Genomic DNA, 58,310 nt, shown 5'->3' on the forward strand with positions numbered 1-58,310 from the left:
GGAAATTTTAAATTATTAAGAGACTTGTCGCATTAAAATATAAGGGGTGCTTTTAGCAAGTGTGCCCACTGTAGCTAACTACTGAGTTTTTGTTATTTTGCTTTGCACATATACCGTACTGAGTTTTGCAATATGGGGTTATTGCTATATGTATATATATATATATATATATATATATATATACGAAATGGTATGTGCAATTTTAGTGGGAACCTGAGAAAATTTGGCGGGAAATGAGGATTATTGGCGGGAAATTCTAATCCTCGAAAATGAAAATTGCCTTGATTTTTCTCTTTTATGTATATTTTTTCCGTGATTGGGTTGTATTATATCTCATTTAATACTCACGGTTTACAAAAAGGGCGAAGGTACTTGCGTTTTTATTGCGCTGGTTTCCTTAGTGGCGTCGAAGGACCACTGTTTAGGGGAGCTGGCAATACAAAATTTACCTGCTTTTTTTTGCTGTGGGATGTAGCTGATGAACACGGTGGGCGCGAATATGGCTGCTGCGTTGATGTCGGGAGGATGGTGGCGATGATGATACAGCGGCGGTGGCGAATGCAGCTGCTGCTGGTTTAATTTCACAATGTGGGGGAAAAATGGTAGTGTTTCCTTGCACAACCTGCAAGAGCAACTCGTTCCTTTCCTTTTAAGGAATCTACTTCTCACATACAAAAGGCACTTGGTAAAGTTAAAACGAGTTATCACTTTTAATGTATGGATAGGTTTCTATTTAATTTACAATTTGCAATACAATATTTCTTAGGTCACACCGGGATGGTTAAAGAGAATTTCGATAAGTAAAAATAAAAAGAAATGTCAAAACAATAATATAAATGTATGTATGTACGTACATAGTCACATCTGTCAACCCATTGTTGGGGTTGCCAGAGAGGTGAAATACGCTCGCGCGTTAGCGTAAAATACAAACATTTCAAATTCTTAAATTTAATAAATATGTACGTAATATATGATATTACGTATTTGTACGCGCAAATAATTCAGAATGCGTACTTATACGTAAAAGGTACATATATCAATAAATTCAATATAAAATTCAGGTAAATTCAGGTTTAGGTTTCCTTAAGCCTAATTTCTATTAAATAGAAGGGTTGGCTGTTGGCGACTACGACAGTCGCTCAAACATCGTCCCCGCCCTAGGCGCGTTCAGCGGCTAGAGCCTCCTGTAGCTCCTTAAGGGTCCGCAATGCATCTCGAACGAGGATTTGGGACACTCTTCCTCTAGCGTTGGCGGTTTGCAGCCCTTGTGCGGTGCATCGAATGGTGCGTCGTGCGATGCTGGGTGCTGCTGAGGGAATGTTGTTTCCCGGGCGAGAACGGGGTTGCCCGGTGGCGGCAGGGGGTGCCGGTACGGCGGATCTGCCAGGCCGGGGTGCCTGGAGGGCGCGCTGGGCGCTTGGGGTAGCGTCCCGCCGATGGAGTAGGGAGTGATGTCGCGCTCCACAGATCCGGCATCTGTCGTATGAGCTGCACTCGCTGGTGATGTGAGATAATGCCAAGCAATTCAGGCAAAACTCATGGGCTCGTGCAAGCATCCATCTCTGGGGTGGTTTCATTTTTTTGAATATGACGCAGTTCCGAAGAGCGTGCTGACGGGTGCATATGCGGCACCGTCGGTAATCTGTTATTAGTGTCGAGCTGCGTGTTTCATTGGCGCGGTTGGGAGCAACGATCTCCGACCGCACTGGTCTTCGTGACGACGACTGATTTGCACGATCCATAGCGATCTGTAATTACAGTTGTAAAAGTATTTTAGTGGAGAGAAATACTGATACAGGGGATTTCAGCTGGCATTATGTTACAAAATACGACATATTAGTGACGGTGATGTGGTAAGAGTGGACAGAGGTAGTTTGAGAGTAGCTACGAATTCTCCGGGGTTGCCCGAGAGGGTGGGCTTTCAGTCTGAGGGAGGAAACAGAGCTTGACAAGTGGTCGTGTGAGGGTGCCGGTTTGAGTACGAACGTCAACAACACGTATATGGCCGTCAGGACCTGGATGTATTTTTTCAATACGTCCAAGGCGCCATTCAGTCGGGGGAAGTGAGTCGTCGTGAATGCAGACACACTCACCGACCTTGGGTTCGGGTTGTGGATTTTTCCACTTCTGCCTTTTTTGGAGATCCTTTAGGTAGTCTTCCTTCCACCTTTTGCTGAACTGATGATGTAAACTTTTTACCCTGTCCCATCGGTTTATAAGAGATAAATCCGCGTGATCCACTTCAGGGATAGCGAGGAGGGGGCTACCTCGGATAAAGTGGCCGGGGGTCAGCGCGGTAAACTCTGTGGGATCTTGGGATAAAGGTGAGGCGGAGGGGCTTCACTGGTTCGTCCCAGCCAGTTCCGTCTATCCATAGCTCTTGGAGTAAAATCTTGGCCTGAATCATAATCGGCGTAAGCCACCCTGCGGGGTCAAAAAGTTTTGCGACCGAGGAGAGAATTTGTCGTTTTGTATTAGCGGACGAGAGGGGTATTGAGTCCACTGTATACGAAAACGTGTCGGTCAGAGCGTTCCACTGTATGCCGAGAGTTTTGGTGTTGCTTGCTTTCTCGAATTCCAAAAGATTGGTATCTAGCAAGTCCTCTTCTTTGATGTTTTTTATTATACTGGGGTGATTGGCCGTTATTTTCCGTAATGGAAATCCTGCTGACGCTAACACTTGGATGACTTGGGAGAGAGATGTTTCAGCAGAGAGAATTTCATGGCTGCCAGAGAGAATGTCATCTACATATGTTTCTTTCGTCAAAACAGGGACGGCTTTGGGGAAAGTTTCCTTTACATCTTTGGCCAGTTGGTGAAGAGTACGTATGGCGAGGTAGGGGGCACAGTTCACACCAAATGTGACTGTTTTCAGACGATAGTCTTTTATGGGGTCGCTCGGAGATGAGCGAAAGACGATCCTCTGATAGTCTCTGTCGTCTTCATGCATTATGATTTGACGATACATTTTTTCTACGTCTCCGTTAAAAACAAATTGGTAGGTACGCCACTTGAGAATCAGAAGCATCAGATCGGGCTGGAGGGTAGGGCCGGTATACAGAACGTCGTTGAGCGCATGTCCAGATGCCGACTTCTTTGAGGCGTTAAACACGACCCGCACCTTTGATGTCTTTTTCTCGGGTTTGACAACTGCGTGATGAGGAAGATAAAATGAGAGGCATTTTCCTCCGTCAAATTTTTCATAGGAGCCGGTTTCCTCCATATGATCGAGGGTGAGGTATTCTTCTAGAACACTATCATATTGAGTCTTTAAATCCCCTTTCTTCTGCAGACTTCTCTCCATTCCAAGAAACTGGCTTAGAGCTGAAGACCGAGAGTGGGATAATGAGATTGACTCTGGGAAGCTGGGTTTAAACGGCAGCCTTACGATATAACGACCGTTATCATCGCGTGAGGTTGTGGCTGCATAGAAATTTTCGCAAAACTCGTCTTCTGGGATTATTTGGGGTTTGGTGGGAACTTCCTCCAATTCCCAGAATTTACGCAATAAAGAGTTAAGATCTTCGTTGGACACTTCTGACACTTGCATGCAGAAAGCGTTTACCATCACAGGAGCTTTACCGCTCAGAATCCATCCAAAAATGGTTTTCTGCGCTAGAAGATGGGGGGAAAGTTTCTCAACGCCGTTTTGGATGATTTGCGGTATTACATCACTGCCTAGGACGAGATCTATTTGCGAGGGGGAGTGACAGTTCGAGTCTGCGAGGTTGAGGTGTGCCCATTTTGCTTGAAGCTCGCTAGTGAGCTTAAGCGAGGGGAGCATTTTTGTTAGCCGGGGTAATACTATTGCCTCTGCACTTATTCTGGTTTCAAAATCGGGTGATACCAAAGTCAAAGAGCACAATTTGTTTGAGGTCTGAACTACCTTGCCGCCCATCCCTGATATTTCAAATCTAGAGGGTTTGAATGGGAGTTTGAGTCTATCTTGGGCTCTGGTAGAGATAAAGGTTCGTTCAGATCCCTGATCCACAAGAGCTCGTAGTTTAAAAATTTCTCCTTTATGCTCTACGGGAACGATAGCCGTGGGTAAAATTATTTCACAATCGTTTTCGGAATAAAACGATTGCACTTGGCTTTTCTGCGAGCATGAAGGGCTTTCATCCAGAGCATTGGCTTGATCGGGAGTATTGCCGGGTGAGACTGTGGAATTCGTGGTGGTGGCTTGTGAGGCTGTCCTTTGCAATCGTGAGGGTTGTCTTTTCGGCACTTGAGATGAGTCTTCGTGAAGAACTGAGTTGTGCCGATCTTGACATTGATTGCAAGTTTGAGTACTGGAACAGTCTTTCAATATGTGTGACTGAGAGAGACAATTGAAACACATATTGTTTTCTCTCACAAACCTTCTGCGATTAGAGGTCGACAGCTTCTTAAATTTGAAGCAACTTATAAGGGGGTGAGATGAGGTTTTACACATAGCGCACTTGTACATTGTCCGCTGCTCTGTCACATGGGACTGGGTGTGGGAGGTCGGTTTATTTGGATACGCATGTGACTGTTGGGGTTTAAATGGCGGCCTAGTTTGAGGAGGAGTGAATTTACTTTTACTTGGGCGCCATTGATCAACTCTTTCTACCACTTCGTATCGCGTTGTGAGGAACTGGTCCATTTGGGACCAGTTGGGAAGTTCTCTTCTTGAGGTTAGAGATTGCTCCCACAACGTGACTGTATTTTCTGGGAGTTTAGAGGTCACGAGATAAATAAGTATGGGGTCCCAGTTATCTGTGGAGACTTGTTGCGTGGCAAGAATTTGAAGGCAATTATTTACCGACGATTGCAACCTTTGAATGTCTTCACTGTTTTCGGTAGTGATAGTTTTTAAGTTCATCAGGGCCCGTATTTGGTTATCTACGAGAACTCGTCTGTTCTCGTATCGGGCCTTTAGGGCTTCCCACGCTAAGGCAAAGTTGTCGTCAGTCAAGGGAAATTGGTTGACTATTTGAGCTGCCTTTCCTTGGGTTTTGTATCTGAGGTGATACAATTTTTGCGCTTGGGAGAGTTTCGGGTGGTTAATATAAACGGCTGTGAACATGTCACGAAATGAGGGCCATTTTTCATAACCACCATAAAATATTTCGGTATCGCAGGGAGGGATTTTTAGCGAAATACCGGAGTTATCGGATGGTCCTGGTGTGACGGTAGGGGGAGCGGGGGCATTTGCTTGTTTAAGCAACTGAAGCTGGTCTTCGATCTGAGCTTTTGTGTCTTCGTATGCTATGAGACAGGACCTGTATATGCTATTAGCAGATGTTGGAAAATCTTCGGGCAGGTCCTGATCTGGGGTTTCGACAATCTTATCGAAGACTGCTTGGACTCTATTCCAAAATTTGTCTATATTGGCGTTTTTTATTTTGAGTGAGGACTCCGTGTTGTCTTGGAGCGACGTCGACCTAAACCGAGCACAATATTCCAAAAAATTGTCCGTTTCGGATGTAAATTTTTTGGGGGCAGACGAGATTTTAAATTTTTTAACTCCTTGAGTTTTGGAGCCACCTTTTTTGGTTTCATCGTCACTCATTTTTGAGCTTTGTTTTATGTCGCTTAGAGTTGAGAATTAACAAAAAATTTAACTTCAGAGAGAAAACTTTTTTTTTTTTTTTTTAAGAGAGAGTATTTGCTTTTAACTATGTGAGGGAGTTACGTTTAAATATTCACGTTAAATAGCAAGAGAGAATACTTTTCAAAACCAAAAAAAGTTTTTAAGTTAAATTTATTTGAGGGTGAGACTGAGAAAATTTTACCACTGTGCTGCGTTTGCACTATATTTAATATATGTATATGAGGGTGGTTTAAATATACGTGGGAAAAATACAAATATATATATATGTAAATATGAGTAATTATTTTTTAAGATTTTCACTATCGATATTTTTGTGGACTGTATAAATGGGGATACAGAGTGAAATATTAAATTACTCGGGAAAATTTTTTAGCTTTACACAAGAGAGATACATTTTTCAAACGCTAGTGTACGCACTGAACCACTCTTGTACCACTGTATGAGATTTTGTTTCACCGCTTATGTCGCTTTCTTGTATACGCAAATGAGGAAACCGAGAAAATTTGCTTGCGTTTTTTTTTTTTTTTTATTAATTCAATGGGGAGAAATCAGAAGTTAGCAGAGGTTGTGCAATATATTTAATTAACGACAAGAGATATTTTAATTTAAATGAGGAAATTTTAAATTATTAAGAGACTTGTCGCATTAAAATATAAGGGGTGCTTTTAGCAAGTGTGCCCACTGTAGCTAACTACTGAGTTTTTGTTATTTTGCTTTGCACATATACCGTACTGAGTTTTGCAATATGGGGTTATTGCTATATGTATATATATATATATATATATATATATATATATACGAAATGGTATGTGCAATTTTAGTGGGAACCTGAGAAAATTTGGCGGGAAATGAGGATTATTGGCGGGAAATTCTAATCCTCGAAAATGAAAATTGCCTTGATTTTTCTCTTTTATGTATATTTTTTCCGTGATTGGGTTGTATTATATCTCATTTAATACTCACGGTTTACAAAAAGGGCGAAGGTACTTGCGTTTTTATTGCGCTGGTTTCCTTAGTGGCGTCGAAGGACCACTGTTTAGGGGAGCTGGCAATACAAAATTTACCTGCTTTTTTTTGCTGTGGGATGTAGCTGATGAACACGGTGGGCGCGAATATGGCTGCTGCGTTGATGTCGGGAGGATGGTGGCGATGATGATACAGCGGCGGTGGCGAATGCAGCTGCTGCTGGTTTAATTTCACAATGTGGGGGAAAAATGGTAGTGTTTCCTTGCACAACCTGCAAGAGCAACTCGTTCCTTTCCTTTTAAGGAATCTACTTCTCACATACAAAAGGCACTTGGTAAAGTTAAAACGAGTTATCACTTTTAATGTATGGATAGGTTTCTATTTAATTTACAATTTGCAATACAATATTTCTTAGGTCACACCGGGATGGTTAAAGAGAATTTCGATAAGTAAAAATAAAAAGAAATGTCAAAACAATAATATAAATGTATGTATGTACGTACATAGTCACATCTGTCAACCCATTGTTGGGGTTGCCAGAGAGGTGAAATACGCTCGCGCGTTAGCGTAAAATACAAACATTTCAAATTCTTAAATTTAATAAATATGTACGTAATATATGATATTACGTATTTGTACGCGCAAATAATTCAGAATGCGTACTTATACGTAAAAGGTACATATATCAATAAATTCAATATAAAATTCAGGTAAATTCAGGTTTAGGTTTCCTTAAGCCTAATTTCTATTAAATAGAAGGGTTGGCTGTTGGCGACTACGACAGTCGCTCAAACAAGTGTAACTACGTATATGTAAAGTAAGAAATTTTGTATAAAAGAGAAAGCATTTTTCCAATAAAGAACAACCACCATCAAACGCTAAACATCGGCATTCTTGTTTTATTTTCTGTCATAATTCAAAAGTCTTAGAGGCCAGGCTGTTAGAGACTGTCAAAAGATAAAAAAAAACAAGTAAAGAAGGCTAAGTTCGGGTGTAACCGAACATTAGATACTCAGCTGAGAGCTTTGGAGACAAAATAAGGGAAAATCACCATTTAGCAAAATGAACCTAGGGTAACACTGGAATGTGTTTGTATGACAAGTGTATCAAATGAAAGGTGTTAATGATTATTTAAAACGTAGTGGGCCTTAGTTCTATAGTTGGAAGCCTTTTCGAGATATCGCAATAAGGGTGGACCAGGGGTTACTCTAGGATGTGTTTGTATGATATGGGTATCAAATTAAAAGTATTAATGGGGGTTTTAAAAGGGAGTAGCCCTTAGTTGTATATGTGAAGGCGTTTTCGAGATATCGACCAAAATGTGGACCAGGGTGACCCAGAACATCTTCTGTCGGGTACCGCTAATTTATTTATATATATCATGCCACGAACAGTATTCCTGCCAAGATTCCAAGGGATTTTGATTTCGCCCTGCAGAACTTTTTCATTTTCTTCTACTTAATATGGTAGGTGTCACACCCATTTTACAAAGTTTTTTCTAAAGTTATATTTTGCGTCAATAAACCAATCCAATTACCATGTTCCATCTCTTTTTTCATATTTGGTACAGAATTATGACATTTTTTTCATTTTTCGTAATTTTCGATATCGAAAAATGGGCGTGATCATAGTCGGATTTCGGCCACATTTTATACCAAGATAAAGTGAGTGGAGTAGGGATTGTCAAAAGAAGATGGAAAACTCAAAATGAAACCAAAACATTGAACATATTTTCTTACAACACACAAGAATTTCAAAGTTTTATGTTTTCATTCCATTCCATTCGCCTAATACCAACACGCACATTTTGACAGTCTGAACAAAGGTATGTTGTTGCTGTAGAGATGAGCCAACCAGCTATCAAATTACTATTGTGTAAGCTAAATTGAGTGGTATGAACAACACTCAATTTAAATCGAAATTGCATCAATTTATTTTTATGTTTGGACATAGTATTAGAAATATATACTTATTGAGACTTTTTCTCTCTGGAATCTTAAAGGTTACTATAATAATCTACATGAGCTACAAGTAATTGATAACAAATACTCTCCTGATACCATAGCTCTTCAAGAAACACATCTTTCTACTACTTTTATCCTAACAACTATACAAATTGTCTATGTAACACACCAACCCAAACAAATGCAAATGGTGGTACTGCCTTATTTATCAAGGAAACCAGAACACTCTTTTCTACCACTACGCCCTAATATATGAGCGGTGACAGCGATAATAACAGCGGAAATCAAAATTGCAGTGTGCTCTATTTATATAACCCCTGGGAAAAATATACCCTCTAGCGAGTTACAAACTATACGCGATAATAATCAGTGTAGAACTATTATTTTGGGTGATTTTAATGCCCACAACAAACTATGGGGATCTCCTCAAACAGACGGAAGAGGAACTGTTGTAGAAAACTTTCTGCTAAACTCAAATATGTGATGGATCTCTACCCATTTTTCGACTAGGTCTACGTATACCCATCTAGATCAATTGTACCCACAAATCTCCGCCCATTTTTCTCTTGGGAAACTGACCCACAACTACATGGGAGTGATCACTTCCCTATCTACATCGAATTTTCAAAAATGGGGGAAGAGTGTAACTCAAATGGAGGGGTTAGTATACCCAATCGTTTTAATACTGACAAAACTGACTGGCTCAAGTTCTAAAATAAGCTTAAGACTTGGTGAAAAATTTGTAATATCTTCCAATGTTATGTGAATGAAAGATGATGCTCCGGCCAAGAAAGTGTTTTTATCGGACCCCTCGTATGGAAGCAGAGGAAGGGGGCGGCCCCCAATCCGTTGGAAGGACCAGGTGGAAAACGATTTAAACTCCCTTGGTGTGACCAATTGGCGCCGGTTGGCGGAGTGAAGGAGCGACTTGCGCGCCTTGTTGGACGGCCATAACCGTTTAGACGGTTAAGCGCCAATTAAGTAAGTAAGTAAGTTGCCAAATTCAGAGCGCAGAGCTGGAATCTAATTTATACAGGTGGGTCAAAAAGTGGTCACGGTACCTCCTTTTCAGTGGTTAGTAGCGATCTACAAATTGAAAAAATATTCCGCCTTGGCGAATGCAGCTCCATCTTTACAGCTGAAACTCAAGCACTACTAGAAGCCATTAATACATGTAAAATAATTCGAGGAAAACATCTCGTTTGTTCTGCATCATTATCTGCTATGAAATCACTGCTTAATATACAGCACTAGAAGACCCGGCAGACGTTGTCCTGCCCTAAATTTGGCTTATCTGCATACATTTTAATAAGCTTTTTCCATCTGAATCTGCCCTCCCCCCCTCTTTACTTTTTCCTAATCCTTTTATTCACTCCTCCCTCCGTCTTTTTCGCTTCATCTATCTCCATCTTCGTCTCATTCTATCTCTTTCTCAATCTCCTTCTCTATTTTCTCTTCTCTCAATTCCTTCTCATTCTTCTGCATCCCTTATTGCCTGTCCCAGAGGGTGTTATGTATTTTATTCCAGTTCCAGTCCCAGTCCCACTCCGAGTCTCAGTCCCAGTCCTAGTCCTAATCCCAGTCCCAGTCCGTCCCTGGATAAAATATTACTCTGTACCAAAGCACTCATCAACAGCTTTCTGTTGATATCCATATTGTAAAAGCATCGTCTAGGCATTCACTGGCCCACGTTTTGGCCTATATCTCGAGACCCTGTACCTGTAGTAAACACCGCATATGGTTTACGCAACTTGTGTGAAAATTTGAACAAAATCGACCGACGCATCTCTTCAAACACCGGCCACCAACTAACACACATTTTAGCCTTTCTTTTTATATATATAGATTTTTATTTTTCACACTTCACTATAATATTAAAACGAAATACAGATTTTCGTTGCTTTTGAAATTCGGCTTAGAAATTGCACATGGAACAACTAAAGACTCTCCTGTATTAAAAAAAATGTCATAGTACCTCTAAGTCGCGGGCCCCCTCATTTTTAAACACCAAGCAATTACACGGAAGTATATCCGCACCACCTGAAAATATGAGTGCCACTGCGTATACGTAACATTTTAATATTAGATATAAATAAATAAAAAAATTGAAATAAAATAATATTGCGACTATAAACTGAGGTATAACCTATCCTGTATTTCAAGTTAGATCAAACTACACACGGGGTGCGAAACAAATTCAAAATCGGTTCAGTAGTTTAGGAGTCCATTGGCCTCAAACCTGTGACAGGTGTTTTTTATATATTAAGATAAAAATGTGACCATCCAGAAAATCAGAAATATATTAATCCAATACCCTACCAAGATAAAAATAATGTGGATTCCAAGCCATGTGGGTATCCGTGGGTACGAACTAGCAGACGCAGCGGCCAAATTTGCGACTACTGCACCTATCATCACGCAAAAAACCACCAACAAAAACTAAATACTAAGGTCAGTAAAACACCACTATGCTGCAATTAGAAGAGATCAATGGAGCAATTACATACACTGGTACAAGAAATTAAATAAAGATAGAGTTGCCACAAGGTATCCAATCAACTTTTCCTGAAAAGATCTGATAAAATATAGACGTCTAAGACTTGGTCATACACGACTGCACAAACATATCATGGAGAAAGTTCCATCGCCTTTATGTCACCTTTGCCAAAACAGCTCACTAACATTTGAACATTTAGTTCTAACATTTGAACATTTAGTTAAAAACTGTGTCTATGTTAAGAACATGCAATTGTATGATTTACCGAATTGTTAAAAAATGTTACCTCAGAAAATATAACTAATACTTGATTACTCTTGAAAAGATGTAGAATTTATTACTCAATTTAGATTACTATGAATACTTACCGAAATTACTTCTATTAGGCCGAAGACCACATTAGTTAGTTGCATAATTTAACGTTTATATGTGTAAGTTAATTATGTAAATAAATTTTTTAAATAAATAACATTAACATAAACGGTTTCAAAAGCAATACAACACTATCGTCCAACATCATATTGTTGAGCCCAGCAGAGATTGATATTAGATTGTTTCTATCGGTGGTTTGTTTAATGAAGCATTTGCATTTGTTGTTTGTGTCATGTGGCCACCACATAGAGACATACATACGTTGGATACATTATGCCGTAAATATATTCTATTCCGGAGCAGATCATTTCCAAATAGGTGATAATTAGAGTTCAACTACGGCATATCATGGACGAGACTACGCAAAAAAGTTGCAAACTTTAGTACAGACTTTTTATGCCGACAGCTGTCACCCTGTACACATTCATTCTCTCGAAAAAGTAATGAGATAAGGGACCCAAATAAATAAGGCAGCCGACTAATTAACCGATTCGTGGTCTTAGTTGGAATGGACTTCCATTCAGAAGCTCGATGTAGGTTGTAACCTCAAACTGCGCGATAACCGAAGTGTCTTTCAAGTGGAATTCTTTAAGGACGGTACAAGGCTACTACGGTTAGATATTTTTACTTGGATGGCAAACGTCAATCAAAGCTATGAGCGCGAGTGTAGTGCAAATGACGGTGTTCTGGGAACACCTAAGCTGGCTTGTTATTGCCTCGAATTATATTAAAGTGACGATGAGTACATGGCTTTAGTGCATTGGAAGCTCCGTTGGCTATCTGAAGTATGTTCTTGCACATACTAGTAGCAACACAGCTTAACAAAGGCTGGACATAAACTTTTTTTCTACTCAATTTCTGTATTCTTCCATCCTTTCATTTTACCCTTACAGCACTTACTCTTATCTTGGTCTTACTATTACTTACATATATTATTCTAACTTATTTCTTACTCTTTTAGTTAACCTTTGATTCCTACTTTTTCTCAAACTATTTCCCGTATTCCTTCTATTACGCGCACGTTCCCTCCTCCTCTTGTTCCCCTATATATTTACTTTTCCTACTTCCGTCCAAATTTCCCTACTTTCTTTTTTCCATTTCAATTTTTTATTTTTTCATCCTTATTTTCCTTTCTTCTTCTCTTTTCTTTTAACTTCCCTTTTTCTATTTGGAGATACATCTCATTTTTCTCTTCCAGAAAGGGGTGCATATTTCAGTAGTAGTAAGTAGTAAGAAGTCGCAAAACAGTTTAAAAAAATTCCCCTCTGTATCATCTTATAATGTATGACCGGAAAATGAGAGCCGTCAAATTTTGGAAATTTAAAAATTAGAAATAGAGCATATGTTCATACATCGGGCTTATTAAAGTAGAAAGGGAAGTGTCACCATCTTCAGCGAGTAGCCCGAGCTTGACCTTACAGGGATGCGATTTCTGCTACTTTTGCTCGCTGTCAAATATGCTGATGTTCTCCACTGGTGGGAGGCAAACAAATACCAGTTGTAGTTGCGAACACATGCCGGGAAGATTTTAAGGAACATAACGGCCATGGTGGTTTGATCGTTGCGTGTGGAACACCAACAGTCCTGGGTTTAAAAGCCCGGGAAAAGCAACATCAAAATCGTTAGACAAAATTTTTTTTTATTTTTTTTCAATTTGATAACAAATGTTTAACTGTGGTCAACACTAGGCACTTGTTTCAATGGTCATGAAATGCTTTTTAGTGAAAACGTATCTTCTTACCCATTCCGCCAATTTGTAGGAAAAACTTAAGAGAAGCACGACGCGAATTGGGAAAGAAGCTCAGCCTAAATCTCCTTGAATATACCCTATATCGGCTGCCATTTCCCAAACGCCCTATCACAGAAAATGTTTGAATAATGCCCTACTTCAGAATTTGTTCCAAAACGCCTCATCTCAGAATTTTTTTCACAAACACCCAAGATAATCAAGATAATGTCAAAATGTATTGAGCTCAGACAGGGAGTTTCTGCAACAAACTCTGAGATGGTACATTCTTCAACCGAACTCTGAGATAGAAGGTTTGTAAAACAAATTCTGAAATAGGGCGTTATTTAAAAGTTTTCAGAGATACGGCGTTTTCAAAACGGCAGCCGAGATAGGGTAGTATTCCAGTCAGTCGATATGCAATGTTTGATATTAATGAATCTGGAGCGCTCCGATACGACATCCTTCTGCTGCTAGCCCGACTGTAGCGGGAACAAATCTGTAGGCCTGTGAAATTCAGACGCTTCTTACGACCAACATGCTGGGGATCAACGAGATGTCTATCTTATCCGTCAACCTTTCTAATCATATATTGTCACTTTGTACGACCCAAAAAAATAGTCAACCCACTAACCCTTTGTGTTTAAAATTTTTTGAAATAAGAACTCTCAAAAAAGGAAACTATTTCAGTTATCAAATCTACCTTGTTGGATTATGTTCCTTCGTTGAGGTCATGGAGGAATCATACAAAGTGGCTGCAGGGCGACATATATAAAAAAAAGCATACATATTCTATGTGTTTTGTTTTTGTATGGTTTATATCAAAATCGTACTGCGACAAAATATAAAATGTCAAATCCAAATTACCGATCAGGTGATTTCCGGGCGTCACCTGTATGGTTCTACCAAGGTTGGGGTGTTACTTAGTTAACTAGTTAGTAACTAGAAATGAGTTCAGCAATTAGCAGTTTTTTTCTGCAGAATGCTTTCCGTCAGGAAGTTATCTTCCACAACGAGAGGAATTGGTGTATTGGGTTATATTCACGTAACTTTAAATACAGAAAGGTAGGAACGTGCGAAAATTGTGATAATATTTGAATTAGTTAACGATTTTAGATGCTTGTTATCAATTTGAACATCTAACTAACGATTATGTTCAACTTATTTTTTAACTAATTAGGCTGGCATTAAATACTCGTAAGGAACATTTATAACTATTCATTCATTTTCTGTAGATCACGCATAGCAGCTAAACCAACCGACTGTATATACTCTCGCCATGTCTCCTGTGTTGGAGTTTATTATTTTGGGCTTCGTCCTTGTGCTGTGTCTCGTGGAGGTTTGCAAAATCAGAAATTGTGATTTATAAATTAAACATTTTTATTTTGCTATTATTTCCAGTTCGTTCAAGCAGATGAAAATGAAAATGGCGCCAACGAGTTGTCCAAAAAATTTGGAGATATTGGCCCAACCTTCAAAAAAGCGCTTGATAATGAACTAAAACATTTCAAGGAAACTTTGGAGTCGGATGGAGTTAAGGTGAGTCGAAATTATAGAAAGACTCTGCCAATAGGAGAATGCACGAGAGGTTAAGGGATGTGCTATGTTCACAAAAATTCCTTTTCAATATTATATACAGCCTCAGTGAGCTTGAGGAGGCCGCATACATTTCCTGATCTACTTAAGGAAATTCAATAGATTGTTTCAGTTAGCCATGAGCAAATTTAGTTTAGATTCAGGTCCTCCCAACGCTTTTTGCACTATTAACTAACAATGGATGACAGTCCCGAAATACATAAGCCAGACATGACAAAATACCTACCAAACATAATACTGCCAGACAAAATCCTTACGAAATTTCCAACCAAAGTTAAAAATTTAAAATTTTTTTCTTATACAAAAATTTGTCTAAATTTTGTATGGTCGGGATTGTGAAAATCGGGGATATGAGGGGAGCATCCCAAAAAAAAATGTTCGTATGTACTAGCTTTGGTTCAGTGGAACTATGTATCGATGCATGAGTGGTACGTCACCCTCTATTGGCGGATACTTCGAAAATGGCCCGTCTCAGAATTTGTTTGGCCAATATCAGATAGCAATACCTTCGGGTCTGCGGATTTTTGTCACTTCTTAGGTCTGCCTTGCAGTGTGTATACTCTGAGACCCTTAACCTGATGAGAAAATGCGCCATTACGCTTCTCTTTTGATACGAAGGTGCAGATTAGCTCTATATTGAGTAACCACGCTTTGATACGAATCGCGGGGAGACGTTTGTACATAAGCGTGGGTAACTGTAATTGGCGGCATAGTCTCTTTCGCTCCACAAATTTAGGATGGCAGATTTATCTTGCCCTGAAATACAGCTAATTATGAACTTGACAGCATTTTTTATTGATTTTATAAGAAAATAGCAATCTCAATAACATTAAATAAAACATAGATTGCCCTGATTTATTCTCTATTAGAAAATTTAATGGCATCCGGCACATAGCAAATATACGGCATGATGGAAAAGATTCAAAAAGTTGGTGAAAATATTAGACTTCCATAATTCAATATGAACTTCCTAGTTTAATATTTCAAAAATATTACTACACATATTGATGTATGGAAATATAAATTTAATAGCAGAATGGGCAAATTTTGCCCAGACATTGACTTTCTTCTTATTTAAAAAGTTTAATTTATTTTGCTTCCTCTGCCTCTCCTTACTACAATAATTCTCACACTAAAATGTGGCTCGGTCGCTTCCTCCTTCAACCCGCACTTCCTACATCTGATATCACTGACGAGGACTCCATGATGAGCCTACAGTCCCATCTCTTGCAGGATAAGAGCCACTTTGTTGGTCCAAGGTTGTAAGGCTTGCTCACTATATTCTACACTTTGCAGCTTGCTTCCTCGCATTTCCTGCTCGTTTGATCATCTGCAACTCTCGCCTTCGTTTAATCTCGCAAAATCTGGTTGGAACAACTGCGCTACAAGCTTCTAGGGGTGCGCCTTTTTAACCAGCCCATCCCCTTTTCCATTTCCGCGAAATAAGATGTATTTTTCTCCCTCTCCCGATTCTGTCGAGGGTTTCCCTACACTCCAAAAACACTTTTAGATGTTAACGCAAGACTATAATCTTAATTGCTGTTTGGCTGTCACTATAAATGTTAACGTGGCTGCAGTTTAAGCTACTTTCCTCCAGTGTTTCTACTGCTTTAGAAGCGCAGGTACGGGCCTAGGTAGCCTGTTCGTCCAATATATGATGACGCTATAGTACTATGGTCGTATTTTATTATAAGCTTTTATTTATTTTCACTTGGCTGTTGTTTGTAATCAAATCTTGATACACTTCCCGGTGTCCGATTGAGCTGAAATTTTGCACACATGTATAAATCCGATGACAATGCAATATTACTTTGCGAGAATTCGATAAATTAATCCATAACAGAGTTATCGGTAAAGAATTGTGTTCACAAGGGAATAAAGCTTAAGTCCTTTCTTTAGAGGGATGGTGAATAACCTACAGCGGCTCAAGAACGAGGTAACTTCGCTTTGTTTGTGTATACAATGAACCAGGCATGCTTAACCAACGAAACGATATCATTTCGTTACGATAATCAATGTTAATAAACGAAACGAAGTCATTTCGTTGATTATCGTAACGAAATGATATCGTTTCGTTGGTTAAGCATGCCTGCAATGAACGTAGAAGTTAGGCTGTTATTCCTCAATATTGCATACTTTTCTGCGCACTTGATTTTGTTTTACAGATTTAACCCACAGACCAGAGATCTTCAATGAGTAGTTGTAAACTGAACGCGACATAGGCATCGTCACAATAAAGTATGATTTTAAGTTAGTTAGACTGTTTGACAAAATTTTATATGTGCTCTCTGTCAAAAATGCTTCAACTAACTTAGTCACATTTTATTTCGATTATGAATATGCCCCAATATATTCGCATTATGATAAAAAAAATCGTGTACTCATACTCAGTCAGGGTTATTTAAACGTAGCGATTCGTATCAGTAATTTGGTTGAGAGTCTTTTCCATCCTGACACCGCGTTAGCGTTGAACGCGAAAGATCTGACAACCGAAGATGCTGATATCCAAAGTGAAGCCACTTTGGCAAACACATACGATATGTTTTCTCGAAAATCTGTATATTCACACCAAGATCGAATGGGCGTTGAAGACTTTTCCTAAGCTTAAATTGCTGGGTACAGATTGTATATTCCCTGCCATGCTACATGAGTATACCATGCTACCAGAGTAGAGCGATCGTGAAATGGCTTAAAATAATATTGTGCAGGTGCATAAGACTTAATCATGTACCCCACCCTTGGCGAAGTACCCGTGTCTTTTTCCCCCCAAAGACGGAGAAGAAAACCTTTCGGAGGCTATTGGATATGTATGTAAAGTTTAACATGCATGGAAAACTGTTCTCAACACAACATGAGTTGACTGGTGCGTGCCGCAGTGCGGGGTGTTTCATCTCTGCTGTGAATGATGGCTATCAACTCAGGCGGTTCGACCGTTAAACTTATGGTGTACGTCGTCTGGGCATCAAATGTTGGGTTGACCGCTAAGGCAGAGAAGATGGTCTTGTTTCCTAAGGGATATAACTTTCGAAGTCAGACTAGACTTAACTAGCTGGGGTGACACTGTAGGAGAAACCTTGTACAAAATATCAAGGAGTCATTCTAGACAGTAAGCTATCATGGAAACTCAATACGGAGGGGAGAGTGCAACTCGACGGTGCTTTATTAATGTAAAAGAATGCTGGCGTGTCATCGTGGGCCTATCATCCTTTTCCCATTGGGTATGCGCAGCGATTGTTAAGTCTATCCTATAATATAGGGTCCTCGTTTGCTGCACAGCCAAACAAACAAGAACCTACTTCCAAAAATTAGAAGATCTATGCTGCCTATCAATGCTTAGCATAATGGGTTCCGTGAAAATAACCACGATTTCTGCAATATTTACCATCCTGTGCATCGCAGCTGCAGGCCTTGTGGCGAAGAACATAGCGTTAGCAACTACAACGGAACCCAATTCCTCGGGGAAGTTTAACTAAAAAATTAATTTGACTGTAAAGAAATATAACACTTTATAATTTCATTGTGACCTTTAACGATAATTAGGCTTCTTCGTCTGCGACAAAACCATTCCATATTGTACATAATTATATATTTTTAACATTAAAACTTTACACCTAAACTTTTAAATCTTACAGTTTATATCACAGTCCTAATTGTTCTAATAAAAGCGTGTTACATTGTGATAGCAAGAAAAGGAGGTCCTAAATCTTCTTAATTATACCATCAAAATTTAACACGCTTTTATTAGAACAATTAGGACTGTATTATAAACTGTAAGACTTAATAATTTAGGTGTAAAGTTTTAATTTCATGTTGTTTTATTTGGAGCTTTTCGGCCGATTTATCTCAATAAAATCTACTTTTTTATTTCAATCAACGCGTTTCGACGCATATTCGCATCTTCATCAGGATTCTAATTTATTTTTTAGAAAATACGAAAAACAAAGTTATTAAATACAGGCAAATTAATATGTTACATATAAAACTGATTTTACATTTCACTAAACTTACATTATTGACAACATTAAATTCGTCTAGTTGTTGCGCACATATAAACATATATACACATAACATTAACAAACAGATACATTTTGTAAAAATAAAAAATAAAAACCGCACTAAACACGTCTCTTTATTCGTCAATCTTTTGCATTGACTGTGATCGTTGTAGCATAAGCGCAGTTTATGTTGTCGACGTCTTCTTTGAAGTTCATCGCTGTATGTATTTGTTGCTGTATGCGCAACCCTTCTAATGTCATCCTTCTTCTGGTTCTGTTCTCCACGTCTAATACTTTTGTTTCATCAAAATTGGCTGTGTGTTTACTTTCTGTCAGTAGCGGAATTCACTAACTTATAACGATGCGATTTGTCGAGATTTTAATTAACGATTTTGTCGCTTGCCTTATCGAGTGTGCTATTCAATAACTTAGTTTTAACGAATCGAAATAAATTACATTTAAATTTCTTTTTAATAGTAGAAAGGTGGCAGCACAGCTTAACGAAACCTAAAAAATGCGAAAAGCACAAAGGGAGTGCCAAAAATAAATAAATTCCATATATTAACTGCTTTTAAAAGTTTTTGCCTATTTTAGCAAAAAGTAAGTAAATGTAGTATTAATTCCTTTTTTTCTCTGTTGATTTCGCAGTTATTCTTGTACCCCTTAATTGACCATCAAGTTGAGAAATAATATTAGAGTCTGGGGTTAGTCGGTACAGCTTTTCGTATTTGAAAGTATTTAATTAAAGTTCCGATTTTCTTTTTTAACTAAAATTGCCAGAAATATTAATATCGTGATTTTTAACGCAGCCAATTTACTTGCTGTTTATTTAACGATAGTCGATAAACGAATATCGATACAAAATAGTTACCGAATAACGAAATCGTTATAGGTATCGATTCGCAAATAAAGCGATGGCAAATGTCGTTAAAGCCGGAGTCATTGGTGCCGTATGTCGTATCGCTGTATCCGTATCCCTAACGTAATCAGCTGTTTATCGTTACGACGGTAACCAAAACCCAATTGGTTGGCTACGATACGGTTACGACCTTAGCGGCACCAATAATCGATTGCATTGGTTCTCATAAGGTTGGTCGAATCAGCTGTTAAAAGGTTACCGATACGGTTACCGATAAAGCACCAATGTCTCCAGCTTAAAAAAGATAGTGAATTCCACTACAGGTGCTGTGATAGTGCCGTGGAACTTTTGTTGTTTTTAGCATCTTGCTTATGCTCGTATATTCTCGTTCCTAACGATCTTTTCGTTGTTCCAATGTACACTTTATTGCATTTTTCTCCTTTCCCATTGCACTTTATTTCATATACTACATTGTGTAGTTGTTCCTTGTGAATTTTGTCCTTTGTTCTTGTATAAATGTTTTGGATTGTGTGATGTGGTTTGTGTGCATATCCAATATTGGTATTTTTTATTATCTTCCTCAAAGTGTTGTTGTCCGTTAGCTTTGGTATATATGTAAGTCCGATGTATATTTTCTTATTGCTTTCGTTTACTTGTGCATTATCAATTTTAAGTTTAGTTTTGTTTCTTGCTGTTGTTGTTAGTGCGTCGATTACATTATTAGGTTTTTTATTTGCATCTCGTTGTCATTCATGAACTTCTGATCACTCAAAGAGTAAACTTTATTTATAAAGTTAATAGCCGTATTCCTTTTTTGAGTCCATGGGTGATTTGATTGAAAATGTATCATTCTTGATGATGTTACGGCTTTTTTGTACCAGTTGGTTTTTATATTGTTATCTGGAGAATTGTGAATCTCCACATCTAAAAAAGCTAATTTCCTGGACTTTTCTGTTTCGAGGGTGAATTGAATTTTCGTATGTTGTCCATTGAATGTATTTAGAATTTCTTCCACGTCTTTAATCTTAACTATAGCTAACATATCATCTAAATATTTGGTTATGTATTTGATATGTAAGTCTTTGGATCTCAGTTCCGTGAGGCTGTCGTCTATAATTTTATCTAAAACTATGTCAGCTATAGTCGGTGACAAGGGATTGCCCATCGGCATGCCATAAATTTGCTGGTAGTACGTTTCATCGTATAAAAAGTAATTATTTTCTCTCAAACAGAACTCTAAAATTTTAAGAAACTGGGTTTTGGGTATTTTGGTTTGTGTTTGGAGAATTGGCCACTTCTTCATTATTGTGGCAATTGCCAGGTGTATCGGTAGGCTGGCAAAAAGAGATACAACGTCTAGTGATATAAGGATTTCATTGTCATCAATGACTGTATTCCTTAGGAGGTCTTTTAGTTGCAGATAATTTTTTATGTTGTATTCTTCGGATATAATATTTTTTAGGATCTTTCCTATGAATTTTGATAACTTCGAGCATAGTACATTTAACGACGAGGATATCGGTCGAAGTGGAGTGTGCTCTTTATGCACTTTTTGTAACCCGTATAGTCTGGTGCTCTAGCGGCTGGACATGCCAAATATTGCTTTTCCTTCTGGTTTATATTTCGGGCTTGGTAGAGGTCATTCACAATTTTGTTGTTCTTTCTTAAAAGAGTTTGTGTGGGGTCAGTTATAATAGTTTTGTATGTGGTTTTGTCGCTCAGTAGGTCTTTCATTTTTCCCTTGTAGTCAGATCTGTACATTATGACTGTCCTATTACCTTTGTCTGCATTTATAATTATGATAGATTCTTGGTTCCGCTTTATGACTTGCTTGGTTTTTTGTATATTTTATGAATGAATTTTTCTTTGGGGCTGTTTTTTAGCTTGTTTTTATACGTATATACCCTCGTTGCGAACTTGCATCTAACCATGTCTTTTTCTTTGTCATTTTCTATTGTTTGTATACCTTGTTCGATGTCTGCTATGAGGTGTATGGGGGAAAAACTTTTTCCAGAAATTGGGAGAGCGAATTTATTTCCTAGGGAGAGTAACCACTGGCACTCTACTGGAATCCCTATTTTGGTTTTATTCATAAACCACTCTTCGTTGTTTTTTAGGTCAAATTTCTCAAAATTGTTTCTTACCGATTTTTGCAGTTTTCTATTAAGATTCTCTTCTGTTTTCCTTTTCATATCCTTTAAAAATCTGTTTTGGGTATCCACTACTGAGGTAAATTCATTTTCTTCTAAAATTTCGTATAACCTTTGCCTAATTTTTCTTATCTGGTCAGTCGCAGTTTTAATATGTATGTTTGCCTATTTAATTTCCAAGTTCAAAACCTTCATCAAGAATTGGTTTTCAATTTTCTGTATTTGCTTAATGGTTTTTTCAAGCCTAAATTCATGTTTCATTTTACCAGTCTTACCCTTTAAGTGTGGTGGTAGAATTCCATAGTCCTTGCATTCGCGCAGGGATTTTAATCGTTGTTGTTGTTTTACCAAATTTTTATGGTATTTGCCATATTGTTTGATAGTGTTGCAGGTACTGATGTTGTATTTTTGCCTTATGTGCTGGAAAAATTGCTTCATTTTGTTGTACTTCCTTTGTTTTTTGTATTTGTTAGTTCGGTGTAGCTCTCCGATAATTTGGATAAATAATTTTGTAGGGCCAAGTATTTTAGTTAAACTTCATGTTGTTTTATTTGGAGCTTTTCGGCCGGTTTATCTCAATAAAATCTACTTTTTTATTTCAATCAACGCGTTTCGACGCATATTCGCATCTTCATCAGGATTCTAATTTATTTTTTAGAAAATACGAAAAACAAAGTTATTAAATACAGGCAAATTAATATGTTACATATAAAACTGATTTTACATTTCACTAAACTTACATTATTGACAACGTTACATTCGTCTAGTTGTTGAGCACATATAAACATATATACACATAACATTAACAAACATATACATTTTGTAAAAAAAAAAAAAAAAGTTTTAATGTTAAAAATATATAATTATGTAAATATGGAATTGTTTTGTCGCAGACGAAGAAGCCTAATTATCGTTAAAAGTTACAATGAACTTATAAAGTGTTATATTTCTTTACAGTCAAATTAATTTTTTAGTTAAACTTCCCAGAGGAATTGAGTTCCGTTGTAGTTGCTAACGCTATGTTCTTCGCCACAAGGCCTGCAGCTGCGATGCACAAGATGGTAAATATTGCAGAAATCGTGGTTATTTTCACGGAACCCATTATGCTAAGCATTGATAGGCAGCATAGATCTTCTAATTTTTGGAGGTAGGTTCTTGTTTGTTTGGCTGTCCAGCAAACGAGGGCCCTATATTATAGGATATGTTAAGTCTATCCTATAATATAGGGTCCAAACAAACAAGAACCTACCTCCAAAAATTAGAAGCTGTGCATACCCAATGGGAAAAGGATGATAGGCCCACGATGACACGCCAGCATTCTTTTACATTAGTAAAGCACCGTTGAGTTGCACTCTCTCCTCCGTATTGAGCTTCCACGACAGCTTATTGTCTGGAATGTCTCCTAGCAAGGTTTCTCCTACAGTGTCACCCCTGCTAGTTAAGTCTAGTCTGACTTCGATCGTTATATTTCTTAGGAAACCAGACCATCTTCTCTGCCTTAGCGGTCATCCCAACATTACGCCATAAGTTTAACGGTCGAACCGCCTGAGTTGATAGTCATCGTTTACAGCAGAGGTGAAACACCCCGCACTGCGGCACGCACCAGTCAACTCATGTTGTGTTGAGAACAGTTTTCCATGCATGTTAAACTTTACATACATATCCAATAGCCTCCGAAAGGTTTTCTTCTCCTTCTTTGGGGAAAAAAGACACGGGTACTTCGCCAAGGGTGGGGTACATGATTAAGTCTTACGAATCTGCAGAATATTATTTTAAGCCATTTCACGATCGCTTTACTCTGGTAGCATGCTGTACTGATGTAGCATGGCAGGAAATATACAATCTGTACCCAGCAATTTAAGCTTAAGGAAAGTCTTCACCGCCCATTCGATCTTGGTATCAGGCACCAATCCCATTCACTTTATGCATTATTCTCTGGACTTTAATTTCTCAGCTAGGACATTCATTTATCCTTCGGTAGATATCTGTTCAATGGGACTGCGTCGATCAATCAGCGTCACTATCAGGGACTGCTTCGCCATGCTTCTCATCGTCTCGCGAACAGCCGGATTCATAGTGTTACCTTCCTTTCACCCTCCGAGAATGCCGAAGTCTTATTGTTTTCTCCCTTTGGCTTATCACTCACTTCCACACCCGCTGTTGGCAAACCGTCACTTTTTACTTGCTCTCTCGGACTTGCAGCATTAGTGGTATATGCTACCTCGCTTTTGGGATCCACAATTCCAACAGCTTATGACCCACTTGTCTTGTTACAACGGTTGGCCTGCTTCATAGTCCTAGGACTGGGAGGTCTCAATCTCTTGAAAGGACACTTGTCGCCTTTGGCCGGACGTTGCATATTTATTCTTCCGCAGAAGCTTCTTCCTTCCTACCAGTTGCAGTACCGAGGATTTCTCGCAGTAAAATGTTTTAACTGGTTTCGACCTATCCTCACCACCACCTCCAATCACCCATCCAGTTCTTTTGGGTCGGCCACTACTCCTAAGAGTTTGAGAACTATTAGTACTGTACGGTAATGTGAGAGGGCTTTCTTACTTTCTCTACTCCGTAACCTTCTCCACCTTTCTTCTCCATTCGGACTCCTCTGCTGTTCCATCAGGGAGCTTGTTAAGTCTCCGCTACTTTCACTCTCCGAGTCCAACGCGCGGTTTGTATTTACCTTTGATTTCCCCGGCTTGTGACTCTGTTTTCCTACACTCCACATCCTTATCGACTTACGGTTTTCAGCTATTCATCTTGGTTGGTGTAATATTAAAAATAGAGATATATGAACAGCCGCAGCAGCGCTCCTTACTGTGGTAAGGCTGCTGTTACTTTCCGAGGTGGCCCGGACCAACTGGCTAAAAATCATCCAATATGCAAAGTCCCACTAGGCACCCTGGGTTGGGAGTTTGGCAGTTCTTTGTCACAGACCTCCTGTGATGCGGAACGGTGTAGACGCAAGCCCTTAAACCGCTAAGCCTTGTACTCGGCGCTATGGAGTTCGGCTAAGCTCTCACACCATGGACAAGGTACCCTGGTAAGAAAATTCAGCAGTAAAACATGGTAGAATTTATTTATAGGAAATATGTGATATACAAAAATTGGACATGATTACAAACCCATTAGGTAAATTTTTAGTAGGAAGCTTTCTATCCTATCTATATTTAAAATGAATAACTATAGAAAAACAAGTAAGGTCGAACTGCCTTCAGCTGTGCCAAAGGCCTCATATCTTTTACGAATGAGGCTAACCAATACACGGACGGACAAATTTAAGACTCAGAAATGAGACAATGCTTTTATAAAATTTTAAAGTGCAAAAATTTTCCTTAAAATTGTGGTTATATATTTAGAAAAGTTCCCTCTGCAATTTGAGATGTTGTTTTTATACCCAGCTGTACTTGCACACAGGGTATTATAACTTTGATTGGATAACGGTTGGTTGTACAGGTATAAAGGAATCGAGATAAATATTGTAACGAATTTACTGCAAATCCTCTTATTTGCAATCTTCTGCTAACGTTCGAGTCACTAAACTTTTGAATAGATAACTCCAATATTTAATAATGCAAAATGGCCTTTATTAAAATACTTCACAATAACACTTATAACTCGCAATTAATAGCTTGCTTAAATGAAACTGATAATACTGCTATTGCCCGCTAGATAGCGTCTTATATCCAACTTATTCTCGCGCCTCTACTGTTGCTGCCTTTTATAGTGTTCGGTTTCCTCGTTGACGGTTCTGTTCTAGAATCTACTAGTTAGTTATCTGCTATAAGTTTCTCAGCATAACTACAGATGTACAATTTTTATAGCTTCTCTCACATGCGCGTGTATTTGTGAGCGACACTTCCACAATTATAATTGCAATCTCAGATAAGATATCTGCATGTGTTTGTGCGTTGCTTCTCCGCTGCGTGTACGTACATATGTGTAGACATAATGATTGAATTATTGATGTGCATACAGTCACTGTTTAGCATCGGCTTAGAAATGACAGTACCCCTTAGTGTTGCTAATATTCGTAACACTGCCCTCCACCTAAATCTGATCGTCCCGATCAGACAAATCTCTCGATCTAACCGCTGCTAGCCTCTCCAAATGAACTACCCTTCTATTTCGTGGTTTCCCAATTGTTTATATGCGGTAGATGACATCACTGATCTTGTTCACAACTCTGTACGGGCCTTCCCAACTGCACCGATATTTGGATAGAACACCTTTCCGCGGGTGAGGGTTGTATAGCAGTACCAAATCTCCCTCCAAGAAACCTTCCGAATTAAAGTTCTTGTCATGCCAGTGTTTCATCTTACTACTCATTACTCTGGGCCGTTCCCTGACACTCTGTTCTTTGGCCAATGAAGAACTCCGTAGATCTTGCGCTTGACGTATTGGCTTTGCATAATCAGTCTCGTTCCCACGTTTCACAACAGTAGTGCGCCCGGCTTGAAACTAGCCTCGCATCCTTTCTGGAAAATTATTTCCTTCGTTTTATTGCGTTCGTTGCGGTTTGTCAATGCCAGTGTTTCTCTCGCATGTGTCTTTGATTTTGTTTTGTTTGGCCCATTCGTTCCATCAACTTTTACCTTTGACTTTCGTGGTCTTTGTCGAGTCTGCTCCACCAGTACTCGATTACTGCTGAACTCCTTTCAAAAACTGAAGATAAGTGGCATATCCCGCTTCTTATAGCGCCTAATCTTTCTCCGCATATCGATCCTGATGTCATGGTCAACTAAGAAGTCCACTCCCAATATGATTTCATCAACAATCTCCGCCACAATGAATTTGTGTATAACCATGTCCTTTCCAATTAATACCTCACATACCACTTCTCCTTGGACTTGGTAATACTCGCCAGTGACCGTACGCAACCTTGCTCCAGGTAACGCTTTTACTCTCCTACTGACCAAGTCAGATCGGATTAAAGAATGAGATGCGCCCATATCTACAGTCAGTACACGCTCCTTGCCATCCACATTTCCTTTGACGGTAAGACTGCTCGATTTCCTTAGGGTTTGTGAGATAGGTATCACACGACATTCAATAGCTGGGGCAAGTTTTCGATTTTTACATTTGACTCGCTCTTGCTTATCTCCTCCAGCTTTGCGTTTACTACCAGCTAAATTAGAACTACCATGAACGGTGCTGCAATGACGTGCACTTGAAATATTTCATAACTCTGCCATTTTTTTGTTGTAATCCCTTCAGTGACGCTGTTTCCTGAGTCAGTGCATGGAATACCGTTTCAGCAAATGTTGGCTTTGGGTTCGCATATGTAGCTCGTTTCGTTTCGGCATCCCGTATTCCATTTATAAGGCTCTGAATTTTAACCCTCTCGGTGTATTCCACGGGTGCGTCTGCATTTGCGAGATGAGCCAATCTTTCAGCATCCGACGCAAACTCTTGCAAAGTCTCATTCGCATTTTGGTAACGATTTTGCAACTCAATTTGATATATCTGTTTCCTCTGCTCACTTCCGTAACGTCTCTCTAGAGCGTTCATCAATGTTTCATAGTTGTTCCGTTCGTACTCTGAAATTGTCTGTAAGATTTCAGCTGCAGGCCCTTTCAATGCCACGAACAGTGCAGCAACTTTATCTTCAGCATTCCAGTGGTTCACTGCTGACGTCTTCTCAAATTGAAGCTTGAATACCTCGAAAGGAACAGAGCCGTCAAAAGATGGAGTTTTTACCTTCGGATTGCTCGCTGGAACAGCTGGGCGATTTAGTTGTAAATGTTGCATAAGACCTTTCAACGCTTCTATCTTGGCATCAATTTTGTCCTCGAGTTGTAGAATTTTCGCATCCTGCTCTTCCAGTTTCGCAAAGAGCTGCGATGATACCTGTTCCGAAATTTTTGTCGACATTCCAGATATACGTGCCTCTTGCGCTTCCAGTTGAGATGACATATATGTCTTCTGTTCTTCCAACTGAAATGACATTTGCGACGCCATTCCTGCCTCCTGTGACTCCAGCTGAGATGCCATTGTCGATATTTGTGCAGATATTGTGCTCGTCACTTTCTGCGGTGTTTCGTTTTTTTCTTCCATTTTTGTTGTTGTTTTGTCGCTATCATTATGAAAGACATACTCCTCAGCATTGATTCCTTCAAATACCATAGCTACACTTAGTCGTCTTTGTAGCTGGGATTTATCGCCAAAAGTAGCCAATCCACGGACTTCCAACTCCTCCTTCAGTTGCTGGATCGTCAATTCACTCAACTTTGCCATGTCCAAGTTGTATTCGAAGTCTTCGGAATTTATTCAACAATCCCACTTCTGACACCAATTGTAACGAATTTACGGCAAATCCTCTTATTTGCAATCTTCTGCTAGCGTTCAAATCACTAAACTGTTGAATAAATAACTCCAATATTTAATAATGCAAAATGGCTTTTATTAAAGTACTTCACAATAACACTTATAACTCGCAACTAATAGCTTGCTTAAATGAAACTGATAATACTGCTATTGCTCGCTAGATAGCGTCTTAAATCCAACTGATTCTCGCGCCTCTACTGTTGCTGCCTTTTATAGTGTTTGGTTTCCTCGTTGACATTTCTAGGCGGTTCTGTTCTAGAATCTACTAGTTGGTTATCTGCTATAAGTTTCTCAGCTATAACTACAAATGCACAATTTTTATAGCTTCTCTCACATGCGCGTGTATATGTGAGCGACACTTCCACAATTATAATTGCATATCTCAGATAAGATATCTGCATGTGTTTGTGCGTTGCTTCTCCGCTGCGTGTACGTACATATGTGTAGACATAATGATTGAATTATTGATGTGCACAGTCACTGTTTAGCATCGTCGTAGAGATGACAGTACCTCTTAGTGTTGCTAATATTCGTAACAATATAGAAAAAAAATTTGATTGAGCCATGTCCGTCCGTCCGTCTATCCATTAACATGATAACTTATGTAAATACTGAGATATCTTCCCCAAATATACGAGCTTATCTGGAGCCAGAATAGATTGGTATTGAAAATGAGAAATCGGATGATAACCACTCCCACTTTTTATATATATGTATAACATTTTGGAAACACACAGAAAAACCTGATTCTTTGGTTAATAATAAACCTAGAATGTTTAAATTTGACGTGTGGACTGATATTGAGACTCTTGATAAAAAATTTAAACAATTTTTGTGATAAAATCAATTTTACAAAGATTATTAATCATAAATCAAAAATCGTTGAACCTATCGTAACAAAATTCGGCAGTGAGGTTGTCTTGACTATAAGGAAATTAAGGAAATTGGTTAAGGACCACGCCCACTTTTATATAAAAGATTTTTCAAAGGGGTCGTGGACGAACAAAATAAGCTATATCTTTGCAAAAATAGCTTTATATCAATGGGATTTCATTTCACAAGTGGATTTATAACAATAAATAGGAAAAACTTCAAATTTTAAAAAATGGGCGTGGCACCGCCCCTTCTCTGACTAAGCAGTTTTCTATGTTTCGGGAGCCATAAGTCGAAGAAAAATTAGTTCAGAATAGAACTATATGTATATGTGTTATTGCGCATCCTTGTGACACTATTAAGCACATAAAACAAACAACAGCAGCATTTCAAGTGTACAGCTGGGTATTTAATGTTCAGTTTAATCCGAACTTAGACTTCATTACTTGTTTAAGCTGTATTAGGTTCGCGATATTTTTCTCCATATAAAATTGTTTCACAAGTTTAAAGCCTACCTTTAGGCACGTTAGTCACTCATTAACTGCATGTAGGCGGGTTCAGCAAACCATTCATTTAAAAATATAAATAAAATCATATTTAACTAATAGAACAAAACATTTAAGATAAAAGGAACTACATCGCCTAATCCATCTGCTACACAACTTTTTAATGCCGTTTTACCTGCATTACAAGTATTTTCTACATGCACTCCACTGTAACCAATACACTGTCCCTATTACATACTCCCCCACTGTAACAGCTGTTTGCAAGCGAATGACTGGCACTGACAAATGCAAGTAATAATGGGCAAGCATTTCATTCGCGCACCGATCGTCTAGCTAAGACGGCATTTAATTCTCAATCTATTCATATCCATTTCGACTTGAGTACAAATAATTTGCATTTCATGATTATCGAAAACTCCACCTTCAGCAATGTAAGATCCGCACCCCATGCGTGTGAGTGGACACCATTACCTTGTCTGGTACTTTCAATCCTGTGCGAAGTGGGCGACCTTGGTCGCTTCCTTTTTGTGTGTCCAGGGAGTAGTGAATGAGGAGATCTAATTTCCACCTCACAGTTTCCTTCCGACACTGGTGAGTGAGTCATCTCCCCATATACGGGAAGGTACCACCGAATAAATTGGTGAGGTGTAACGGTTTCACCAACCTTTAGTTGCTCGGAAATCGATCCACCATCCGGCTCACCATAGTCCACCAGCTTGTCAACCAGGGACTTGTATCGGTTTCACCACCTTCGTTACCTCTCTGTAACGGTGTGTGTGTGTTTTACCAAAATACCAACAACAAACCGACGTGTGTTCATTTCAAAAGGAAATAGGTGTCCTTTTTCGACTCTGGATTGTCTGAGTTCTACCCCTGCCTTCGACGAAACCCACCTTACAAACGGCGCCCGAGCAGATCCTCGCTTCCACAGGCGACAATGGAAATTCATCAACCAACACCAACACTGGAGGAGCGAGTTCATCGAACCCACCAGAACAACAGATTATCACACACACCCATCAAAGCACGCTAACCGCCGATTCCCTCAGCTGGATTTATCTTCTTAAGGAGGAGAAACTGGTCGAGGAATGCAAAAGGCACCGCATCCTCGTAGAAGGGCAGACCGTAAGGGCAGATATACGCGCCGCATTGAGTACATATGTGCGAAACAAAAGAGCACGAGCATCAACCGAAAATCTGCTGAGAGACCTAGAACTGGAAATTGACGCCGAAGAGAAAAGGCCCGTTAGATTACCAGAGGAAACCGCTCCTGCCATCCTTGTAGACGGCCACGCACCAAAGACAACAGAGCACAAAGTAGCGCGAAATCAGCGAAGCGAGCTGAGCGATGCAGAAATAATAACCACGGTTCGCCGTTGGAATATTCACTATGACGGCGACGGGACTCTCCACGACTTCCTGGAACGAGTTGAAGAACTAGCAGGATGCTATCGAATTCCACTGGACAATATCCTCATAACACTTGCAGCGCTCCTAAGCGGTAAGGTGCTTCAGTGGTTCAGAATACGTAAACCTAACATCCATAGATGGGCTGAGTTCCGCAAAGAAGCCTAGAGATTTTTCCTACCCCGACGGCACCTGAGCCAGTTGGAGGAAGCAATCCGGCAACGGAAGCAACGTCCACAGGAGGAGGCAAAGGACTACATCTTAGCACTACAGACGCTGATTCGCCAGAACCCGACGATGTCCAAGGAGGACCACTTAAGCCGCTTATACGACGGACTCAGATTGGAATACCGCCTCTTCGTCAAAAGAGGAGCGTTCCAGACTATCGATGAACTCATGGAATTGACCGACGAATATGAACTCCTGAAAGCAGAAGAGAACAGTCAGGCCATGCAGAATACGCACAGCTTGGCCATGTTAGGCAAAGGATACAACAGATGGGAGTCGTTCTGGAGTCGCAAACGACAATGCCATATGCGTACCCATTGCCGCAACCCGGCACGAACTTTTTGTTCCAGATATGGCCGAGACGGGATCCTGTCTAGAGATTGCCGGTGCCAGACACTGCCATGCATAACCTCACACAACCAGCTTATTTGTATCGTCACTTCCAAACCTAGCCGAAAGGATGATCCTGGAGATGGATTTTCTAAGCAGCCGGATACGTTGGATGGAGTCCAACTGGCTCTCCACCAGCCTACCGATCCATCACATCCGGCGCCGCTTAATGCTTTAACCACCCAGGAGCACTTGACCCAAGATCAACGACACAAACTGGAGACGATGCTCTCACATCACCAGAAAATGTTTTCTCGCACGAAAAGGCGCTGCACGAGGAAGAAACAAAGACCGCTGGACGAACCTGAGGCTATAAAACAGTCTAAACCTCCACCCAGGAACAAGCCGCGGATCCGGGGCTCTCCGATAGAAACACCAATAACAACCGCAAGACTGGTAGCAATAACAGAAACGGTCCGAAAACAACAAAAGAGGAAAACAAAAAAGAACGCAGCCCAACGGCCCAGAACCGTGGAAAAACCGAAAATCAGATCGGTGATCCAACGACCACCACAAGAGAAACACGTAATGGGGGCGCAAATGGGAAAAAGTAGAACATACTGCCCGCAGAATTCCGCATCAGGCGACCAACGAAGCCTCAACGACGGTGGAGGCACAAGGGAGTAAAGTACGTGGTGTGCAAAGGGGCGAACATGCCGCATATGTCAAACACAGGGGCGCAACAACATACGTTAAGTACAATTAGTTAATGAACATGGAACTGTTATTACATTAAACAGGAAAAAAAAGAAGAAAAGAAAACGAAAACCCGTTTTTATATAATTAGTATGTAAGAAAAAGGTTGTAATTGAATTTAAAGTAACCTAGTAACGCATTTATATATTAATTGATGTAAATATTTTGGAAAAAAAACCAAAGTAACATAAAGAATGAATAAATATCAGGCCCAACACACACACACCAGCAGAGCCCCGTACTCAGTACGCGGGTAAATGATACCTGGGCACAGCCCAAGCTAGTGCAGGTCCTAAGACCAAAACTCTTGTCCACCAAGGTGTTAACACGCTGTCCAAGGTAGGGGAGGGACTGTAATGTCGTTTCACCTGCATTACAAGTATTTTCTACATGCACCCCTCTGTAACCAATACACTGTCCCTATTACATACGCCACCACTGTAACAGCTGGCTGCAAGCGAATGACTGGCACTGTCAAATGCAAGTAATAATGGGCAAGCATTTCATTCGCGCACCGATCGTCTAGCTAAGACGGCATTTAATTCTCAATCTATTCATATCCATTTCGACTTGAGTACAAATAATTTGCATTTCATGACTATCGAAAGCTCCACCTTCAGCAAAGTAAGATCCCCATGCGTGTGAGTGGATACCATTACCTTGTCTGGTACTTTCGATCCTGTGGGAAGTGGGCGACCTTGGTCGCTTCCTTTTTGTATGTCTAGGGAGTAGTGAGTGATAAGATCTAATTTCCACCTCACAGTTTCCCTCCGACACTGGGGAGTCATCTCCCTTTCTACGGGAAGATACCACCGAATAAATTGGGTTCAGTAACTAACTCCCTGTTCACCGGAAGTCACCACCTTATTAATTGGTGAGGTGTATCGGTTTCACCAACCTTTGGTTGGTCGGAAATCGATCCACCATCCGGCTCACCATAGTTCACCAGCTTGTTAACCAGGGACTTGTATCGGATTCACCAACCTTCGGTTGCTTAGAAATCGAACCAGCAATCCACCTGCCGTATTCACCGACCCGCCGTAATCCACCAACTTGTCAACCAGGGACTTGTATCGGTTTCACCAACCTTCGGTTGCTTGGAAATCGATCCAACGATCCACCTACCGTGTCCACCGACTCACCAGAATACACCAGCCGTATTCAGCGACCCGCCGTAATCCAACAACTTGTCAACCAGGGACTTGTATCGGTTTCACCAACCTTTGGTTGCTTGGAAATCGATCCAACGATCCACCTGCCGTGCCCACCGACTCACCGGAATACACCAGCCGTATTCAGCGACCCGCCGTAATCCACCAACTTGTCAACCAGGGAGTTGTATCGGTTTCACCAACCTTTGGTTGCTTGGAAATCGATCTAACGATCCACCTGCCATGCCCACCGACTCACCGGAATACACCAGCCGTATTCAGCGACCCGCCGAAATCCACCAACTTGTCAACCAGGGAGTTGTATCGGTTTCACCAACCTTCGGTTGCGATCCACCTGCCGTATCCACCGACTCACCGGAATACACCAGCCGTATCCACCGACCTCCGGAAATCGATCCACCGACTCACCAACCTTTGGTTACAGTCCACCTTCCATCCCTCGGCCAGGTCTACCTCTCTGCAACGGTGTGTGTGTGTTTTACCAAAATACCAACAACAAATCGACGTGTGTTCATTTCAAAAGGAAATAGGTGTCCTTTTTCGACTCTGGATTGGCTGAGTGCTACCCCAGCCTTCGACGAAACCCACCTTACAACTTCTAGTATAGGAAATGCTGCCTGAAAGTGTGCTATACATATTGCTTTTGTTCGCAGCGATCAAGGACGTTAAGTACAAAAATTATGTATGTGGCGCTCCACGTGTAAAGGCTCCTAACTAGAGTGCTGTTAATTTCACACGGCGAGCAGGTACGTACATATATATATATAAAGCTTCTCAGTGAAATCTCATCTGCCTTGCAAATGCTGTTCGGGGTCGGCGTCCCGTAATGTCAATTTGTAGGAAAAACTGAAAGGAGCACGACGCAAATTGTAAGAGAAGCCCTACGATTTCTTTGGAATTTATCGCGCCTTGTATTTATTTATTTATGTATTTAATAAAGATATCGATCTCCGGTTTTTACCAATTTCGATAACAAACTTTCATTTGTAATAAATCGTTAAAAGAAATGTTGTTTCTTTTTCAAGTTAGGGGTTTTTTTTTCGCAGCGTCACATATACATAAATCTACCACAAAAACATCAGGAGGGAAATTGACATGTGGGGGAAATTGTTGTTGTTGTATTAACCACAAAGACACTTTCCGAAAGTTTTGGTAGTGGTCCTTTGCCGGATATAGATCCGGTACGTTCCGGTAACAAAGCACCATTAAGGTACTAGTCCGACCATCTCGTGAACAATTAATATGACCATCACGCCCCCACCCCCTAGTTTCATGAGGAACTTGGGGTCGCCAGAGTTTCGCCTGCCAAATATGAGTATGATAATTTATATTTGTAGCAGGATTCCCCTCGCGTAGGTGAAGTTGACATTTGGGTTGCGGAAGCTTTGAAGCTATAAAGCTTTGTATTGCGCTTATTAATGAAAACTAGTTTTCGTGGTAAAATAACGCATTGGATATAGGAGAGAAAAACTGATTTTCGTATTTTATGTATCTAGAAAACAAAAACGAAAATAGAAAATCCTATACCGTTTGCAAATTTAGCGAACCAAGGAATTTTCGAAAAGAGTTAGCTCATTTCTGGGTGTGGACTTTTTTCAAATTTGTCAGCTTGTGTAATCTGATCAAGTTTCAAAAATACATAGCATCTGAATAATCGGCTATGGAAGATATATAGAGTACAGATATAAGCAACACTTGCGATAAAACTGAAATAAATAAAGGATTAGTAGTCCCCACAAAAGTTTACGTTTGTTGTTGTCTACATGAGATAGCTATAACGATGGATCCCTTATCTGAACAAACATACATGTATGAATAGTACCAACTCAAGTACTAAAATACTAAAACAAAGTAATCTATTTTTGAAGAAATAAAGAAGGTAACTCAGGAAAAATAGTATAAATAGAATAGAAAAAATCAGATCAGTTCAGTAGTAGAAAAAATATAAAAATAATTACGCCGGAACACACAAACACAAAACCTTAATTTAAATTAATTTTAAAAATCTTTTTAAAAAAGAACAATTTCATGTACTAATTTAGTATACATAATTATTAAAATAAATATTTAAATCTAAAAAATGTGTTAAAACCAAATGTTACTACATCTTTGGGGGCTCAACCGCAGCAATATTTTTCGTATATATGTGTGCGATAATCCATTTAAATTGAAAAACGATCTCATCATAAATATACGTATGTGTGTGCATAGAACATTTGCGGAAAAATTTTAAAATATCTGCATGTGTAAATCTCTCATGAAAAGATATTGAGCAAAACAAAAGACAATAAATTGAAAGAAAAATTTTCTAAAATTCATCTAATAATCAAAAATAAAAGTTTTGAATTTCAATCCAAACGTTGTTTGTAAAACATATTTCAACTCAAACAAATTAATTCTATTGAAAATCGGTGTGAAATACCACCATTGGAAGTAAAAAAACTGAAACAATTTACTCTGGTATCAAAATAAAAATGGGTTTGCACCATAGTACAGGTTTACAAGTATGATATGTATGAGAAGGAAACAATTCCTTTCTCTTTCTAACACACTGCCGTTTGACACTTCGGTCAGTGTCAAACTATTGTGGAGCTCAGTGGAACCTGCGTGAAACATGCGTTTGACACTGAACGAAGTGTCAAAATTATCGGGGTTGCTGTCTTGGAAAGCGACGCAGGGAAACAAAGTAAGGAGTGGAATATCACATATGGGTTGCTGTGATGGTAAATTTTTTTAAACGAATTTAGTAAGAAAATGCAGTGCACCTATATGGGTCCTACAGAAAATTATACAAAAGTCTTGAATTGAGGTATCTGAGGACTCGTAATTATTCCAGTATGAAGAATACAAACACGGGTGCTTTTTTTATCAGGTGAGCGTGGCTGTGTATGTGCGTGCTGCTACATATCCTACTTGTAGACCTGTACTATGGGTTTGCACCAAATTGAGGAAGACTAACACTAATGATGTAAAGCAGCAGATAGCAGAACGTTTACCGAAAAGGCAGAAGAAGCAGAAAACATATTGAACATCTAAAGGGCCAGATACGTAGAAAAGTTGGTGGAGATCAATACTTACGGAGGGTTTACATTTTTGAGAAAAAAGAAAATCAGTATTGTGAGTATGCAATGACAATAATGATGTATAAACAAAAAGACAAGAATTAAAACCGATTTAAAAAAAAAAGACAAAACAAAAAATGTAAACAATGTTTCTAAATATTCTAATGTAATTATTCAAGCCAGTAGGAAATATTATAAAAAAATTTTATTTGAAAATACTTTTCAACTCATATCGTAATTAATTTTGTAAAAATATACATATATTATTTGTATTTAACTTTTGTATTACATAAAACAAATATTTGTAACCGGCGTTTAGGTTTAGTTTTGCTTAGTTGATTTAAAACAAAAATATTAAGAAATGGATCTTCAAACTATTAGAAGTGCAACTGTAGCAGTATTGCGGGAAAAGCTTAGGGAGTTAGGTTTGACTACAGATGGCAATAAGTCGAAATTGCAGTTGCGCTTAATCGAACATTTCGGCCTTTCTGATCGCGAAGATAGTGATGTTGAATCGAGTGTTAGTCGGTACGAGGAAGCTGATGAAGTGGGTTTACAAACCCGGAATGTTTCAAGTTTTACCCTTAAGGATATTGAAGATAGTCTATCCTCTTTTACAGGTGTAGACTCACTTGACGTTAATCAGTAGGTAAGTGAGTTTGAAGATAGTGCAACTATTGTAGGATGGAATAGTTTGCAAATGTTCATTTATGCCAAGCAATTATTAAAAGGTGCAGCTAGGTTGTATATTAGGGGTGTTAGGGATATACGAGATTGGCACTCATTGAAAAAGGCTCTTATAGATGAATTTGGAGCGAAGTTGTCTTCAGCAGAGGTACATAACCTTTTGCGAAATCGTCGCAAAAAGCATAATGAATCATTTCTTGAATATCTTTACTCTATTATAGAGATAGGAAAGCCTATCAGTTTAGATAGCGAAAGCATAATTGACTATTTTATAAATGGGATACCTGACTCTAAAATAAACAAATCAGTTTTATATCAGGCCAAAGATGTGAGTGAATTAAAAAGACAAATTAAGATCTATGAGAAGGTTAATCAATCCCAACAATCGCAGAATAGAGGTATATTTTCACCACCAGTAAAACGCATTGAATCAAAGTCAAGTGGTTTAAATACGGAATCAAAAAAATGCTTTAAATGTGGAGATGCATCTCATTTAGCTAATAATTGTCCAGGGAAACAATATCGTTGTTACAAATGTAATAAGATGGGACATAGGTCCTTCGAATGTAACGAGGGAGTATCAAAAAACAATGCTATTAAGACAGGCCAGAGTGTTAATATTTTGCGTGACAAGTGTGGATTAATATTTAAAGATATTCAATTATGTGGGTATAAATTTTCTGCTTTAGTAGATACAGGTTGTGATCTTTGTATTATCCGTAAAGATATCTTAGACATGACGGATAATGAAATTAAATTAAATAGCGACAGACGTCGACTAATGGGTTTGAAGGAAAGTGCCATTGACACTATAGGAAGTTTCGATGTGAAGGTTGACATTGATAATGTAATCATGGACGTTACATTTCATGTGGTAAACGAAGTAGATTTACGTTATGCCGCTATAATAGGTAATTGTGTTCTGAAGAACGTGAACATGTTGGTTAGAGAAGGTGAGGCAATTTTCATTAAAAGATTTGCTAAAACCTTAAATGATCGTTGCGATTTGTTGAGTGAGTTTGAACATATCTCCATGTCTGTAGAAGAGTTCAAGAAAAACGAAATAGCACTTGATTTAGAACACCTAAGTAGGGAAAATGCAAGTTTGGTGTAATCAATAGTGAATACATATAAGTCAGTAAAGGAGAGAGAAAGTCCTGTTGTTATGAAAATTGTACTTAAAGATGATATACCAGTGTACACTACTCCTAGAAGAACGTCTCGTGTTGATCAGGTTTATATTGAAAAGCAAATAAACGAATGGTTAGAAAATGGAATAATTCAGTCGAGTATATCTGAGTATGCTTCACCAATAGTTTTGGTGCCTAAAAAAGATGGTACCAAAAGAATGTGCTGTGACTATCGCAAATTGAATGAAAAAACAAGTAAGGAAGGTTAAGTTCGGGTGTAACCGAACATTACATACTCAGTTGAGAGCTATGGTGACAACATAAGGGAAAATAACCATGTAGGAAAATGAACCTAGGATAACCCTGGAATGTGTTGTTTGTACGATATGGGTATCAAATGAAAGATGTTAATGAGTTTTTTATGAGGGAGTGGGCCATAGTTCTATAGGTGGACGCCATTTAGGGATATAGCCATAAAGGTGGATCAGGGTTGACTCTAGAATGTGTTTGTACAATATGAGTATCAAAAGAAAGGTGTTAATGATATTTTAAAAGGGAGTAATCCTTAGTTCCAATGGGCATCAAAAGAAAGGTGTTAATGAGTATTTTAAAAGGGAGTAATCCTTAGTTCCATAGGTGGACGCCGTTTCGAGATATCGCCATAAAGGTGGAGCAGGGGTGACCCTAGAATTTGTTTGTACAATATGGGTATCAAAATAAAGGTGTTAATGAGTATTTTAAAAGGGAGTAATCCTTAGTTCCATAGGTGGACGCCGTTTCGAGATACCGCCATAAAGGTGGACCAGGGGTGAATCTAGAATTCGTTTGTGCAATATGGGTATCAAACGAAAGGTGTTAATGAGGGCCTTAGTTCTATAGGTGGAGGCCTTTTCGAGGTATCGCAATAAAGGTGGACCAGGGGTGACTATAGACTTTGTTTGTACGACATGGGTATCAAATGAAAGGTGTTAATGAGTATTTTTAAAAGGGAGTGGACCTTCGTTCTATAGGTGTTTGCCTTTTCGAGATATCGCCATAAAGGTGGACCAGGGGTGACTTTAGAATATGTTTGTACGATATGGGTATCAAATGAAAGGTGTTAATGAGTATTTTAAAAGGGCGTGGGGCTTAGTTCTATAAGTGGACGCCTTTTCGAGATATCGCCATAAAGGTGGACGAGGGGTGACTCTAGAATATGTTGGTACGATATTGGTATCAAGTTAAAGGCATTAATGAGAGTTTTAAAAGGGAGTGGTGGTAGTTGTATATGTGAAGGCGTTTTACATATATCGACCAAAATGTGGACCAGGGTGACCCAGAACATCATCTGTTGGATACCGCTAATTTATTTATATATGTAATACCTGTCAAGATTTTAAGGGTTTTTTATTTCGCCCTGCAGAACTTTTTCATTTTCTTCTACTTAATATGGTAGGTGTCACAACCATTTTATAAAGTTTTTTCTAAAATTGTATTTCGCGTCAATAAACCAATCCAATTACCTTACCATGTTTCATCCCTTTTTTCGTATTTGGTATAGAATTATGGCATTTTTTCATTTTTCGTAATTTTCGATATCGAAAAAGTGGGCGTGGTCATAGTCGGATTTCGTTAATTTTTCATACCAATATAAAGTGAGTTCAAGTAAGCACGTGAACTAAGTTCATTAAAGATATGTCGATTTTTGCTCAAGTTATCGTGTTAACGGCCATGCGGAAGGACAGACGAACGACTGTGTATAAAAACTGGGCGTGACATCAACCGATTTCGCTCGTTTTCACAGAAAACAGTTAGTATCATAAAATCTATGCCCCTACCAAATTTCAAAATGATTGGTTAATTTTTGTTCGACTTATGGCGTTAAAAGTATCCTAGACAAATTAAATGAAAAAGGGCGGAGCCACCCCCATTTTGAAATTTTCTTTTATTTTTGTATTTTGTTGCACCATATCATTACTGGATTTGAATGTTGACATAATTTACTTATATACTGTAAATATATTAAATTTTTTGTTAAAATTTTACTTTAAAAACAATTTTTTTTAAAAGTGGGCGTGGTCCTTCTCCGATATTGCTAATCTTTATTAGGCGTACATATAGTAATAGGAGTAACGTCTCTGCCAAATGTCATCATGATATCTTCAACGACTGACAAATTACAGCTTACAAAAGTTGCAAATTACCTTCTTTTAAAAGGGGCGGTGCCACGCCCATTGTCCAAAATTTTACTAATTTTCTATTTTGCGTCATAAATTCAACTCATTCACCAAGTTTCGTCGCTTTATCTGTATTTGGTAATGAATTATCGCACTTTTTCGGTTTTTCGAAATTTTCGATATCGAAAAAGTGGGCGTGGTTATAGTCCGATATCGTTCATTTTAAATAGCGATCTGAGATGTGTGCTCAGCAACCTACGTACCAAATTTCATCAAGATACCTCAACATTTACTCAAGTTATCGTGTTAACGAACGGACGGACGGACGGACATGGCTCAATCAAATTTTTTTTCGATCCTGATTATTTTGATATACGGAAGTCTATATCTATCTCGATTCCTTTATATATGTACAACCAACCGTTATCCAATCAAACTTAATATACTCTGTGAGCTCTGCTCAACTGAGTATAATAATTAAGGATAATTTTCCAATGGCATTGATCGATGATGTAATTGAGCGATTACAGGGTTCAAGTGTTTTTACAACTTTAGAATTAGCAAATGGATTTTTTCATGTATCTGTAGATAAGGATTCTCGAAAATATACTTCTTTTGTTACTCATAGTGGACAGTTTGACTTTTTATACGTACCCTTTGGTATATCGAACTCTCCAGCAGTATTTTGTAGATTTGTTAATTCAGTATTTAGAGATCTTATTCAAAATCGTACCATTGTTGTTTATATGGACGATATTATTATTCCAACAAAGGATGTAAAATCCAATATTGAAAGCTTGAAAATTGTGTTAAAGCGTGCTTCAGAATACGGTCTTAAAATAAGATGGGACAAATGTCAGTTTTTGAAAAGAAAAGTATCATTTCTGGGTTATTTGATAGAAAATGGAACAATAAAACCATCTGTCGAGAAAACTCGCGCTATTACTAATTTCCCTGTGCCAAATAATACGAAGCAAATACAATGTTTTTTGGGACTAACATCCTACTTTAGAAGATTTTTACCTGAATATGCATCTAAAGCTAGGCCTCTTACTGATTTATTAAAGAAAAATGTAAAATTTAAAATGAGTGAAGAAGAATGTTTGGCTGTTGAACAATTAAAAGCAGCCTTAGTAAGTGCCCCAGTACTTAAGATATATGACCCACGAGCAGTGACGGAAGTACATACGGATGCTTGCATGTATGGGTACGGAGCAGTATTATTGCAGAAGGATACTACCGATCAGCAATATCATCCCGTTCAGTATATGAGTCGCCGCACAAGTCAACAAGAAGAAAAATACCATTCGTATGAACTGCAGGTTCTTGCTATTATTGAAGCACTTAAAAAATTGCGTATTTACCATGGGGCTTAAGTTCAAACTAGTAACAGATTGTAATGCTTTCACTCAAACTATGAAGAAAGTTGAGGTTCCACTTAGAGTTTCAAGGTGGGCTATTTTCCTTCAGGATTTTGATTTTACAATTGAACACCGTTCTGGAACAAAGATGAAACATGTAGATGCATTAAGTCGTGTCGCGTGTTTGTTAGTAGAAGATTCAATTAGGCATCGTTTAAAAGAAGCTCAGATGAGCGATGAATGGATTAAGACAATACGGAAATTACTTGAGAGGGAGCAGTATTCAGACTTTTTTGTGAAATATGATTTATTATATAAAGATCCAACGACGGAACTGTTGGTAGTACCGTTTGCTAAGGAGGAAGAGATAATTAAGATCGTCCATAGTAAAGGACATTTTGGCGTAAAGAAAACGCAGGAATGCTTGGAGAAAGAATTTTATATTCCACAATTACGTTCAAAAGTAGACAGGGTAGTTCGAAATTGTGTTGAGTGTATTATTACGGAGGGCAAAGCAGGAAGGAAGGAAGGATTTCTCTCTCCAATCGATAAAGAAGATGCACCTTTAGGAACTTTTCACATAGATCATGTAGGTCTTTTGGATTTGACTTTTAAAAGGTACAAATATATTCTGGTAGTTGTTGATGGGTTTTCTAAGTTCGTCTGGTTGTACCCAGTAAGGTAAACAGACGCTGCATCAGTTATTGATAGTTTGGAAAAGTTGTCATTGGTTTTTGGTAATCCAAAAAGAATAATATCCGATAGGGGTACAGCATTTACGGCTGGGGTTTTTGAGGAATATTGCAGGGTACACTTTATTCAGCATTTAGTAACTGCGACTGGTGTACCAAGAGGCAATGGCCAGGTGGAGCGTATCCACAGAATTGTAGGTCCAATGTTAGCGAAATTGTGTATGGATAATCCATCCCATTGGTATAAATACGTTGGTCGTGTGCAGCAAATTATTAATAATACTGCACCTAGAAGTACCAAGTGCTCACCATTCAAAATACTGACAGGATTGGATATGAGGTTTACAGACGATTTAGGGTTAAATGACATATTAGACGAACTTATAATAGATGAGATTCATGAGGAAAGAAATGATTTGCGAAAAGAAGTTAAGAGAAATATTTAGAAGATTCAAGAAGAAAATTGCAGGAACTTTAATAGGAAACGAAAACCAGAAAGAAAATACAAAGTCAATGATCTTGTAGCTGTAAAAAGAACTCAGTTTGGGGTGGGATTGAAGTTGAAACCTAAGTTTTTAGGGCCTTATAAAATCATTGCAATGCTTCAACATGGCAGGTATAAGGTTAAGAAAGTTGGGGATCATGAAGGCCCAGTAGAAACAATTACGGTGGCCGAGCATATGAAAATGTGGAACGATTCATTCGGGGCGAATGATTCCTCAGGACGGCCGAATGTAGGAATACTAAAATACTAAAGGAATACTAAATACTAAAACAAAGTAATATATTTTTGAAGAAATAAAGAAGGTAACTCAGGAAAAATAGTATAAATGGAATAGAAAAAATCAGATCAGTTCGGTTGTAGAAAAAATATAAAAATAATTACGCCGGAACACACAAACACAAAACCTTAATTTAAATTAATTTTAAAAATCTTTTTAAAAAAGAACAATTTCATGTACTAATTTAGTATACATAATTATTAAAATAAATATTTAAATCTAAAAAATGTGTTAAAACCAAATGTTACTACATACATGGCTAAATCATCTCAGCTCGATATCATGATCAGTTCGGTATACTTGTTGGCGGGTCAATCTGTTCTCCTTTAAAAATTTACAATTTTAAGATTCGGAAAAAACAATATACTATTTCATTTTCATTTAAGATATAAAAAAAAACTGTGAGAATGATCCTGCATACGGATAGATACAGATAGGCGGACGGATGGGTGAATAGATCACATTGCTAACAATTAATTTTATTTCGGTTTTCGTATAGGAGAGTGTTTGGTTTCCTATTTGGTTGTTGGTTTGATTTCTCACATGGTCTTTTGTTGCCACTTATTTATCACATTTCAATTTACAAGTGGTATTTATGTATGTACAATGTACACAATTCGGAATAAATACGAATTACTGCATTGTAAGCATGTGAGAAATGTGAGTAGTTGCGAGTTGCAATGGAGGGGTCAAGGATTATCAAAAAAATCCTAAGTGTACGTAGGTATATGAATTTATGTACAAATATATAAAAGTACAACAACATAGGGATCAACGACTGAATCGCTGCATTCACGAAATTAATCTGGAAGAACATTTACGCTGCTGTTGGGGGTTATCACAATTGAGTCAGCGTTCAGATTGAGTAGCAAGCGGATTGTATCGTTCTCTTTAACGACAAAGTTGACACATTCAATCTTAAAAAAATGTTTTCTATGCAAAAGTGCTTTCTAGTGCTTGTTGTTGTTTTGTATTTTGTGCGGGTGTGTAACATTTCTTTTTCATAATCAAATATTTTATTAGGAAATAAACATTTTTTGTATCTTACAGTACATTGAATTGGCGCGCATTCCACGTGATGATGGTGCTGCTCAAGTTGAGGGACCGACCTCAGAGCTAGCTATCGGCATACAACATTTTTTAGATGATCTTACAAAGCTTAAAAAAGCTGTTGTAGATGATTCGCTGAAAGTAAGTTACTTACATATCCTATACTTGTATGTATTTACATCATTAAATTTTCTGAGGATTTTATTTTAAACGAACTAATTAGATTCATGATTATTTTCGTATTAAGTTAAATGGTTTACTTTGAATCTATATATTAATACGCTAACAAAATTTCCATACAATCAATTGACAGGCTGTTTCGCATACTTAGCATACGTAAAATCATATAAAAGTTATATTAATCGATTCGTATTGATCAGCCGCAGTGCATAGGCCTATTTTTGTTAACAAATATTACTCTATTTGTTTATAAGTAATAGAAAAAGTTTTTTGTAAATTTGAAAATCTGTGCAACTATCGAAATTGCCATCTGTAGGACGCATTACGTTCACAAACCCCCCTGAGTACATAGCTCCAAATTCTCAATTGTCGCGTTGCTCAAATGTTTAATCTCTACATATGTATATAGTTGTACACGCCAAACGGTGAGAGAACTACTGCTTCGCTCATTTTCTGTTGAAATAAAATATTGTTTCCCATTGTTGCCAATTATCTATATTGGTCTGTACCAAAATCCTTAAAAAATTGTTCTAAAATAATTGTTAGCGCACAAAAAAACTTTAAATAGAAGTAATAACTTAACCGGCCTATTTTTTTGGACAAATTTTACTTACACGTAAAAGCATAGGTCTTTATTTAACAGATTCTTTGTTTTTCATTTTAGGTGCCTTAAAAAAAATGAAATCAGAAATAATGAGTCAACTTTTGGTCTTTATTTAACAGATTCTTTGTTTTTCATTTTAGGTGCCTTAAAAAAAATGAAATCAGAAATAATGAGTCAACTTTTGTTCGAACTCACTAAATTTATTTATTTATAACACTTAATTGCAAATTTGACCCAAATGTTTTTTGCATTTCCAGATTTTGTGCTCATTTTAGATATAGCACGTCTTATAGTGAACAAAAAATAAATAAATTGGCTATAAAGATATTACATTAAAATTTGTATATTGTCTTTTATGCTAATTTATTTTTATATTTTTATTTTATTTTTTATGAAGGTATCCTCTATTCTATTAATTTAATTAATTATAAATACATATGTAATAGTAAAGCGCCAATTGCATACCTAACCGGTGGTGTGAAATAGGTTAAATTCCTTTAGTTCTTAACTAAAAATTCGTGTTTTTTGAATTATGACGCTATTGAAGTAAATGGGCGATATATGTATATGTAGTTTATATTGGTGATATAGGCCTACTGGGGAACCGAGCACCCAAACCTAACTTCGGTAGCGCGCCAACGGCGTATCTCCCGGGTGGTGTGGAAAAAGCAAATTTTCAATTCAATTTCAAGTAATTTCACCACAATTCTATGTAAATTTCATTTGATTTTACATATTTGTTATATTTTTTTAAGGAGCTCCATACCAAAACTTATAATTACATTTGAAAAGTTTGTAGAAAATTTAAGAAAATACAATCAAAGATTATAACGTCTTAGGTCAAATTCAAAATTTTAATGAGAACTTTAAGTAAGATAGATCAGTTTGCTATATTTCCACACACTGCTCAACTATTAACGCATTATTGCACTACCCCAACACTGGATGCATAGAGTGAGTTGAAAAAAATACAAGTTGGTCGAATTTCGACCACGGGCGATACTAGTATATATTTATTCGCCTAGTTATCTTCATATATGTACATACTATGTAGTGATGAATAATCTTGCACATCTTTTTGTTTCAGAACCTGTTCTTCGATTTTAGACAATCTCTGGAAGCTGAAAAGGCAGCAGAGGCCGATAAAGCATAATTTGCAAACTTTTTTTTCAATTCCAAGTGACGTCACAAGATACATGTACATACGTATACCAACAACAATTAAAAATAAAAATAACATATTTTTGGAAATAAACAAAAAAAAAAACAAAAAAACCAAGTGCGAGTGTGTTTTTAATCATCCCTCTAGGCACACGATTTGAATGAAAGTTATCTGTTCAATTCTCGCTCAGTTTGAGTCATCATTTCTAAATAATAGACCCTCGTTATCTGGGAACCAGCATTAACACAGTCAAGAATTTCTGCCTTAAAATCCAGTATAGAATTCCTCTTTTCAATAAAAGCTGCTTTTGACTGAGAGCGCGATTGCGAAAAAAAGTCGGATCGTTGCGAACGAAAATCATACTCGTCCAGCTTTATGATGTAAATACCAACTGACAATATTACACCAATTTGAGAGTATTCGAAATAAAGAAAGAAACACCTGTTTCTCATAATATCGTTATAAAGTTAACTAGGGCGGTATTTTTTTGTCTGAATCTAGAAACCCGTCGGATACAACGGCCTCGAGTAGCGCAGAGTTGTCTTATACCTAACGCTTTCTATAATGGCTATAGGAACTAAGCAAGCCATTTGTTGTTAAGAATACAATAAGTCCAAGCAAGCGTGATATTTTGACCCTTGTGTAATAAGCCACGCCAAATATCCCTGTTTCGCGATCACTGACGTCAATTGCGACTACCAAGGTAGATCGAGTTTTTATCCACTTATTTCTCCTAAGTCAGTGAAGGTATCCATTTTCTCCTGCTTCATATTAAGGGTGTCGACAGAAATACTTTCTGGGCCGGAGCATTTATATAACATGACCCAGAGTGCGAAGCCTTTTGTCCTATATATGTTGCAGTATGCTCATGTTTGTATACACACCGTTGTCATCACCGACAGGACACTAAATCCACCGTAGAACTTTTCTCTCAAAGCCATCTCACCTTCGCACTACCCCGTTTATGAGTTCTAGGCACACATCGAGAGAGTTACAAGACTCTCTCATCACTTATAGTGCGCGAATTTTATTCGTCAAGCTGGGACTTGCCATTACAGTTGGCAACTCTTGATCGCAATAGTGTTTCTGCGTATTGACTTCTAGGCGGACATGGTGTTCGCTGATCATTCACACACTTGAATTTATGTTCGCGAATGCGCCGAACCTTTCTTTGGCGACAGCAAGAACTGTGTGCTCAATCAATTGCCAGACGCCCCATTCTCTCGATTTTTTATCTAATCCAGAATAGTAAGTTCTGGAGCGTTTGTTAGCGTTAATGATATCAATATTATCAGCAGATGCCAATAATAATTGCACCATCACGGGCGATGGGGGATTTCAAGCCTTGTTGGTTTCGAGTGACACGGTAAGGTCCTTCCCAACGGAGATGGTTGCGTTGCTCAAATAAATTGAGCGAATCTTTATAAGATTTGCAAACAGCTCAAATTCAGACACAATAGCGCTGTCAATCTGCTTTAAGGTCAAGAAAAAGATAATGCATATTTATTCTCTAGTCCTAAGCTTTCTATTTGGCGTATCGTGAAGATCTGGCCGATAGTAGATTTACCAGGTCTATAACCCAGCGGTTCGGACATTGTTACCCGGTGCCATTTAATTTTTAGCTGGGATATTGCCATTCTGAGTTCGTCATCCTAAATTTTCGGGAATTATTTCCACCAGCCGACATCTGAAGTTTCTTGCACTCATGTTCTTCTGCCCCACGTTTCTCTCTTCAAAAAGGCCTCTCCTTTCTTTTTCGAATCGCGATATCGCTTTCATATACCGCGCGTCTATTTAGCGAGCAGCTTCTCGACGACAAACCTTCCTTCGGTATTTGCATGCACTTTTTTCGCTGCACGTAGGTGTGTGTGTTTCATGGATTGAAAAAGATAGTGATCCGCGTTAAAATCCGAGGGGATTTAATTGATGTTGCTTTGCCCGGGGCTGAACACAGGACCGTCGTGTTGGTAGGCAGAGTACGCTACCACTACATCAGGGCGAACCTAGAAGCATGTGCATATCCAGGATCTGGTTTTGTGTTTTTCGATCAGAAGATAATAACTGGAACCTGGTACTGCGAATGGCCATATTTCGAGCTCGAAGTTATTCAACCTCAAACCGCTGAGAGATGTCTAATCGGGGAGGCTGATTTTTCCTATCTATTGGCGTTTAGGCTTAAATAAATGTTGTATTTGTCCACGTCGGCCGCACTATCTATTGGCGTTTAGGCTTAAATAAATGTTGAATTGTAAAGCCACAAATTTATTTGTATCGTGGTGGAACGTCCGTTCGTAGCCTTTAGCGAAAGTACTTGGTGGCGAAGTCTAACCACGCCCTATTTAAGTATTTTGCTTTCCGAATGGAGGTGACGTCAGCCTTTGCCTTCAAACTACACCTTCTACTATAGAAGTCCGGGCATTCCCTATGCATGCGCTAAAATCATAATACTCACAAAGTTTGTTGTGGTCATTGGGGACAGGAAAAGCAGACAGTTTCACAATCAAAGTTGCTATTGAACATCCTTGTGATGCATTGTCATAGAAGGCTTTGACAGTTGAGCTAAATTTTGGCTATGCGTGGTCTTGCTACACAAAGTTTGTACAACCAAGCAAAAAGTTGAGAGCTTCTCTGTAAAATTTGAAGCTTTTGGCAGAGCGTTCTTTCTTAATCCGGCCTTCTTGTAACAAAGAGGTATTGAGATTTCTCTTCAAGCTTGATTGATCTTACTGATTCAGTATCGATATTTTGAATATCGAGTCTTTTTGATTTGATAATATCGGGTACCCGATTCCTGTAGATGCATTCCATATCGTGTCTCTAGTGGTCGTCATCAAAAAAAAGATGCCCCATCCGAGGTTTGTTGCCTGGTATTTTCGTTGCTAGTAATTTTTAGTGACGCTAATGGATTTCGATTTTATTTACCTCTTACGACATGCGTGCCTAACCGGGGGATTTTCTAAGCCCTCAAAACCGTTGGGCCATCAGTCAATGCACATTGGGTTTCTAATATTTAAATTTCCCACCATTTCATTTTTTTCAGTTTACTTTAAGGCTAAGTATATACATTTAAGTATACAGCCTACAGTTCGCAGTTCGACTTTCAGTCCGACACTTCAATAACATGAGATTATTTGCATACATGATTGAACTGTTATCAGAGTCGCACTTCCCGACAATGTACATATGTAATAATCAAAGAATTTTCTATTTGAAAACAAATTTGACCGCATGCACTTTTATCAAACTGCACGCTTGCAATGGTGGAACGGATTAATAAGTCGCCTTTAGATTAGGTTTTTTTTTTACACTTTGACTTTACAAAGTATGGTTATTAATCAGCTTGCAAATTTGTATTGTACTAGTCTTTACCCGCGGGTACATCCACATGAGTTTAAACTTTATTCGTATTCCCTAAATGATCCTGAAAACAATAAAGAAGTTGTCTCGAAATAGCCACGTAAATATCTTTAAACCCATGTCGAAATAATCCCTAAATGCTCCCGAAATTGTCGGCAACAGTTCCAAAATGATCAAAAAATATTCCCGAAATGGTTCAAAGCAAGCCTTGGTGGCCGCCCTATTGTGGTGGTAACATGTTCCGACCATCACGCCGAAGACCTCGGGTTCAATTTCCGGGGAAAGCAACATCAAAAATTAAAAAAAAAAAAAGGTTTTTCAAAGTTCGAAGTTTTTCTAAGCGGGGTCGCCCCTCGGATGTGATTTGCAAAGCACTCCGAAACTCGAAAGTGAAATGCGCTAAAGCTCCATTGCCTAAAACCGCTAAATGCATTTTGGCGAAGTTTGCGATTCCAGTGGAAGAATATCTCCTAAAATCTCCATCTTTGGCTCATTTTTAAACGGTTTTATTTAGCTTGAATCCGTGTAGCGAACAGAATTTTGTAATTGAAATTTAAGTAACTTCCCGATAAGCTACAAGCTTCAAACTTGGAATATAGTTCAATACCCGATGACGATGCAATAATAAGAAAAAACTCCGATAGGTGGCGCATGGATCGAAATATTTAAAAAAATCGTATTTGTAGTCCAATTAGGCTCATATTTGGAACACATAATATACATACATGAAAAGAAAGCAACCTATAAAAAATCGCCGCCAGGTGGCGCAAGGATCGCGATATTCAAAAAATCGTATTTGTGCTCCGATTAGGCTCATCTTAATATATAAAAAACACGTGTCAGAAGTTTGAGGCCAATGGACTCCTAAACTACTGAACCGATTTTGAATTTGTTTTGCACCCCGTGTGTTGTTTGATCTAACTTGAAATATAGGATAGGTTATATCTCAGTTTATAGTCGCAATATCATTTTATTGCATTTTCTTTTATTTGTTTATGCGTAATATTAAAACGTTGCGTATACGCAGTGGTACACCTCTTTTCAGTTGGTATGGATATGTTTGTGTACGTGCTTATTTAACTTTACATACATACATACATATATATATAGCACATCACCAGGGCCGGCGAGGAAGGCCCGCGGTTTCTAAGGGGGCCCGCGATTTGAGGTACTAAGAAATTTTTTTAAATCAGGAGAGTCTTTAGTTGTTCCATGTGCAATTTTTAAGCCGAATTTCAAAAGCAACGAAAATCTGCATTTCGTTTTAATATTGTAGTGAAGTGTGAAAAATAAAAATCTATATATATAAAAAGAAAGGCTAAAATGTGTGTTAGTTGGTCGCCGGTGTTTGAAGAGATTTTGTTCAAACTTTCACACAAGTTGCGTAAACCTCACGCGGTGGTTACTAGAGATACAAGGTCTCGAGATATAGTCCAAAACGTGGGCCAGTGAATGCCTAGACAGTGTTTATTAGGGCGGGTCGAATTAAAAATCGCTCATTGTTCTGTGAAAATCGTATTCTAGGGATCAGAATAAGAAACTTTGCCGAAGGAACCATACCTCTAAAACGAATTCTGATGTCCCCCACTTTGGGTCGAACTTTTGGGTAGGGCCAATTTCAATTCTACCTGATGTGTCTTGTGGTGGCTTAAAAAAAAAGCAACACAAGCAATTTTACGATCTGCAATTGTGTCGCAGTGATACCTTCATTTTTTAAAACGGTTGAATAAAAAACCCACACAACTATGTTTACGACATGCAAATGCATCACAGTGATGCCTTGGTTTTAAAAGGGGGTTGTAAAAACGCTAATTTCTAATAATTTTTTTTTAATTTCTTTTCTATTACTAAGTTAAATTCATTTTTTCATTTACATATGTTCTGACTAAATAAATTTATAAAGAGAAAAATAAACTCCAAAAAGAAAAAACATAGGCATTTCAAAGTGGGATTTTTCAATATTTGCCCCTACGACCCAAAGGGGGGACATCAGAATTCGTTTTAGAGGTATGGTTCCTTCGGCAAAGTTTCTTATTTTGATCCCTAGAATATGATTTTCACAGAGCAATGGGCGATTTTTTTGCCTCCCCACAAATCGACCCGGCCTAGTGTTTATACAATATGGATATCAAATGAAAGCTGTTAATGAGTGCTTTGGTACAGAGTAATATATTATTCAGATTCAGAGACGGACTGGGACTGGTATTAGGACTAGGACTGGGATTAAGACTCGGAGTGGGACTGGGACTGAGAATCGGAGTGGGACTGGGACTGAGACTCGGAATGGGACTGGGACTGGGACTGGAATAAAATACATACCCCCCTCTGATACAGGCAATAAGGGATGCAGAAGAATGAGAAGGAATTGAGAGAAGAGAAAAGAGAGAAGGAGAAGGAGATTGAGAAAGAGATAGAATGAGACGAAGATGGGGATAGATGAAGCAAAAAAGACGGAGGGAGGAGTGAATAAAAGGATTAGGAAAAAGTGAAGAGTGGGGAGGGCATAGTCAGACGGAAAAAGCTTATTAAAATGTATGCAGATAGGCCAAATTTAGGGCGGAACAACGTCTGCCGGGCCTTCTAGTATTATATACATTAATAGAATAGAATAGTATGAAAAAATCGCCGCCAGGTGGCGCAAGCATCGAGATATAAAAAATTGTATTTGTGGTCCGATTTGGCTCATATTTGGAACACATATTACATACGGGAATAGAATTCGCTTTATGGCATAAAATCCCGCTAGGTGCCGCAAAGTTCGAGATAATAAAAATACTCATATTTGTGGTCCGGTTTGGCTCATATTTGGAACAAATATTACGTACAGTCCGGTAGAAGTGGCATCAAAATACTTTGGAGTTCGAGGAGGGACAAGCATTCGTGGTGCTGAATCGAGTACAGTCTTTGGAAGGATTATGTATTGAGGACTTAGATTGTAACAAATTTTCAGGAAAGAGTCCTTGTAATAATGAGTTGCTAAATTAACTAAATAGAATGAGAAATAATAGGCAAATAAATAAAGACCAAAAACTTGAAAATAAAATAATTAAAAACAATTTTTAAGTTAAACGGTTTTATTGAAAGCAGTACTTACATGAAGTAATAATAATACTATAAGCTAGAAAATAATAGGGTAGCTAGGCTTCTTGCGTTTCAGAATCGGAATTTAGCGAAATCTCCCAAGAATCTGAGAGTTCATTTGCTTACGCATTTTAGCCACTGATGACATTTTAGCATATTTTGGTGATTACTAAAATCCGGCTGCATGTCAGGAACGGCACTTATAACATTCGATCAGCTTCCGCTGTATTTCATGAAACTTACGTACTCTTCACTTCCGTGTTTGAATAGCAAGCTATTGTTTAGTACGTAAATTCTCGCCCTATTAATATTTTTTGACGAAGAATTAGTCGGATGGTGAAACGAATTGCCGTCGTCAGAGACTAGTTTATCGGGTTCATCACCTCTCTCATTATTTTACAAATAAGAAGTATTTCTTTTATAACTTTAGTGTCCCCTGTAAGTCGGTTAACAGGGTGCAGCTTTTGTACATATAGGAATTTTCCACTGTTTTAAACCTTCCATAATCCGCCAGAATTTCAGCCAGCATATTCAATGCATTCAGGCTTATTGTCCTCGCGTTTTGCTTTTACGAAGTAGTAGTCTCTCTTCCCTCTTGAATGCAACTTCCCCCCTTGGAAACATACTTTTGTTCCGTGATAAAGTGTTCTCATAGGGGTATTTTCTAAAAACTCACATGCCTGCAGGGTTAGTGTTCGCTATTGACATGTTAATGGCCCTCTTATCAGTTTGTAGACCTCACCAGAGCGATGGAATAATAGTATGTATGCCGAAAATTGGGAGATAAACTCGGTAATGAATTAACCAAATGTCTACATATAGGGTAAACAAAGTGAATTAAATGTACTTACATTGTAGATATTTTTACTACATTCTACTTGTCATTTGCGTAGAATCACTTCCTTACTGTCTGTTTTATTCGTTGAGATCAGTAGAAATAGTTTGCCTTCAAAAACTAAATTTTCGATTTCTATTTCGGTTTACGTGTGTTGCTGAACGAACGCCTAGGTGATCATAAAAAGCTAGAGAATTTTACGAATCAAACGTTCTATCTGCTTATAGATTGCGCATAGGGCCAAGGCAATGGCTCTCTGTGGTCCAAAATAATATCAATCAGGCTGTGTTTGGCTTCCAGCAACAAAAAAATCGATATCAGTAGAATAACACGCAATGTTAGCACAGCATTTCGGTACATAGTCGGCGTGGCATGTCATATATAGCAGCATGTGAAAAGTCAAATATCTCTAAAGGTGATAATAGCAGGATAATGATACTTGACAAGCATATCGATCACAGTGATATTGTAGCAGTCGAACAAAGACGGAGGAACTGAAAAGGGGGTTGTGATACCTACTATTAAAGATTTAATTTCCTTTACTCTATCTCTATACTACTTTCTTCTTCTCGCTATTGGTCCTTATTCCTCTCATCTGCCCCTTCGTCGATCACTTTCCATCGTTCTTCCTTCACTTTGAACCTTACTTTTACCGTCACACAAGGCAAACACGTGGAATTACAAATCTGTGGAAATAAACAGTAATCGCCTTAGAACTCTTTAGAAGTATAGGACTTAATAGATAGCAAGGCACAAAAATGCTTTCTTTTCGCTAACGATCCGAGAAAGTACAAATTGTGGAAACACAAACTTTCCTAGAGTATAAAGCTTATCGCAGACGTATAGAGTAAGTATAAATTCCCGATTATCGGACGATTCGAGAAAGTAAAAATCACGAATCGTGGACCATCACAGCAGGTAAAAATTTTCTGAACGTAGACGATTTCAGTGTTAAAAAAAAACTCGCCAATCGCGGACGATCCAATAAGGAAAATATCTCGAATCGCGGACAGTCCGAGAAGTAGGCGGAATTGGAAAAGTGGGACATGTAATTTTAACATATATAATTAATAGGTTTTGCTGGGTACCTTTTGTACCATCCTACTTAAAGATCATTATTAAGTGATGCACACTGTATATATTCAAACTGTATATACTTTCATTCGCTCTTAATCTACGTAATACTGACTCTTCCTATTTACTTTAAATCATTTGTACGCCATAACGTAGGGTAAAGTGGGGTAGCTGTGACATTGGGGCGCCAATAACATGGACCTTATGGGATTAGGAATAGTAAATTCTAAATTTCCAATTAGCTTAATGAAATTGGATAGTCATCGTTGGAGTTTTGGTGAACTCACGTATAGGCATTTTCCTCGTTTGTTGTGCTATTTTAGGGCACCGATATGTAAGAAACTTGAAATTGGAATTTAATAGTTGTTTGGATGATTCACGATCAAAAAGGAGATAAATATTTTGTCTCCGTTTGTGCATACTATATGAAATGTCGCGCCCGCCGTGGTCCGCCTACCAAACTTGAGATCCTGGGTTCACACCCCAGTCAAAGCAACATCAAGATTTTAGAAACAAGTTTTTTAATTAGCAATTTTTGTTGGAATTAAGCAGTTCCCGAAATGGATCTATACAACGAGCTTTGGCAGTTGTCTAAATTTTTTCTTTCTTCTATTCTAATATAATAATTTTTTCAATTAAGAAAAAATTTGTCATAACAATAATAATGATAAAATAATTATTGTTAGTCCTTGAGCTCGATTCGAACCCGCGTTTTTTAATTAGAAGAAAATTTTTTTAAGCGGGGTCGCCCCTCAGCAGTGTTTGGCAAGCACTCCGAGTGTATTTCTGCATGAAAACCTTCTCAGTGAAAACTTATCTGCCTTGCAGATGCCGTTCGGAGTAAGATATGTACCAAATTCAATTAAATTTCAAGAAATATTGTTTAAAAAAAAGATGCCTAATTGCAATTTCGCACAGAAACTTAATGAAGTCACAATTTTGTTTAATGAAATAATTAAGTTTTCCCTTTCACACATGGCCACTTGCTTCATTAAGCGAACATCTGTTAGCAGCCACAAAAAAATATAGCAGCCGTTTCCTTCTTAACTATAAAGATAATTAAAATATAATGCATGCCCAAATACTCATAGATGTTACACCTAACCAAATATGTGCCAATTTTTGAATAAGCCATATTTTCTTTGCTGCAAATACACCGAAAGTTTTTGGTGTTTTTCTAATATTCGAACATTTTTTAAAATAATTTATTTTTGATTTTTATTTGTTACATTAACCCACCGAGCAAAGCATATTAGATTTTTTACTCCATTAGGCATTCAATAAGTGAAATGAAATGAAATGAAATTAGGAATTTGTATTTTGTATGGAAGATTGAGTTGAATAAGGGCTTTAATGTAGAAAAATTCATTGCATTAACCCTCTGTGTGAAATTTGTATAAGGTACCATACATATTTATGCATGTTAAAGTGTCGCCTAAGAGGTTATCAGCATACAAAAACAAAAAGCTAACAATCAATTTGACACACCAACATCGTATTTTTCATGCTAAAACGTCTTAGCGATAAGCTATTGAAACAATTCGAATTACTGCTGTACGCAGCATCAAGCAAATTATTCTTAAGTTAAATTAATACTCACTCGCTCAAAAATCATTCATTAGTCGATCTTCGAGTCGCACAGTGCTACAGTTTCTTTTAATTTAATAAAACAAAAATTGTAAAAAAAATCACAATATGTCAGCTGTATTGAAGTGCATTCTTGGACTCTGCGTTGTGCTGTGCTTTGTGCAGGTTTGTGTTCAACAAAGTGTAAATTTATGTTTTTTTTTGTATTCATAATCACAATTTTTCGCTGCAGTTCATCGAAATGGCCCGTGTGACCCGTGACGAACCAGCCGCTAAGGATCCCGCTGCCGAATTGATAAATAACTTGCAAAATCTGGTTGGCGATGTTGTGGATAAAATTAAGACCGCTGCTGAAAGTGAACAAGTAAAGGTGAGGAGCAAAACTTTAATTAAATTTGGTTGAGTCAAAGAAACCCCAAGTTGTGAGCTAAATTAAATTAAGATGGAAAAAAGCTCACTTCAACGGTTTTCGCATAAAGTCCTTTCTTGGGTTTTAAGTTTTAAAAAGTCAACGTCCTGGTTTCAATACCTTCTGCATTTATTAAATAAGTTTAGACCCAAAAAGTGTCACAAATGTCTTCAATGTTAGAGCTGGAGCTTTGTGCCTTGGTTTATTTCAATTTATATTTATTAGAAGTTTCTGTCTGAACGATACCAACTTTCCTTAATAATAGAATGAAATAAATCACAAAATCATCTTGGAGGATCATCAGAAAAATGAAGTTGCGAAAATGTTGGTTTGGAGGCAAACCGGATGCATCATTGTGCCATGTTCAGTGCAATTTTTGGTTCTGAACGAAATTAATGTATATTAGAATAGTTTTCCTATATTCCTGGTCAAATTTGGCTTAGAGTAAACCTGGTTGCGACCATTTACCATCTTCAGTGCAATATTTCGTTCAGAACGAAATTTCAAATGGTTTTGATAAGACTATTTTCGGCGTTGTGCCATCTTCAGTGACCTTATTCGTTCAGAACAGATTTGGTGTAAAATTGGAACGATTTTCCGTCATCCATTGACAAATTTAGGTGTTGTGTCATGATGCTCAGTGCCATTTTTGATCCAGAACGAAATTGGGTTTTTTTTTTTTGTTTTTATCGGCCTATGGATTAAGAATTCTTGGTTCGAGTTCGAAAAACAATAATTATCACAAAAATTATTATTACAGGCCTTGAGCTCGAATTCAAACCAACAATTGAGAACGATTTTCTATCTTCAGAGTCATTTTTCAATCACAACGAAGTTCGTTATAATATACTGTATCAATTATCTACTCTGTCGAAAACAGTGAATATACCCCTTTGTGCTTCTGAAGATTTCCTTGGTTATCTAAAAGCAAATGCGATAGTAATTATGCAGAAAACGGGGTATTCAGACCGCACTAGATTCTGCATAGCTATAAACTCTCTCTTCATTGCTATTTCAATTGTATTATTTTTGTCTTATAACAACGTTTAGAGTCAATCCGAATTTTTAATGGATACTATGTAAAGTCCCAAAATTCTATCCTGAATTGATCTTAACTTTCAAGCTAAAGTGTGTGTTAGTTTCAAACAGTTCAAGCCACCTGGTAATTTCAGCTAAATATTTCTGAAAATGTTTTCTTTTTTCATTGGTCAAACTTGCAGAACTTTTTAAATCAGAGTTTAATTTAAAATTTGTCAAAATTGTATGAGTTGAACCGCTCATGAGAAACTAACTCTGAGTAAAAACGAGAACTTTCCGATCTGCACGTGAGCTTTATTATATTAAACATACCTTCATATTTAACTTTACAATTAACATTGTTTTCTTCTCTCTCTCTTTAATTTTATAGAAACTGTTTGAGGATGCTACTAAAGTTTTAGCTGATACCGCCAAAGCTGCGCAAAACAAAATTGCAGAGATGTCACAAAATGTCGGCGCTGATAAAGCATAATTGATCTGAAAACAAAAAATAATTTAGCTTAATTTTAAATCTATAAATCTTATAAAATAAAGTCGCTAAATGCCATGTATGCACATAACTTCACACAGAATGCGTCGATTTTAAAACGGTTTTTTGCATTTGAAAGCTTAGCTACGTGAGATAGTACAGTTAATATAATTTGAAGGTATATATTATAGCGGCGTGGCAAATTGCCAAAATGTAGTAAAAAATCATAAAATTTTTATTTACATAGCTATAACTCATAAACGGAAGGATGGATTTGAAAAATTCTACTTTTCAA

The 58,310-nt window shown here is 38.0% G+C and overlaps 1 protein-coding gene across 1 annotated transcript; it reads left to right on the forward strand.

Annotated features, from left to right (window-relative positions):
* The first annotated feature begins 14,305 nt into the window (after positions 1-14,305).
* Positions 14,306-46,278, forward strand: LOC137242557 (uncharacterized). Its single transcript, XM_067769829.1, has 4 exons — positions 14,306-14,442; positions 14,505-14,642; positions 44,220-44,360; positions 46,091-46,278. Exons 1-4 carry the CDS (start codon positions 14,383-14,385, stop codon positions 46,154-46,156), a joined length of 405 nt encoding a protein of 134 aa, XP_067625930.1. The 5' UTR covers positions 14,306-14,382; the 3' UTR covers positions 46,157-46,278.
* The last annotated feature ends 12,032 nt before the right edge of the window (positions 46,279-58,310 follow it).

This window comes from Eurosta solidaginis, chromosome 2 (genome assembly GCF_040869045.1).
Source record: "Eurosta solidaginis isolate ZX-2024a chromosome 2, ASM4086904v1, whole genome shotgun sequence".
Taxonomy (NCBI): Eukaryota; Metazoa; Arthropoda; class Insecta; order Diptera; family Tephritidae; genus Eurosta; species Eurosta solidaginis.

Coding starts and splice junctions, on each gene's coding strand:
- LOC137242557 (XM_067769829.1), top strand. CDS start 14,383: ATGTCTCCTGTGTTGGAGTTTATTATTTTGGGCTTCGTCCTTGTGCTG. Junction 14,443..14,504: donor TTGTGCTGTGTCTCGTGGAG/GTTTGCAAAATC, acceptor TATTATTTCCAG/TTCGTTCAAGCAGATGAAAA. Junction 44,361..46,090: donor TTGTAGATGATTCGCTGAAA/GTAAGTTACTTA, acceptor TTTTTGTTTCAG/AACCTGTTCTTCGATTTTAG.